The sequence below is a fragment of the Daphnia magna genome, unplaced genomic scaffold (genome assembly GCF_020631705.1).
Source record: "Daphnia magna isolate NIES unplaced genomic scaffold, ASM2063170v1.1 Dm_contigs083, whole genome shotgun sequence".
In the NCBI taxonomy this organism is placed as follows: Eukaryota; Metazoa; Arthropoda; class Branchiopoda; order Diplostraca; family Daphniidae; genus Daphnia; species Daphnia magna.
Window position 1 is genome coordinate 238367 of NW_025533121.1, and position 60948 is coordinate 299314.

General features: G+C 39.4%; 9 protein-coding genes and 3 long non-coding RNA genes across 21 annotated transcripts; 7 read left to right on the forward strand and 5 right to left on the reverse strand.

Annotated features, from left to right (window-relative positions):
* Positions 1-6698: 6698 nt before the first annotated feature.
* On the reverse strand, positions 6699-7418 carry LOC123477537. The gene is made up of 3 exons (XR_006652662.1): positions 7367-7418; positions 7060-7257; positions 6699-6934 (listed from the first exon to the last, which is right to left on the reverse strand). It is a non-coding gene; the product is annotated as an uncharacterized LOC123477537 (long non-coding RNA).
* Positions 7419-11339: 3921 nt separating this feature from the next.
* LOC123477558 lies at positions 11340-12028 on the reverse strand. The gene is made up of 2 exons (XM_045180938.1): positions 11925-12028; positions 11340-11808 (listed from the first exon to the last, which is right to left on the reverse strand). Exons 1-2 carry the CDS (start codon positions 12026-12028, stop codon positions 11340-11342), a joined length of 573 nt encoding a protein of 190 aa, XP_045036873.1.
* Positions 12029-19544: 7516 nt separating this feature from the next.
* Positions 19545-20246, forward strand: LOC123477539. Its single transcript, XR_006652663.1, has 3 exons — positions 19545-19981; positions 20047-20109; positions 20168-20246. It is a non-coding gene; the product is annotated as an uncharacterized LOC123477539 (long non-coding RNA).
* Positions 20247-20284: 38 nt separating this feature from the next.
* LOC123477538 lies at positions 20285-21058 on the forward strand. Its single transcript, XM_045180917.1, has 3 exons — positions 20285-20437; positions 20511-20673; positions 20744-21058. Exons 1-3 carry the CDS (start codon positions 20336-20338, stop codon positions 20992-20994), a joined length of 516 nt encoding a protein of 171 aa, XP_045036852.1. The 5' UTR covers positions 20285-20335; the 3' UTR covers positions 20995-21058.
* A 1485-nt stretch (positions 21059-22543) lies between these two features.
* On the forward strand, positions 22544-26308 carry LOC123477548 (E3 SUMO-protein ligase ZBED1-like). Of its 8 annotated transcripts, XM_045180922.1 has the most exons (7): positions 24070-24179; positions 24247-24285; positions 24341-24465; positions 24588-24680; positions 24748-24840; positions 24901-24993; positions 25054-26308. In XM_045180922.1, exon 7 carries the CDS (start codon positions 25082-25084, stop codon positions 26036-26038), a length of 957 nt encoding a protein of 318 aa, XP_045036857.1. In that variant the 5' UTR covers positions 24070-24179; positions 24247-24285; positions 24341-24465; positions 24588-24680; positions 24748-24840; positions 24901-24993; positions 25054-25081; the 3' UTR covers positions 26039-26308. The 8 variants fall into 8 exon arrangements, 7 of the variants coding, with proteins under 7 accessions (XP_045036858.1, XP_045036859.1, XP_045036855.1 ...); XM_045180923.1 differs by lacking the exons at positions 24070-24179; positions 24247-24285 and adding an exon at positions 22544-22871 and having other exon boundaries at positions 24335-24465; XR_006652670.1 differs by having other exon boundaries at positions 24063-24465; positions 25071-25415; positions 25569-26308.
* On the reverse strand, positions 22918-24025 carry LOC123477559. The gene is made up of 5 exons (XM_045180940.1): positions 24010-24025; positions 23603-23795; positions 23409-23537; positions 23206-23343; positions 22918-23139 (listed from the first exon to the last, which is right to left on the reverse strand). Exons 1-5 carry the CDS (start codon positions 24023-24025, stop codon positions 22956-22958), a joined length of 660 nt encoding a protein of 219 aa, XP_045036875.1. The 3' UTR covers positions 22918-22955.
* Positions 26309-30465: 4157 nt separating the features above from the next.
* On the forward strand, positions 30466-32316 carry LOC123477549 (elongation factor Ts, mitochondrial-like). Its single transcript, XM_045180929.1, has 6 exons — positions 30466-30830; positions 30903-31025; positions 31080-31205; positions 31261-31433; positions 31502-31668; positions 31744-32316. The coding sequence occupies exons 1-6, from the start codon at positions 30669-30671 to the stop codon at positions 31917-31919; spliced, it is 927 nt and encodes a 308-aa protein (XP_045036864.1). The 5' UTR covers positions 30466-30668; the 3' UTR covers positions 31920-32316.
* A 1266-nt stretch (positions 32317-33582) lies between these two features.
* On the forward strand, positions 33583-34859 carry LOC123477550. The gene is made up of 2 exons (XM_045180930.1): positions 33583-33806; positions 33889-34859. The coding sequence occupies exons 1-2, from the start codon at positions 33672-33674 to the stop codon at positions 34306-34308; spliced, it is 555 nt and encodes a 184-aa protein (XP_045036865.1). The 5' UTR covers positions 33583-33671; the 3' UTR covers positions 34309-34859.
* A 394-nt stretch (positions 34860-35253) lies between these two features.
* On the reverse strand, positions 35254-40684 carry LOC116932765 (alpha-(1,3)-fucosyltransferase C). 2 transcript variants are annotated; one of them, XM_032940594.2, is made up of 8 exons: positions 40575-40684; positions 37795-38000; positions 37471-37727; positions 37302-37396; positions 36666-36898; positions 35748-36116; positions 35516-35666; positions 35254-35438 (listed from the first exon to the last, which is right to left on the reverse strand). In XM_032940594.2, exons 2-8 carry the CDS (start codon positions 37971-37973, stop codon positions 35367-35369), a joined length of 1356 nt encoding a protein of 451 aa, XP_032796485.1. In that variant the 5' UTR covers positions 37974-38000; positions 40575-40684; the 3' UTR covers positions 35254-35366. The 2 variants fall into 2 exon arrangements, with proteins under 2 accessions (XP_032796485.1, XP_032796484.1); XM_032940593.2 differs by having other exon boundaries at positions 40629-40667.
* Positions 40685-41457: 773 nt separating this feature from the next.
* LOC116932764 (alpha-(1,3)-fucosyltransferase C) lies at positions 41458-44442 on the reverse strand. The gene is made up of 7 exons (XM_032940592.2): positions 43378-44442; positions 42836-43156; positions 42557-42659; positions 42252-42463; positions 41996-42143; positions 41803-41891; positions 41458-41719 (listed from the first exon to the last, which is right to left on the reverse strand). Exons 1-7 carry the CDS (start codon positions 43632-43634, stop codon positions 41593-41595), a joined length of 1257 nt encoding a protein of 418 aa, XP_032796483.1. The 5' UTR covers positions 43635-44442; the 3' UTR covers positions 41458-41592.
* A 7201-nt stretch (positions 44443-51643) lies between these two features.
* On the forward strand, positions 51644-57926 carry LOC116935120 (branched-chain-amino-acid aminotransferase, cytosolic). 2 transcript variants are annotated; one of them, XM_045180927.1, is made up of 10 exons: positions 51644-51801; positions 51874-52069; positions 52149-52311; positions 52380-52500; positions 55892-56098; positions 56159-56389; positions 56464-56652; positions 56775-56889; positions 56955-57109; positions 57184-57926. In XM_045180927.1, exons 2-10 carry the CDS (start codon positions 51946-51948, stop codon positions 57361-57363), a joined length of 1485 nt encoding a protein of 494 aa, XP_045036862.1. In that variant the 5' UTR covers positions 51644-51801; positions 51874-51945; the 3' UTR covers positions 57364-57926. The 2 variants fall into 2 exon arrangements, with proteins under 2 accessions (XP_045036862.1, XP_045036863.1); XM_045180928.1 differs by lacking the exons at positions 51644-51801; positions 51874-52069; positions 52149-52311; positions 52380-52500 and adding exons at positions 55070-55198; positions 55690-55749.
* Positions 57927-58561: 635 nt separating this feature from the next.
* LOC123477546 lies at positions 58562-59269 on the forward strand. The gene is made up of 2 exons (XR_006652668.1): positions 58562-58622; positions 58680-59269. It is a non-coding gene; the product is annotated as an uncharacterized LOC123477546 (long non-coding RNA).
* Positions 59270-60948: the final 1679 nt, after the last annotated feature.

Here is a 60948-nt window from a genome sequence, read left to right on the forward strand (position 1 = left end):
GAAAATGTACAGGGCAAGGGGCAGTTAGTTACAGAATATACCTCACACCGTCAAGACAACAGCCAGTGCTCCCGTGTTTTCTCTCTTTCATCTTTACATTTTCATCTTTACTAAGGTAAGTTCAGTCACGGGCTGAACTAAATCTTACAAGCTTTTTTCAACGATCAGAATGTTCGTTTACGTTTTTAAACGATGACGTCTTTAGACGAAAGAGGTGCAGAAGCTCTGCAGGCATTAGTTACGCCTGCAACATTCGAAGGGATTGCTACGCAACGAACCTAATTATGCGTAAATCAAATGTGGCGATTCGATAAAAACATCTATTAATATGAGACCTACATCTCGCCTGAAATTCAATAAATTCCCGTCAGGAAAATCAGCCGAACATGAGGCTCAAATGTGATTTTCTTGGAATTTTAGCGAATTTAAGCCGCCAAGAAGCTGGCTTTTATTTAATTGAGTGGTTACTAGCTAATAAAAAATAGTTTTAATTAGGAAAAAAGATAGACAATATAAAGGAAAATAACATACTTAAAATTGAGTAACTTTCTTTGGCTTACAAAATACGAATAGGGGTAAAAACTACGAATTTTCAAGTACCGATATGTTTAAAACCTTTGAAAATTATTTAAAATTCCAAGTTAAAACAAAAATAAACACATTTCATCCCAAAATGATAGGCAGCTCCAAAAAAAAGCTTTTCCCAAGACGTTTCAGGATCTGCAAGAAGGGCGGCAACCGCACCATAAGGAGAAAATTGCCGCACTCCGACCCGTGTGGGACGCAAGAGACAAGTTGATTAGAATAACAGGAAGAGTAGAGCTAGCGCTAAGAGACAGGGAGATTGAACCCGCCATCTTGCTTCCCGCTCAACATCCAGTCGTCAAACTAATCATCCAAGATCGACACGTCTCGCTAAAACACGCTGGAGTTAAAACCACCCTATCGGATCTAAGAGAACGTTTTTGGATCATCAAAGGACGCCAACAGACCAAATCAGTCTGGCACGCCTGCGTCAAGTGCCAACGGCTATCTTCACCGCCATTCAGAGAAATAGCTGCACCTCTACCGATTAATCGACTGAAACAAGCGAAAGCCTTCGAAATCACGGGTGTTGATTTCGTAGGCCCGCTGTATTACAAACACCCAACATTGCGTAAGAAACGCAAGCAAACGGATCCTACATCCTCCACGGATCCCTCGTCAACGGATGGTTCGGCTTTGGAGCCTACGGTAGAGCCTCCAGCGATGGAGCCCATTGAAGAACCTCCAACCACAGAACCAACGGAGGAAAACGAAGAAAACCTCCAATTGGACGAATCCTCAGCCAAAAAGAAAGGCACAATTAAACAGCCAAAGAGCTATGTCTGCCTATTTACTTGTGCTGTAATTTATCGCTGTCTATTTAATGGCCGTCCATCTGGAGCTAAGAAAAACGATGTCCGCGCGCGACTTCCTCCTCGCATTTCGAAGATTTTCCGCCAGGAGGAGTAGCGTCTCCATCATGTATTCGGACAATGCAAAAACATTTAGATGCGTCTCGAAACATTTGAAAGTCTTAAGATCCGACCCAGCGATCCACGACCTTCTGGCAATGCGGAAAACCGAATGGATTTTCTCGGCCAGCCTAGCCCCATGGTGGGGAGGGTTCTGGGAGCGCATGGTGCGGACGATGAAGGATTTTTTAAGGCGCTCCAATGGTCGTGCATGTTTGGAATACGACGAGCTAGAGGTTAGTCTCATTGAAACCGAGAGCGTGGTGAATGCACGGCCACTCACCTACGTGGCAGAAGGGAGCGACGACCCGCTCCCCATCACCCCGAACCAGTTTCTCAACAATAGGCATTCGAACTGCACTCCGCCGGAGCCAGCCGAAAACCTCATGGCTCCCGACGCAACCAATTTGAAACTGCTGGAAATGGATCGTCAACGTAGGGAGTATGTCAGCGATATCTGTGAACGATTTGTGACGGACTACTTTCTCCAAATCGACAAGTTCCACTGTAAAGGAGGACCCGGCCGCAAGATCCGGGTAGGAGAAGTTTTCATCATTCACGATGACAACACCAAGCGCCTTATGTGGACGATAGGAGTAGTGAAGGAGCTAATCACTAGCAGAGACGGGTTGATCCGTTCGGTAATGGTCAAGACGCTGAACGGGAACCTTATCAACCGCGCCATTCAATCGTTACACCCCTTAGAGCTACGTGAGGATCAGCCGGACGACGTCGAAATTCCACCTACGCCAGAACTGGAATTGGAACCAGAAGAAGTAACTCCACCCGTGGCCGCCGCAGATCCAGTCGAGCAGGAAGAGCCGTGGACCACGGGCTCTAGTGGGGAGTGTGTTGGGATTATACCTCATTCCCAACATACGACAACACGAGCTGGAAGACGGACACGACTTCCATCACGTTTTATTTTATATGATTTGGGTGGCCCTCGCTAGGCGGCCACCATGTTACAATTTATTTTGTGTAGCCCCGCCCCTCGGCCTACCGGCCGGAAAATGTACAGGGCAAGGGGCAGTTAGTTACAGAATATACCTCACACCGTCAAGACAACAGCCAGTGCTCCCGTGTTTTCTCTCTTTCATCTTTACATTTTCATCTTTACTAAGGTAAGTTCAGTCACGGGCTGAACTAAATCTTACAAGCTTTTTTCAACGATCAGAATGTTCGTTTACGTTTTTAAACGATGACGTCTTTAGACGAAAGAGGTGCAGAAGCTCTGCAGGCATTAGTTACGCCTGCAACATTCGAAGGGATTGCTACGCAACGAACCTAATTATGCGTAAATCAAATGTGGCGATTCGATAAAAACATCTATTAATATGAGACCTACATCTCGCCTGAAATTCAATAAATTCCCGTCAGGAAAATCAGCCGAACATGAGGCTCAAATGTGATTTTCTTGGAATTTTAGCGAATTTAAGCCGCCAAGAAGCTGGCTTTTATTTAATTGAGTGGTTACTAGCTAATAAAAAATAGTTTTAATTAGGAAAAAAGATAGACAATATAAAGGAAAATAACATACTTAAAATTGAGCAACTTTCTTTGGCTTACAAAATACGAATAGGGGTAAAAACTACGAATTTTCAAGTACCGATATGTTTAAAACCTTTGAAAATTATTTAAAATTCCAAGTTAAAACAAAAATAAACACATTTCATCCCAAAATGATCACCTTGTCAAGGGCTTTCAAAAAATATAAAATTCAAGATAAAATGTTATTAATTAGGACCATGGAAAAACTTTATAATTTTTTCTTTCGCCGTTGATTACACATGCGTGTGTACATATTATGATGATTCGTACTGCATATTTCGATTCAGCGTGAAAAGTAAAGTCGAGGGTGCAATTTCCATTCATTTTGGCGGTATTCTATCACTCTGACTCTGCCATGAGTAGGGCTGTGGCCCGGGTCATGAAAATGTGTGTCATGTCCCCACCAGAGCCCGTGGTCCACGGCTCTTCCTGCTCGACTGGATCTGCGGCGGCCACGGGTGGAGTTGCTTCTTCTGGTTCCAATTCCAGTTCTGGCGTAGGTGGAATTTCGACGTCGTCCGGCTGATCCTCACGTAGCTCTAAGGGGTGTAACGATTGAATGGCGCGGTTGATGAAAATGAATCCCGGGTCAAGGAAAACAAACCCCGATAAAAGGCAAACCTTTAAGGAATTTTTTTTTTCGGGACAGGTTTCGGTACGGTTCAAGGGGTTCTCGGGCTAACCCGAGATGTGGCGCCATCTAGTAATAAGACAAAGAAGCTTTTAACTCTTACGCTAAGTTACGAGTCAACAAAGCAGAATAGCTTAAAAACATAGCAATCTACAGTAACGGCCAGGAATCGGGGTATCTCTCTGCGTACTTGGGAACTTAGGTCCTCCCACCAAGTCACCAACCCACAGGCGCCTCGGGACGTTTGTCTCAATATAATGCTGCGACTGGTGACCAATTTTCAAAACAATTTTTCCACTTTCCACAATTTCTACACAAGTTTTACACAATTCTATGCCAAACAAAACCAAATATAGTTTTGAACTGCTGGAGACTATGCTAAAATGCTATGCTTTCCTACTTCAAGTTCTAGCTCATTGTAAAAAATTTAAAGATATTGTGGATAGTGGAAAAAATCGTTTTGAAAATTGGCCACCATTCGCAGAAAACGTCCAAATGTACCTAAATCCTGTCAATCAGGCGATGCTACTGGCAAAAAAAAGAAGTTTTCCAAATATAAACGTTGTAATGGTTGAGTCTGATGACGAAACTGAAAAGAAGAGAAGAAAAGTGCATTTGACCCGATAATTACGCGGGACATGACCCGACCCGGGTTGTTTTTTTCTGACCCACGGGTCAAGAGGGACAAGACATTTTTTTTGCATCGTCGACCCGGTTCAAAAACCTTTAAGGAAAAAAACCCGTTAATTTTAACCCCTTAAGAAAAAACCCGTCCCATTTGGTCCGGGCCACAGCCCTAGCAGAGTAATAGAATACTGGTGTAGCCACGGCCATGTTAACTCCCTCTCTCGGATTTTTTCCAAAAAGTTGTTGCCAATTTCGCGTATCGATTGTGAGAAAATGAGGCAGGATATCGATTTAAGTGTCCCATAACCGTAACTGCCACCTATGAATTGAGTTTTAAGGGTTGTTATTGTTATAACAACCCATATGTTTATACATACATTTTTTCACACTAATTAATTAAGCAACTTTTTGTTTACTTTCTGAAGTACAGACGACGAAAATGAGCGAAAACATAGTGAAAACGTAATACATCACAAGTTCACAACACAGCCGCTGTGGCGCTTTCGTTATGGGACAGAAAGACTTTCAGGCCAAAAAGGCAATGGGAGGGCCCGCCATAAGCGTGGCTACACCAGTATTCTATTACTCCCATTAGTCCATGACCAGAGTAATAGAATACTGGTGTAGTCAGGGCCATGTTAACTCCCCCTCTCGGATTTTTTCCCTAAAGTTGTTGCCAATTTCGCGTATCGATTGTGAGAAAATGAGGCAAGATATCGATTTAAGTGTCCCATAACCGTAACGCCACCTATGAATTGAGTTTTAAGGGTTGTTATTGTTATAACAACCCATATGTTTATACATACATTTTTTCACACTAATCAATTAAGCCACTTTTTGTTTACTTTCTGAAATACAGACGACGAAAATGAGCGAAAACATAGCGAAAACGTAATACATCACAAGTTCACAACACAGCCGCTGTGGCGCTTTCGTTATGGGATAGAAAGACTTTCAGGCCAAAAAGGCAATGGGAGGGCCCGCCATAAGCGTGGCTACACCAGTATTCTATTACTCTGCCCAAGGCCTACTTAATGGTTAAGGCCTGTAAACATGTATCTACTGCCATGAAGGCGACAGGTGTAGCCAGAATTCCTATCCCTGCCCCTGTGAGAGCCAATAAGACGAAAAAGGGAGGCGAAGACTTCGCCATCTGGCGTTCAGAATCGAACTCGTTGAAAAATAAATATTGAGGCATGAAATGAAAAAATAAACAAAAAATTAAGGGAAATTAGTTATGAAACGGATATATTTTTTACATGCATAACAATCAAATAAATATCATTCGTTCTATTTTCGAACCTGTCGAATGTACAGAAATCTTGTTTCCGCGTGTGTTCACGACTTAAACGGAAATAAAAAAGGCAGGGAACTGTTATTAGGGGTTGAGAATGGAATCAGGGAACGGTGTTAGAAGCTATTAGATGCACGGTAATTCCTCGATGCGCCTTAAATGTGATGCGGTACCCGACAAGTGGAAAAACAAACTAACGCGTAATTTTGTTATATGTTTAAAGCAGAAAATGTATTGTTCTCATTAAAAATTTTTACATTTAAAAATAAGAAATCAAATGTTAATAAACGTAACAGACATTCTGAACACTGTAAAGCTATATACGATCACCGGGACGTTCTACGATTGATGAGATGTTTTTTATCTCCTTCGGAACAGATCTCTGTACGGGAAAAGAAATCGAATAAAATCCGTGACTTCTTCATCTATCAATCACAATTGACATGGGTAAAAATTGAACGAATTCTAATGTCTGTGTCCAGCAAAGTTTCTGTAAGGCTACAATCTAGGAGAGCGAACATTGCTGAAATTAACGCATGCAACGTACAATTCGATAAAAGATTTGGATTTAATACCTGGCGACAAACGACTTTCCTAGGTCTTTTAATTCTGTACGATAATCGCATTCCCTTGGCCAGTAAATTGAAATTTTCTCTGTCTTCGTTTACTCTTCCTGATTTTTCCTTGCAATATTCCCGTTCATAACAACCATTTTGGTCCCATTTCTGAAAATAAATTATATTTATAACTCACTATGAATATTTATATTACCGCATCATCTTTTCTTTCTTGCAGATGAAGATCCCGAGCTAAATAACTCAAACAAACGCCGTCTTCTTCCACATATTCAGCAAGCAGCAACGTTCACTCCAAATATGAATGCGGCCAAAGACAGAATCCTCCTGTTACCAATCCGTCGGCTTCTACCATCGGCACCGCATGAAGCAGCTCTTTCGCCAAGAGCACGTCCAGTAGTATGCCGAAGAATAAACTTTTCGGAAGATGAATTAAAAGAATGTCGATTGCTTAGACAATTCAGGCATGGACAATCAGGATCAGCCAATTTACAATTCGATGCTTTTGTTATCAATCATTTCGCCGAGTGAAATGGAAACTACAACCATACCGCCGAGTGAAATGGAAGCTAAAACCATACCGCCAAGTGAAATGGAAGCTACAACCATTCCGCCGAGTGAAGTAACTGCAAAGCAAGGTCGTCCAAGGGAAAGGCAAATCCGTCCCTCAATCACAAGACGATATAACTCTCGCAATGACTGGGAAGATTTATCAAGTTGGCAATCAGATGAAGTAGGTGGCCGTGCGGAAGAAAAAACTCTGTCATTTATGAATTCCGAAAAACAAAAATAAATTAAGACATGCAAATTTACTTCAATTGCTGAGAAGAGAGAGGGCACTACTCAATATTATTTCAAAACTTAAAATCTCATAAACAACATTACCTCTATTGTTTTTTACAGACTGTGTTGGCCTTTTCTATCCCACAGTTGAGTTTGTGTCAAGGCTGTGGACGGTGTATCTATTTGTAAAGGAGTGCCTTTGACAGATGTCAAGCTCGACTTTCATGTTGAAGGGCCTTGTTGAATTCCTTCTGCCCCATCTGGAGACATGTAACACTTTTCTCTGTGAAATCGCTCGTCCTGGTGAAAATAACAAAGCATTAATTGAAGTTATTTTGAGAAAATTTTTGAAACCAATTTTGTCTAACAAGAGAAAGTTGCGTTTAAGTTTAAATAAGAAGACCAGTACCTTTGGTCCAGCCAATAAGGAACGTAGGGCCAGAACACTGAAACAATAAATGGAATTTTTTTCCATTTCAATATTTTTTCATGAAATTCACCAAATAGATAGCCCTTTTAAATACCTATCGATTGCTGTAAAATTTATGTAAATCCACTGAAAACTTAGAACGTAATTTATTATTTTATTTTATGACATTTTAGCGGGGGGAAGGGCCAAAAACAGAATTTTTTTGGTACGTTGTTTGGTTACTAATATATACCAAAATAAACATAAAATTTATTTTTGATATTCTTTATTATCTCTAGCACGTTTTGATATGATATTTTACTTCGATTTTTATAGTTTAAGAACCGCAAATTACAATAAAATGTACCCCCTTGGCCCCTTCCCGGCATCCACTGCGGCGGCCATTTTGATAACGCGCGTAATTCAAATTTGAATTCTAACTTTTACTTATTATTATTCCAACGTTTTAGATTACCAAGAATGTATGTAAACCCAAGTACATAAAAAAACTCAATGTATTTTAAAGAGTAAGCAGTAAGTGTTTTATTCATAAACAACATAAAGCAAATACAATGAGTGAAGAGTGACATGAACAAATTGTTTTGATTGTTTCATTATTTAATTACATTTGTATATTGAAAAATACATAATTAGCTTTAACGGTATAGTCTTAGTTATTGATGGTAGGCTAAGAAGGTTGCTTTCTAATTTACTATTCAATTGTTGGTTGTTGCCCCGGTCAACCTAGTAGGATTCCGATACCTGGAAAAAGGAAAATAAAAGAGTGATGTCAGGGCTATAACATTAAAATTTTGTGAAATAAGTTACCTGTTTGATAAGTGTGTTAATTTTTTTACAATGCCACAATAGATTACCTTCTTAATCAAAAAGTGTACTTCCCAACGTGGATGGAAAACGCAGCCAACACACTGAATGCAAATTTAAAGCTTTGGCTGAGTAACACTGTAAAAATTTTATACATTTCACTAATCCTAAATAAAATTCGTTAATTGGTAAGAAATTCATTAATATTACCTATCAAATAATAATATATTCTTACTTCTGTTCTAATGTCAAATTTGTTTCGTAGTTCTAAAAGAAATAAAATACAGCAAATTTTTTTTTCACTAAAAAGTTTATTCTTTTTAAACATATTGTAGCACGGAGGAATAACGCTGAGACTCAAGTAGCGATTAAGATTGTATTCACTGTCGATACGCTCACACACGCAGTACTAACAAACAGTTACAACTAGACTGGGGGGACAGCAAGGGACACACACAAGTATTTATGCACTAACGTAGACAGCAGCTACCGGGAGAAATATCTGCTGACAAGACTGCCGGACATCTCGGGTAGAGTTGCGGTCAATAGCCGATACAGAAGCGCCGGACGTGACAACTAGTCCATGGGGCCTCAAATAACCGCGACATCTCCCTCCCTAGATAGCGAGTCGTCCCGACCGCTATTATTTTTTTTTTAACCAGAAAAACGAATCTAAATTTTGAGACTTCTCCCTTTAGCTAAAATTTCTACAATTCGCTATACTACTGTTTCCCACTAAGGCCTACGGTTCAAAGCTTTCTTTACTGTAAGAGTGCTATAGCCTCTCTTGACTAAACTATGGAAGTCATTTGATCTGATCTACCCATTACAAGGTCAACACTATGCGAAGCATCAAGAAAAAATAAAACAGTCATTTGAACACGGAATAACATCAGTAGGGGGATTTGCCGCTTCTATTTAGTTAACTGCTCCAGACTTCGAAGCGTCTCCAAACAGTGCTGCTCATGTTCTAATATTCGAACCTCCAATTTAGCCAGTTGAGTGCTCCATTGTGCAGCCTGCTCTCCGTCACCTGCACCTTCAACGCGGCCTGTTGTCTCCAACACCTCGAGTCGCTTTCTCACCTCGATTCTTTCTCGGTCATGTTGTTGCTTTTCCCTGTAAAATAGAAACCACAAAGTGAGATTTGCCATAACCGTGAGTATCGTACCCATCAACAACTCGTATGGGTAAGACGGCGGGGTTGACTGTAGACGTATTCGGGTTTCATCCTCTTCTTTCAGCTGACGTATAGATTTCCCAACTATATCGGCCATTGTTCTGGCTGCCTTGTTTTTTCCAAGGGTCGAGGCGATCATAGCCTGTAGTGACGTCGACGTCGATTCTTGGGGCTTGTCTATCGATCCTGTTGGGAGTGTCCAGTTGATGCCCTTCAGTTGGGATGGCGGGGATTCCTCCCAGGAAGTAGATGACTCCCTCTGATAGCTGGCCTGAAGGATCCAGTCATCTGTCTGACCCGAACACCCTTTTGGAATTTCCACAATTTCGACGGTCGCCAATTCTCGTTTATACTGTTTCCGACTTCCAGCTCGCGCCGGGCACGTGATTACCAACGTTTGGGTTCTCCCTATTGACAACGCCCACTGACGCTGTCCAAGATACAAAGCTTCAGGTCCTTTCCATTTCACAAACACTTGTTGACACTCAAGTTTTTGCTTTTCTGTATCTTGTAAAAACAACGCCATGGAACACGTTTTCTTTGCATTTTTCCGCTCGATGGCCCTTGCGAGGGGGCATACCGAACCCGAGTTATCTTTGCAGGATCTTACCTCTTCCTCGGTTAATTCGATGAACGTTTGTTGATCTCCTGCTACTGCCAAAAATTGGGGTAAAGAAGAATGACGAAGTCCTACCCCACCCTCTGCGTCATACACGGGTAACACAAAAATTTCATATAACTCAAAAGTCTTTTCAAATTCTACTATAGGGAAATGAATGAATAACTTGAGACCATTCTCTGTGGATGCTGTCACAACATTCGCTTCCTGATAAGCCCGCCAAAGATCTCCTCTTTGAAGTGCGGGAGTTAGGGCCCACCCTGAGGCTAGAGAGGAACGGATTTCTGACAGAACTGTTCTTAATTGGGCGGGAGGAAACATTTCAGGAGGTAATCGGCCAGACGCCAGTAGAGCTAACCCAATGCTTATGTCGTCTACTGTCATCTTGGTCCATTCCAATAACCGGTGTGCCGCTCGGAAAGCCTCATCCACTCTTGCCGTGACTATTGACTGTCGTTCCAATACATTCATTGCGTTTACGAAATTTATTTTGGCTCTATTTAATTCCTTTTCCAGCGTCTGATGGGCTCGCTCCAATTGACTCAAGACTACAGTGTGCTCGTGTAGTTCCCACAAGCTTTCATTGACAAGGGTCGCCTGCTCAGCCAGAGTGCTCACAATACCGGATGTCTCTTTTGACAGAGAGTCGAGATGTTTACTAAGCTCCTCCAGTTCTCGATCCGTCGCTACGCCGAAAAGCCATTTCAGGGCACTCCCACCGGCATCAATTAAACCTCTCTTGGCCCTCTGCTGTTTCCCGGATATTGCTTCCTTCAGGTGATTGAATCTACTCTTGACTACCCCTAGTTCCTCTAGGCAGCCTGTCGCTCGTTCCGTTAATTGTTCTTTGATTCGATTACCAATCTTAAAATCCTCGTTCAGTGGCCCACCTTCGTGCTGTGTTAGTTTCTCCGCCAGCCATTGTCCAAGATGGCCCAGGGTAGCCTCAACTTGTCGAAAAGACACCTCAGTCACGACTACCCATTCCGAGTCGCTGAAGTTGACTTCCCCAAGATTTTGAAAAACTACCCCACTCATTACGAATCTCTCCCAAGGAGATGCCCCACATGGCATTGCCCCACATAGTAGTGTCAAGAGTAGCATCAAGGGGCTGAAGGTTATTGGGTTGCCATAGCGCTTGGGTTGTTTTCGACTTCTCTCCGATCTCCTCTCCCCTCCCCTACTTTGCTCAGGTGCTTGTGGTTCCGGGCGGGATATTTCGAGATCGACACCCTCCTCCTCCTCTGGCTCCTCCTGGATTGCTTCTAGCCGTGCAGTTCTTTCCCCTTTCTCCTCTCTCTGCTGACGCAGCTCGCCGATTGGGCCTTTTCCACGTCGGGGTTCAGTTGTTACTGGCCGTTGACTCCCTCCAGTGGCGGAGTTACTGGTAAAGTATCTCCTAGGAAGTTTTCTTCGTTAGGCCTATCTGTCACCTCTGGCGAACCTCTAGCAAATTTTTTCATGCTGACCACGTGAACAATTTCTGATTTACGCGCCCGTGGCAACTTTACCTCGTAATTTAACGACGAAGTTTCACGGACAACCACGTAGGGTCCTCGCCATCGATGTAGCAACTTTTCAGACCGCCCTATTTTGCGAAACGGTTTATACACCAGGACTTCATCCCCAACCTTGAAATCTGTTGCCACTCTTCGTCCTGCATCATAAGCGTCCTTTTGTTTTTCTTGCACTCTATGTAGCCATTGGGCCACCACTTGCTGAGCTTCCCCCAGTTTTTTCACCACCTCGTCTTGCCCGTCATGTTTCACCGGATTCGGGTTCCCATTCATCATGACATCTATGGGTAGTATTGCCTCCCTACCATACAAAAGAAAAAAGGCGTTCTGCGAGTTGATTCCTGGCGGCTTGAATTATAAGCAAAAGTGACATAGGGTAGGATGGTATCCCAGTCTGTATGTGCCTTATTCACATACATTGACATCATGTCTGCCAAAGTATGGTTTAACCTCTCCACTAAACCATTTGACTGCGGATGGTATGGAGTAGTAGCTCGGTGGTTTACCGCCAGAGCGGCCATTATGGACTTAGTAAATTCTGCAATGAAACACTTCCCACAGTCGGTCACGATGCTTTCCGGTGCCCCATGGCGGAGTACCACGTCCTTAACAAAAATTCTGCTGCATCTTTAGCCGTAGCGGTGGGTAGGGCCCGCGTCTCGGCCCATTTAGAGAGATAGTCTACCGCTACAATGATGTTCCGATTGCCCCCACCCGTCACCGGAAATGGTCCTAAAACATCAATTCCCACCTTCTCAAAGGGTCGTTCTACTCTTATTACTTCCATGTAGCCCTGTGGTTTCATGGGAGGTGATTTTCGTGCCTGACACAGCACACAGGCCTGCACGTATCCCAACACATGTTTCTCTAATTTTGGCCAGTAGTAGCGAGCTTTGATCCGATCTGCTGTCCGACGCACCCCGAGGTGCCCAGCGGTAATGTCATCGTGGCACGCTTTCAAGACAACCTGTCTGTAGTTCGGTGGGACAAATAGTCGAAGCCTGCTCCCCTGTTGCCCAATTGTACGCACATAAAGCAATTCTTGTTGCAATACAAAATTTTTAAATGGGGCGTCAGGCCGTTGTTCTAGTACCATTAATGCTTTTTTCCATTGTGGGACAGATTCTTGTCCCACGCGAATTCCCTCCAAGTCCCCGTTGAGCGTGACTAGCAGCACAGGTAGCAGGGAATCGCTCTCTTCTTCTTCTTCTGCGGGGCCTACTGGGTACCGCGACAACGCGTCTGCATCCTCGTGTAATTTCCCACTTTTGTACAACACCTGGGGTTCATAACCCTGTACCAGCAGTGCCCAACGGGCTAGTCTTCCAGCCAGATCCTTCTTCGTAGTTAACCAGCACAGAGCATGGTGGTCCGTCACAACTCTCACCGTCATCCCCCAAATGTAGCAGTGAAATTTTTTCATTGCCCAGACAAGCGCAAGGCACTCCTTCTCGGTTATTGAGTAGTTACGTTCAGTAGCTGATAGCAAACGACTTGCGAAGGCTACCGGTCTCTCTCCATCTCCCGTTTTCTGTACTAGCGCCGCGCCTATCCCGTATTCACAGGCATCGGGATGAATGTCAAACGGCTTCGATAATCGGGATATGCTAATTGTGTCGCCTCAATCAAACGCTCCTTCAGAGCATTAAAGCTTCCTTCTTGTTCTGCTCCCCAACAAAAGGATTTTCCCTGTTTCGTGAGGTCGTGTAACGGCTTTGCAATTTTTGCAAAGTTGCTGATAAATCGCCGGTAATACGAACATAGCCCGATAAAGCTCCTCACATGTTTAATTTTCTGGGCATTAGTCGCGTTAGCCGGCGGTATAGGGAATTCTCGAACCGCACAAATCTTCTCAGGATCCGGGGCGATTCCATCCTTATCCACGACGTGACCTAGAGCTTGCAGTCTGGTTTGTGCAAATAAGCATTTCTTCAGCTTCACCTTTAGATTCGCGAACTTAAGACACTCAAATACACTTCGGAGTCTCTTCACATGTTCTTCCACCGTTTGGGAATAAACAATAACGTCGTCCAAATACACTAGACACGCGGACCATCTCAACCCACTGAGAACCAGGTCCATCATTCTATGGAACGTACCAGGCGCCGCACACAACCCAAAAGCCATCACCTTAAACTGATAAAGGCCATCCGCTGTTATAAAAGCTGACTTAGGGCGATCACTCTCCTTTATGGGGACCTGCCAATAACCCGATTGCAGATCCATGATTGAAAAAAAAGCCGAACCCTCCAATCTGGCTAGCGTTTCTTCAATTCTGGGCAAGGGGTACACATCTTTCAGTGTCACCGCGTTTAACTTTCTGTAATCCACACAGAACCGCCAAGCCCCGTCCTTCTTCCGCACAAGTACCACTGGTGAACTCCAGGGTCCATTGCACTTCTCTATTACTCCAGCGTCTTCCATCTCTTGAACAAGCGTCTGCATTAGCTCCCGTTCTTTCCATGCGCTCGAGTAAGGGCTTTGTCGGATGGGACGACAATCCCCTGTCTCGATCGCATGCTCCGCTACGTTGCACACCCCGAGTCTGTCATTTTCCCCGGCGAAACAGTCCTCAAAATCTTGAAGTACCCCAACAATCTTGTCGTGACTATCCACCCCAATTTCCTTCGAGACATACTTTCCGAACACTTCTCGTGACCATTTGGGTGCTCCCAGGGCGGCCAACGCCACCACCTCCTTCTCGCTATCTGTACCCTCTTCAGCTAAGGTGATCTCTTCTAGCGTCCCCAGGACCATGTTTCTCGGTACCCACTGATTGCGATCTGAGAAATTGGTTACCAGCACTTGATTGAACGTCTCGCAATCCGCTACTAACAATCGCCCCGTTGAGACGCCCTTCCGCTCCAGTACGCTAGTCGAGGGCTCAATCATTGCCCCGTTCTTCCCCGGGATTCCTGCTGTCAACTCTATTTCGACCACCACCGATGAACGTGCGGGTATCATGCGCCCCACTCGGGACACCAACTCGGGTGTTTCAATCTCTTTTCTGCCATCATCCCCATTGGAATGTCCCCAATGATGAATTCAGGCAGAGCCCCTATTTTCATTCTCGTTCCAAATCTCTCCAGGAAGTCTTTACCAAGCAAGAGGTCAATTCCCCCCATTTCTAACACCAGAACTCTGCCGACTACTTTTGACTCGCCATCCGATATTTCCAACTCTACCGCTCCTCCGGGACGTATTTCCTGGCCGTTAATTGACACGAGCGTGTTCGCTAGCCAGGGTTTTATCTCAAGGCGTAATAACGTGGCTACCCCGGGTGAACAAACGGATACGGCTGCCCCCGTGTCAATGACAGCGGGTATCTTTCTCCCATTACACATAACATCCTGGACGACAAGTTTCGTTACGTCAATGCGAAGTAACGGAAAACTTAATCCGCTCTCTTCCCTTAGGAGGCCGAGGAACGTTGGGTTAGTCTTTTGAGTATCTCCCGTAGCACGATGGTTCCCCCCATTCCCGTTTCCTTGCCGATTTTCCATGGGAATCTGGCAATTTTGTTTTAGGTGCCCCGGCTGCCTGCACCTGAAACAAATGGGCTTACCATCGGGTGTCCAATTAGGCGTGGCCTTTGGATCTCTCCCTCTATTAATGTTTCTCCCTTGGTTCAAATTATCTCTTTTCTGCATTAAGTCTTCGAACATCTTTTCGATTTTCTCCAACCTCGTAGCTACGGACGCATCTTGCTGCCCCGCTGGGCTACGCTGGGTTCTTTCCTCCCTTCCCATCACTCCCATCGCCCAATCGTCTTGCTTCCCTCGATCGATCATCTCCTGGAAGCGTTTTACTTCTTGGAGAAACTCATTGCAATTGGTGGGCTTTAAACTCCATAGTTTTTCTAGGACACTAGGACGCAAACCCTGCCAGAGATGTGCTAGCTTCGTGGCCTCAGCCATATGCGGATCTACCCTACGGCTTAGATCGAGCACATCGTAGTAGTATTCTAGGGTCGATTCTTCAATTCCCTGCTTCCTCCCGCGCAGTTTAACCTCGTTATGTTGCGCATAGTTTACGGGCGTAAACTGAGTCAACAGCGCTGATTTTACTCCTGCCACCACCGGGGGCCCTTGTGCGTCTGACCACGCAGCGGGAAGGTTGCCTGATGCCTCCATGCATGCATACCATTTACCCGCAGCCCCTTCTAACGACAGCTCGATGTGGTCCCTGAGCTCGTTTTCACCCCACCGGTTGTATCTACCCACCTTCTCGTAGCGATGGATCCAACTTACTACGTCTTCCCCATCCCGCCCGGTGAATGTGGGGGGAGTCTGGAATTTAATCTGGGCCGCCATCCCTACGGGATTAAGGGGTGCGACTACCCCAGCTACAACAGAATTTCTGGCGGCCCTGCTGCGTAGCAATCGAGCGCTTACCACCGAGGATCTACGCCGAAAAGCCTCAAAATCCCACTCTAACCCACCTTCACTGCTTTCCGAATTGGAGCTGTCCTCGCCGTCAGCCCACGCTACAGTTTCTTCCTCGCTAATACTAGCCTGGTGTTGTCCCAAATTACTTTCCCTTGCTATAACCCCTGATCGGTCTTCTCTCTCGGATAATCCTCCCGGCTCCCCTACAACGTCGTCCAAATGACTGAGGGTTCCGCTGGCACTGCCTACGATTGCCTGATCACTCCTTGGCGTAAATCGCCCAAATTCGTCTCGAGGGCGCTGTCTTCCCCTGCCTCTTCCAGCACCCCCACTCATCTACCGCCTTCTGCACGAAACTCCTACTCCCCCGCCAACGATCGACCGTCGTTACCTGACGGATGACACACCGTCTACCCACGATCCCTAGATCGTCGCCCACGACAACCTGCCGCTTCCCGACGAACCCCTCGTCGTCCAAACTCCCGATTTTTTCCAATCGTTACCGGCGGTGATCTACCGCCTTGCAGCGCACCACTGTCCGCCTCTACGCCCCCTTAATCACCACTAGGTCACACCTACCTCCCCAGAAATTCTTATGGCCGTCCCCGCGCTATCGCACCCTAATCGCCCGTCACACGGCCGGTGCTGTGGCTTCGTACCCCAACAGTTTAAGGCACGTAGGCCGGTTGGGTCGACGACTCTCGGAAGCCCCTAACAGCTCCCGCCTCCGCACAACTAGAGCACAATAGAATGAAACAGCGCAAAGACTTACCACAAGTTCTGCATCTCCACCATGTAGCACGGAGGAATAACGCTGAGACTCAAGTAGCGATTAAGATTGTATTCACTGTCGATACGCTCACACACGCAGTACTAACAAACAGTTACAACTAGACTGGGGGGACAGCAAGGGACACACACAAGTATTTATGCACTAACGTAGACAGCAGCTACCGGGAGAAATATCTGCTGACAAGACTGCCGGACATCTCGGGTAGAGTTGCGGTCAATAGCCGATACAGAAGCGCCGGACGTGACAACTAGTCCATGGGGCCTCAAATAACCGCGACAATATACAGTCATGCTTGCAAGTTTCTTTAGCAGGCAAATGGGTCTATATCCTTTCATTTTGTTTGGACGGAAGGGATACTATGGTGCCTACCATACCCTCGTTTTCTTTCCATTCTTCTCTTCCTCTACGTTTCAGTCAATTTTTCTACTTTTAATTTTGCACTTTTTTCGCGGGTTGCAAAGAAAGAGAAATAGGAATAGCATAAAGGGGTACGGTAGGCACCAAAGTATCCCCTCCATCAAAAAGAAATAGAAGGATATAGACCCATTTACCTGCTAAAGAAACTTCCAAGCATGACTGTATATAGATTTTGAAAATACAAACACAAATACAACTCACTTTAAAAACAAATCAAAAAAACAAAAAAACAATAACCATAAATTTTTGACAGCTGTAAGCGTCCATTCTGTCAGCTGAGGCCACATCTAATAATAATAAGTGTCGTCCGGACGATAAGTGTCATCTAGACGATAGGCATCGTCTGAACGATAAGTGTCTCTCCCTATTGGCCAAAAGTGACGGCGCAGCTTTGCCATAGCAGAGTAATAGAATACTGGTGTAGCCACGCTTATGGCGGGCCCTCCCATTGCCTTTTGGGCCTGAAAGTCTTTCTATCCCATAACGAAAGCGCCACAGCGGCTGTGTTGTGAACTTGTGATGTATTACGTTTTCGCTATGTTTTCGCTCATTTTCGTCGTCTGTACTTCAGAAAGTAAACAAAAAGTGGCTTAATTGATTAGTGTGAAAAAATGTATGCATAAACATATTGGTTGTTATAACAATAACAACCCTTAAAACTCAATTTATAGGTGGCAGTTACGGATATGGGACACTTAAATTGATATCTTGCCTCATTTTCTCACAATCGATACGCGAAATTGGCAACAAGTTTTGGGAAAAAATCCGAGAGGGGGAGTTAACATGGCCGTGGCTACACCAGTATTCTATTACTGTGGTCAGAGTCATAGAACCCTGGATGGTTCAGGCGGGATAGGGACTTTTGGGCTAGTTGCCCAAAGGACTCCAGGTTTTCCGACACTTGGACTTCTGGCACTCGACACTTGGACGACCGGTTCGCGACAGGAGGACATCTGTCTAGCGACGTTAGGACTACTGGTTCCCAACGTTTGGGCGCGACAATCAATGTTGCTGAACCCAGCAAGTCCTTTACGAGATTACGACAAGTGAACTCCCGGGCCAGCGACGTTTGGACTCTTTTTCTTTCGGTAAGTATTTTAAATTCGATTGGTCTTCATATTTCATTGTAATTATTGTCTAGCTTATATTTATCTTATATTTATAGCTTGGATTTATCGGCTAGATTATAGATTCTCTTATTACTGTAATGTAAAAAAATTGAATACAATTACGTGAGTTTAGAGCCACTTGCAATAATTGTGTCATTGTTTTATTTACTTTTTGGACATGTCCTTTAACGAAAACCAAAGTGTTGTTTACGAATTAGTCGAGAATTTTGTGAAATCGCAAGAATGTCTGGCCAGCGAAAGCCTGGAGTTCGTGGACGGCAAGCAGTTGTTTAAGGGGCTTCCTTGCCTGTGTTATTTTTTAAGCCTTGTGTTATTTTTTAAGTTATTATTTTTTTTTCCCTTATGTCCTGCCGAAGTGTAACCAAGCACTGTTTAAATTTACGTTTGATCGTGATTGCCATATGTGAATCTACCCAGAAAAATTGTACAACCGTGAACGAAAAATTTTGTATTTATGTTGTTTAATACATTAACATTTGAACTACAATCTGTTTGTGTTCTGAAGTCTGACTGGAACAAACATGGTTACCCATGTTCGTTCCATTTCAGAATACAAGAAGGGTCAGAAGTCTGACTGGAACAAACATGGTTACCCATGTTCGTTCCATTTCAGAATACAAGAAGGGTCAAAAGTCTGACTGGAACAAACATGGTTACCCATGTTCGTTCCATTTCAGAATGCAAGAAGGGAAAGAAGTCTGACTGGAACAAACATGGTTACCCATGTTCGTTCCATTTCAGAGCACAATATTTACATAATTGTAATTAAACTTTTCTTCTATAATAAAAATAAACAAGTTATCCAGCCGATAAATGTAAGCACAAATATCTATACAATAATCATAGTCAATTAAAAATACCTATGTTCTTAACGATCCTTCAGCAGCAACAAATAAGCAAATCCGTGCGTCACTGGATTGGGAGTCCTTTTGTCGCTGGATGAGGAGTTCCTATGTCGTAAAGAACACTCGAAAAAAGAAAACAAAAACAAAAAGATTCCAAACGTCTATTACCCGGGAGTTCGAACGTCGATTGCCTGGGAGTCCACTCGTCGTTTAACTGGAAGTCTTTTCGTCGCTGAGTACCGGTCGAGTATTCTGCTAATTGGGTTCAGCAACATTTTGTTGTGTGTCCAAATGTCGGGAACCACTAGTCCTAAAGTCGATGGGCAGATGTCCTGGCGTCGTGTGCCAGATGTCCAAGTGTCGGAAACCTGCAACCAAAAGTCGTTTACCCTGGAGTCCTTTTGATAACTCGCCCAAAAGAGTGCATGCCGTTCAGGCTGAGAGGAATCCCTATACCGCGTTTCGTTGGTCTGAATGTCTGAAATTTCGACGATTTTGGGGCGGGGCACAGTGGTGGAAACTAGAATCAGAGTCATCTATCGAGAGAAAACTGAGTTTTCGACGGCCATTTTGGACGCTTTTCCTATTGATGTAAGAAGCTGTAAGATGTAAAGAAGCTCTAGAAATTCGGGATTGGCGCCAAAATGGTTGGCAATTGTGCTGTTCCACATTGTAATTCAACATACTATAAAAGTGCGCAAATAAAAAGTGGAATTGCTTTGTTCTCCGTCCCAAAAACAGCCGTAGGATTATGGCAACAGCAAATACCGTCAATCGTTTTGACGAACAATTCTCGTATTTGGACGCGTCATTTTGATGAGAATGACATAAAAAGTGTTTCATGCGTTTAAACGATGGGTTTTGAAGGAAGGAGCCATTCCGAGATATTTCCTGACACCCAGTAAGTATACAATTCTTTTACAGTATGGAGTGGAATTGCCCAGTTACCAAGTAATTTTTATTGAGATGAAACTTCCCGACAACCATTACAAAGCATTTGCAATGTGAATAGGAGAAACAATTCAATAGGTAAAAATCAGTTCTGTAGTTGTATTTACACATGCTAAGCAACATTTCAATTATTTAGCAAACCCTACTGTCGATGAAAAGTGCAGGAAGCATCCAAATAAAGAAAGATATGCCTTTGCGAAGAAGAGCAGCCTAAACAAAAGAGTAATTTTTGAATTTCAAAAATGATGTTATGTTATATTAAGACATTGTTATATAAATAGTTTCTTATGATTTGGCCACCCCCATGGAAGTCGTTCCAGATGAGAACCTTTCAGTTGAAAAGCAGTTACCAGCTATGGCTAAACAACCTGCATCAGTAGTCGTAGAAACAATACCGACACTACCAGTAAGCATCGTTATAAATGTTAAATTAGCTTCTTTTCATATTTATTTATCAAAACCAATACTTGTTTTCATAGACAATGGTGAAATTGACGCCGATGGATGATGTTCAGGATCCGAATACCTCAAATGAGTCAGAATTGAACATTACAACTGAAGAAACCGTTAATGAAAATGCAGAAATAAAACTTTCACAACTAGCACACACCTTAAGTACTGCTCAATCATCTTCAACTACAGGTACGTGCATCCTATAATCGTGATATGTCGTTACTGACATAAATCATCATCTCTTTTCGTTCTTTTTCAGATGAGAGTATATGGAACTTCAAACCAAACTTGATCACGTATTTCACATTGGTGTCCCAAATGGAATTACATGACGGTTGGATATGGTCATTCAACCAAGCCAAAAACGCCATACTTTGCATTTACACGGACCCATTATCTAACGGGAGGAATTTGTTTGATTCAGACAAATGTTCATCTTTCACGTCCATTTCACGATATTCCATCAATACACAAGTATACCGTACGTTGTCATACAAAAACTTACCGTGAGGTCCATCGCTTGCGTTCGTCACATCTCCCAAAAGGAAATAAATAGAAACCACTTTTTATTCCAGAGCCAACCAGCTTCTGTTCAGTGTCAAAGTTCTCCTACGCACTAAGAGAATCTCACTGAGCAACTGTTTCACCAACAAACCATAATATTAATTATTCACTATACACCAATTATCTGTGTATAAGTTTGCACTGGTTTAATTTAACTTTCCGAATTTAAAAATCGACATAATGTGTAAACAAACAATTTAAGAATTCGTACTCTTTAAGGAATTCTATATCATGCAAGTTGTTGACAAAAAAAACGATAATATATATGATAAAAAATTAGAGGAAATAAATTGTATGTTATTATTCAATACCCACCGAATTGTTTATTTTTTTTTTTATTTTTTTTTTTAATTTTTTTTTTATATATTAGGTGCACTGGTCTGGTGTTGGTTGTTTTCGAACCAGAGATGTGCACAAGCAAATTTTGTTCAAGCAATTTTCGATTAATCAAGTAAATTTTTGCTCGAGTAAATAAATAATTTTTTTTTCTTGCTTGGGTTTGTTTGAACAAAAGTCAAACAATTTCAAACAATTTTTCCATTGTTTGTTTGGTTTTGTTCAAAAAATTAAAAAAAAAACTCAAAAGTTTCCAAGTTTCCAAGGAAATGATGACTAGCGCAACATGTTTCTCAGTGACAGTAACCAGTCAATCAGATGACTGAATCCTGAAGTTCGACACCAACAGAAAACTCAATGCGGACAGCAAATACGACAGCGCCATCATTCATCTAGCAAAAAATCTAAATATCGGCTTTGTACGGCATCGTCTTGGATGCGGAACCTGCTACAAATAGAACCCGAGAAGAGCTTCTGAAGGCTGAAATGCAAAACTTCCTCGCCATTCCAAGATTATCTGCCGATGAAATGGACGAGCTAGATATCTTGTCTTGGTGGAAGAGGCGTCAATACGATTTTCCGCTTTTGCAATATACGCCAGACAAATATTAGGGATAGTTGCTACCTCGGCACCGTCTGAAAGAGTCTTTAGTACCGGAAGAAATGTTGTCACTCAACAACGCCAGCGTTTGGATCCACAAAATGTGGACAAATTAATCTTTCTCAGTGCAAATTCTGCCGCAAAAAAAAAGTAAACACCTGTGAATTCTAATCAAAAATCAATGTTAACTGTGATTACTGTTACTATTATTCTAAGTCTTTGACATCCAGTCAATAAGGAAATCAAATGTTTTCGAACCTGTAACGTTTAAAAAGAAAGTCAAACCTTTTGTTTAATTGTTTCTTGGATCTCTGTTGTTATCCAAGAAAATGTAACCGTTTTTTTTTTATTGGAGCGTTGTCTGCGTTGCCGAAATTTTTTTAAAGACTTTTTGTTCAAACAATAAATTTTGCTCAAACAAACTGTATTGTTCAAACAATTTTATTTGTTTATGAACAATTTTGGACGAGAAAATTGTTTGGCAAATTGTTCAAATAATTCTCAATTAATCGAGCAAACAAACAAAAATTGGCAATTGCTTTTGTTTGCTTGAGCATGGTATAAGAGTAGATGGTAGAACCACCCTGTTGGATTTGGCCGTAAGGCCTTGTCATAGCTTTTTGAGGGGGTGTTTCAAAGTGAGATCACCCGGTGGGTGGGAGAGGGGGAGAGGGAAAGTGCGGACGTGCCAGAAAACGGTAACAGTGCAGCAACTGCCACCACGCGTAGCGTTGCTGAACTAGGCAAGCGTTTGGGAGGTTTGCTATCACTACCTGTCAGTTGTCACTCTTTGGCAGTGTCACTCTGGACTCTGGTTTCACTTGTGTTTATTTATATTTATTGTTCTTTTGCTGTCCTTTTTACTGGAAAATTCACGATAAAATAGGTAACGTTAGCCAAATAAAAATTTTGGAAAAAAAGTTATGTGCGAGTCTCTTTTTAAACATTTGTATTGACAGTTGTATCTTGTTTATTTTGCTTGGTGCCTCATGACACTCCGCAGTTGCTTATCTTCCTCTCTTAATAACCGCTTAAATTCCTTCATCTGACATGCAGGACATTGGCCCTTAATTTCTTTTTGGCACAATCTGCAGGCACTCGGTGGGATTATCCTGTATTTCCTTTTTTGTTTTGTTGCCGCTGGTTGTTTCGGACTAATTTAAAGAAAGAAGATAAAATTAAGTAATACAAAACGAGTAAAATCAAATTCGTACAAATACCTATGTGGAGCAGCAATGCTTTCCACAGGATTCAGCTGCTCCTGCTCGCAGTAGCCATCTTCAACTTGTTGGGGATGGGAAGTCAGGTCAACCTCACTTGCTGGTTCATAGACAGTGGGAGTCAGTATTTGCTCTTGACTATATTAAAGAAAGGAAAATGATTAAACATTGCAATACCAAAAAAAAATAATTAATTCATATACCTGTGTGGAGCTAATAAGCTGTCCACTTGCTCACGTTCGCAATAGCCGTTCTCAACTGGAGATGGATCAGAAATGCGGTCATCCCCACTTGCTGGTGCATTGACAGTGGGAGTCACTAGTTGCTCTGGACTATACTCAAGAAAAAAACAATGATGAAGAATTACAATAAAAAAAATACGTAACATTTCATATACCAGTGTGGAGTAGAAATGCTTTCCTTATGATTCAGTTGCTCATGCTCGCAATAGCTATCCTGATCTTGTGATGGATTGGAAATCAGGTCATCCTGGCTTGCACATTCATTGACAGAAACAATCAATACTTTCTGTGGACTAAAGTAAAGGAAAAAAATAAGAATAAGAAAAACAAACACAACGACTAAGGAAACTCAAACTTCAAACTTTAAGACAACGAAGGGCTGGGAAAAACCTCCCAAACGTTTGCCTAGTTCAGCAACGCTACGCGTGGTGGCAGTTGCTGGACTGTTACCGTTTTCTGGCACGTCCGCACTTTCCCTCTCCCCCTCTCCCACCCACCGGGTGATCTCACTTTGAAACACCCCCTCAAAAAGCTATGACAAGGCCTTACGGCCAAATCCAACAGGGTGGTTCTACCATCTACTCTTATACCATGGCTTGAGCAAGAAAATCTTTGCTCGCGCACATCTCTGTTTCGAACCAGAGGTGTGCACGAACAACGTTATTCGCGAATATTTGCAAATAATTCAAACAATTATTTGTTTGCGGCTATTTTTTACGGAGTAATTATTCGGTAATTATTCGTGAACAATTTCGAACAATTTACAAACAAAATCAAACAATTTTTCGAATTTTGACAGTTGAATTCGGTTGAAATATCGATTGAATTACCGAAATTGGTACAACTTCTTTGTCGTCAGAAATAGTCAAACTTGTTTAATTTTATAGTTTCAGTTCAGAGTTTCAGACTTTCAGTACGTAATGCTCATTGAGACGGCGTGGTCGTGACTACCACACGAATTATTCGTGAGACAGCACGAGAAACTAAGTGCTAGAACGCTAGAAGTGTGCTGCTAAAGGTAATTTTATGGAACTTTTTGTGTGTTGATTGATCCATTATTAATTGCTCAAAAATTGCTAAGTTTGCCTTGTTTAATATTGTCAAGTAACTTTAGTTTTCTTTCATGTTCATTTGCTTTAGGTGGCACAATTCATTAGTTGCCTTGACTGAGGCCTATTGTTTGCTAGCAGGTGTTAGTCAAGTGCCATTTACCACCTAATAACCACACTGCAGGTAAAGTTTTGCTTTGTTTTACAAATGTGAAGTAACATAGTACATGACACATGTTCATTTGCTTTAGGTGGCACGATTCACTAGTTGCCTTGACTGAGACCTATTGTTTGCTAGCAGGTGTTAGGCAGGTGCCATTTACCACCTAATAACCACACTGCAGGTAAAGTTTTGCTTTGTTTTACAAATGTGAAGTAACATAGTACATGTTCATTTGCTTTAGGTGGCACGATTCACTAGTTGCCTTGACTGAGACCTATTGTTTGCTAGCAGGTGTTAGGCAAGTGCCATTTACCACCTAATAACCACACTGCAGGTAAAGTTTTGCTTTGTTTTACAAATGTGAAGTAACATAGTACATGTTCATTTGCTTTATGTGGCACGATTCATTAGTTGCCTTCGCTATGGCATCTTGTTGCTCTCCAAACGACGATTTGTGGGAAAATCACCTATCTGATGATACGGAAGAGCGGTTGGAGTGTCCTGATGACACTATATCGGAACAGTTAGTTGACTTGGCTCAATCAAAGGAAGCTTCTTCTACATCTACGGATGCTACTTCTGGAAAGGTGCAACCTAAGGCGAAGTCTTGGGTCTTTAAACACTGCCAAAAAGTGGGAGGGAAAAACGTATGCAACATTTGCAAAAAATCATTCTCTGGAGGATCCACCTCTCCTATAGCCTACCACTTGGAGCACCTTCACAAGATATTTTCGACATCGGTGTCAAACAGTTCAGGTCAGAGCAAACTTGATCAATTTGTTAAGTGCGGCAAAGCAAGAAAATCGAAGATTTCAAAAGCTATTGCCAGCTTTTTGACCGTCGATTTGTACCCTCCGCATCTCGTGTCAGGAATGGGGTTCAAAAACTTAATGGCTCTTCTTGCTCCAGGGTATCAAATCCCCAATCGTACAACTTTCGCTAGAAACTTCATTCCCACTGCCTACAGACAGCTTCGTGCTTCTCTTGAGAAGGAACTTGAACAAACCGAGTTTGTCTGTCTTACGTCAGACATGTGGACTGATGACTATCTCCATTGTTCTTATATGACTGTGACTGCCCACTTTCTAACTGACTCTTGGTCAACGCGGAGTGTTGTGCTATCCACCAAACGTTTTTTGCTTCAGCATACCGGTGCTAATATAGCCACTGCCTTAAATGCAATCGTTGTTGAATGGGGTCTTCATGGGGGTCCAAAGTTCGTAATTGTAACTGATGGAGGGGCGAATATTAAGTTGGCCGTTGAGTTACTTGGGTGGTACCATGTTGAATGTTTTGCGCATAAGCTAAATTTGTGCCTTACTACTAATGGGTACAAAACCGTCCCGGAGATTAACGCATTGATAAAAAAATGTAAATAATGCGGGGTTTTCTATACAAAAAACCCGGGTTGTGGGTCGGGGCGATAGAGGGAACCCGGGTTTTTTGTATAGTAAACCCCGCAAGAGGGTACCCCTTTTCTGATACCCATAGTGAAGGAACCAGGGGTCTATGACCAGGGTTGTGTTTTGCCATGGTTTTGTTGTTTGTGCACCAGTCATTTTTTGCATTTTAATCCAGTTCTGGTCTCAGTTATTATTAATTAACAAACGTTTCTTACAAAGAAAATATATTCAAGAATTTCGAATGAATTCAAAGTTGTTCAACAGTTATTGTCTGTTTATTGACTAATTCACAAATAGTTAATCCAATAATTAAATATCTTTAATAGGAATTTGCTTGGTTGCCAATTGGGGCTTGTGGACAAAAATGTAAAAAAAAAGTTGTTGAAAATAATTATTTCAAACAATTATTCGAACAATTTCAAGTTAGGGATTATTTGCCAATTATTCGAACAATTGTTCAAACGAATAAAATAATCATCCCCCATAGACCAAGATCGGATGCTGAGTTGCCAAGGCTGAATTCCGACCTGCGGTATTTGTCCTCTCGGGCCCTATAGGAGGGAAATGAAAAATAATATATTTAATTAAGTTGTAGTTAGTTTTATTACAAAATCTTTTGGAATCGTGTACTATACCTCTGTGCTGATATAATACAAAAAATCGTATCTCCAAAAAAGCTGTTATTTTTCCAGGAAACTTTTTCAAAGGTACTTGTTTACCTTTCCACAACACCACCCCCCTCCCCGTATTACAACTGTAGAACAAGAAGCAGACGTTTTTCTAAGTAAATTTCTTTTTCCTTATGAATAAGTCCTTTAGTATAATCAGATAACTTAAAAAGACTAATTGTGTCAAATAACTCATTACTGACATCACAAACTACACTACTCATGACATAAAAAACGAAAACAGTTTGACACTACAGTCACTAGTCACAGTCAATCACTTTACGTCTGCTACGGTACATTGTAAACAAGTACCTTTCAAAAAGTTTCCTGGAAAAATAACAGCTTTTTTGGAGATACAATTTTTTGTATTATATCAGCACAGAGGTATAGCACACGATTCCAAAAGATTTTGTAATAAAACTAACTACAACTTAATTAAATATATTATTTTTCATTTCCCTCCTATAGGGCCCGAGAGGACAAATACCCCATGTCGGAATTCAGCCTTGGCAACTCAGCATCCGATCTTGGTCTATTATTCGGTTTGTTCACAAATAAAAAAAATTGTTCGTGCACACCTCTGTTTCGACAACACAGTCTTCACCAGTGAACTGATACTGATCTAGCAAACACCAGAAGAAGTGCAGACGACGGGGCGATGATGACGCACTCACCCAACATGGCAGAAATCCTAACGAAAATAAAAAACAAACACCAAAACAGAACACTCGAAAAAATAAAACAAAACTCCACTAACCAAGCCGTAACAAATAGAAACCTAATGGGTGTATGCACTTGGCATACACACAGGAATAGAGCCATACAAACCGCACTGATGAGACTGCGAAGTGGCCACAATAAACTAAATGCCACCATCAGTAAATGGGACATGAACGTCCAGCCGGAATGTCCAAATGGGTGCACAGAAAAAGAAAACACCGAGCACGTACTCATACACTGTCCACACTACTCCAGAGAAAGAAGAGAACTAAGCGACGCGTTGGAAGAACTCAACCTACCCCTAGAGGTACCAACACTAACGGGCATAAACTTCAACATCCCTAAACACACCCAAGGAAAAATCGCGAAAGCACTCATCAAGTACATCACGGACACCAAGATCATAGAACGAATCTAACAACTCATCTAATCCAACCCCCCTCCCCCTAAACGTCTGTTAATTTGATTGTATCTATTTAAACTAAAAGTATCCAATACACAAAGACGCAACGGTGTGTAAGGGCCCCTATTATGGCGGCCCGTAAACTGTAACCAGTGGCAACTAGCCATGGCCAGTGGCACCTACACGTATAAAAAAAAAAAAAAAGAACTGATACTGATCCGATTCCGTGTCGTTAAAAAACGGATTTTTTGAGGGCCGTAGAACGGATTGGTTTCCGTTCTCTAACGCTAGAGTCGCATGAAGGCAATAACGTTATGCCTACCCTCTAGCGCCTCTAGCTGATTCATAATCGGATTCGTTTCAGTTAACCGATTTTTGACAAAGCAGCGCGTTGTTCAAATCAGTGAGCGGACCCGTTTCCGTTCACAGATCCGTTTCAGTTTATTATCAACTTGTTTTTATAATAAGAAGCGCTAAATAATAAAAACGCTAAATAATTCCCGCCATCGTGCTCGACGGCGATTGGTTGATTAATTTTTACATATTCGGGAAACAAAACCTTATTTCTAACATTTCCGTGGGCATCAGCGTAATCTTTGTGATCTGAGAATCACGAAAATGGTATACTATTTAATTGATTTTATCAAAGATAAGTAATCGAACAGTTAGCTTAAAGTTTGGGTGTGTAAGCTCAGCCCCCCTCCTCTTTAAGTCTGAAAATGGAATAATAATAATCTGAAAAAGAATAAAGCGGTAGGCTGCATAGCATTAGGCCTGTGCGCGTGAAAAAGCGTTCGCGTGAAAAAGCGTTCGCGTGAAAAAGCGTTCGCGTGAATCATACGGGCATAGACAGAAAAGTGATTGTTTTTCAATTCATATTCGGATTCAGCGTACAAAGTTGAATACAGACTATAAATTTTAATATTATCGAAGGTAGTTTGTATAGTATAATATGCGTTTGCGTGATAAAGTGTTTGGCGTGAATTACACGTACATGCCTTTATAACGGATTGTTTTTTAATTCAGATATAAATTCAGCGTAAAAAGTTAAATAAATGCTATTAATTTTAATGTTATCGAAGGTAATTTGCATTGAGTAATATGCGCCAGCGTGAAAAAGCGTTCGGCGTGAATTACACGGATATAGATAGAAAAGTGATTGTTTTTGAAATCATATTTGAATTCAGCGTAAAAAGTTGAATATTCAGCATTAATTTCATTGTTTTTGGTGTTAGCGGGGGGGAGTTATTCGTTTTTGACAAAATTTTTCATAGAAACCAAACGACCCAATTCTCTTTCCTTATCTAGGCGACTTTTTTCGAGATTTTTTTTTCGTCACAAACGGCAAACTCCCGCCAAATTTATGAAACCATTAGATGTACTCAATTTTTTACACTGAATCCGAATCTGAATTCAGAAACAATAAATTTTCAACGCATGCACGTGTAATTTTCACCGATCCATTTTTCAACCCTATAGGCTTATCTCGCTATGCTTGCTTCCGTAAGAAATAATGGAACTAATGATCCTTATTCAATTTTTCACGAGGAAACCAAAAATGAAGTAAAAAACAATCGTCGTCAACAGCGATAGCCGTAATTTTATCTCGGTTTAACAAGTTTCGTTAAGTCGCATAGATAGACGGAATTGGATTTAATTGAATTCTGTATTCATCTTTGTACGCTGAATCCGAATATGAATTGAAAAACAATCACTTTTCTGTCTATGCCCGTATGATTCACGCGAACGCTTTTTCACGCCAACGCTTTTTCACGCGAACGCTTTTTCACGCGCACAGGCCTAATGCTATGCAGCCTACCGCTTTATTCTTTTTCAGATTATTATTATTCCATTTTCAGACTTAAAGAGGAGGGGGGGCTGAGCTTACACACCCAAACTTTAAGCTAACTGTTCGATTACTTATCTTTGATAAAATCAATTAAATAGTATACCATTTTCGTGATTCTCAGATCACAAAGATTACGCTGATGCCCACGGAAATGTTAGAAATAAGGTTTTGTTTCCCGAATATGTAAAAATTAATCAACCAATCGCCGTCGAGCACGATGGCGGGAATTATTTAGCGTTTTTATTATTTAGCGCTTCTTATTATAAAAACAAGTTGATAATAAACTGAAACGGATCTGTGAACGGAAACGGGTCCGCTCACTGATTTGAACAACGCGCTGCTTTGTCAAAAATCGGTTAACTGAAACGAATCCGATTATGAATCAGCTAGAGGCGCTAGAGGGTAGGCATAACGTTATTGCCTTCATGCGACTCTAGCGTTAGAGAACGGAAACCAATCCGTTCTACGGCCCTCAAAAAATCCGTTTTTTAACGACACGGAATCGGATCAGTATCAGTTCACTGGTGAAGACTGTGTTGGTTTCGAACTGCAACAAATTCTCCAATTTTTCAAGTGTCGTCTGCTTCATTCGTTTCCTTATCACTGTTGCAATTGGCTGTTTAAGTTTTCAAAGACATTTTCTTATTGGTGCATTCGATGTAGTGCATTACACACCCGCTGGAGGCTCTGACTGCTATTTCCGAAATTAGGCACAAAGTCAGACGATTCCCTCCCTGTCGTGAACGAACCAGGGTTCTATGACTCTGCTCTGGTCTAGGCGTGCGCGACCATGTTGGTAAAAAGGGAGATCTGGCAACTCGTCCAGGGTTTTTTATTTTTCAGCCGTGGAAGCACTGTCGCTAATCGAGAACCGAAAATCCAGTGCAATTGAAGAAGTCTCGTGCCTAAACAATTATCACCGGGCTACACTTTTCTTCTAAATAGTCAAATAATAAAACAGTGAATATGTTACGGCGACTATTTCACCGTAGTTCCAATATTTCGTTTCGCACCAGTGAAATGATGCCAGCCAGTCAGTCTTTACTTTCAACACTAAGGAAAAAAACTGGGTATGCTATCACAAATTGTAAGAAAGCATTAGAAATGAACGACAATGATATTGAAAAGGTATTACAGCTCGCCAAGTAGACTAAAATTTCATTAGAAATCTCACCATGATAAATCTGTGATCTTTTTAAGGCAGAAAACTGGCTACATGCACAAGCACAATCCCAAGGGTGGGCTAAAGCAGCAAAGCTTCAGAATCGTTCAACTCCAAATGGACTTGTAGGAATTATGTTGAATAAAAAATGTGCTGCAATGGTAATAGAAAATATTACACCTCATGCCTACAGATTAGCAATTAAATTGTTTTAGGTGGAGGTGAACTGTGAAACAGATTTTGTATCAAAAAATGAAAAATTCCAGTCGGTAGTAACACAAACTACTGGAGTATGTTTTAAGAAATCACTAGAAACAGTTTTATCCTCAGATGTTCTTCAAGTAAACATTCTTCTAAGTTAACAGATTTCAAAATAACTAATTACTGGTTGTACAGGAAACACCTATAATTAGACTTGGATTTAGTTCTGAACAGTTAGGTGCATTGCAGCTGAATAACAAATCTGATTCCAAACTTTCAGATTTTCTTGCACTTAACATAGGACTAATTGGGGAAAATATGGCTGTTCGGCGAGGAGCGGCACTTTGTTCAACCAACTCAAACATTAAGTAATATATTATATTGTTCTATTGAAAGCCCCAAACAATCCAAACAATTTACTTATGCTTCACTGTAGGTTTGCTTCATCTACCCATCCAGAGCAGGTGCTTGATGGGTCCTCCTTAGGCAAATATGCAGCAGTGATTGCTTATGAAGAAGGCCAGGTTTTATCCGAACAGGCTGAGTTAATAGAAATTATTGAAATTGAAAAACTGCCTAAGCAGTTATGCCAACACATTATTGGTATGTTTTCTTTGACCTAAAGTTGTGACTAAGAATTTTGAAATTGTATTCTAATTGATCATACTAACTTCTAAGGAATGAACCCGCAAAGCCTGGAAAAAGAAGACAATTCCTCAGACGAAGAAGAAACAGCGCTTTACCACCAAGAATTTCTTGCTCATCCTGATTATACTGTGCGAGAAGTTTTGGACCACGTCGGGTGGAAAATCAAAGCTTTCCTGCGTTTTGAATGCGGTGAAACCGTTTGCTGACGTCGGGAAACCAAATCAGAGGAGACAGACCTCTAATTTAGTTTGCTAGATATTAATTCTTAGTTGATAAATTGTATGAAAGCCGCTGAATTTCATTTTGTTTCTCAAATGATACAAAAATTTAGTCAGACATAATAAAATTAATAAATTTTTGTATATATATCATCGAATTGCGGATTCCGATTTTGTTTTGTTTTTTTATTATTATATTGTTTTCTTGTGTTACACAGAAAAAACTTCTAAAGAGTAGTAGCTTATTAGTAGAATCCCGTGCTTTCTCAATCTTTACATTTTGCGTCGTTCAGAGGCCTTTTCAATAATGACTTTCGTTTATGTTCTATGTTAGTGCGTCAAATGTGGTCATCAATAATAAGTTCTAGTGCCGTTATCTAACTTATAATGTTTTTAGTTTCCTTTTTTTCATTCCTATCTTCTTTTATGGAAAGTTGTACTACAATTACTACTGAGAAATGTTCTCCTTACTAAAATTTCCATGAGAATAGGTTGATTCAAAATAATCGAAATTCAGTATTGATTTTCTAATAGGGTACTACGAATCGGGGTTAGACTCGCAGTGAGTAAATTTAAACGTAATCTTGATCATAGCTTGACAACCACCAAAATGTTCCATTCTGTACTAATCTTCGTAAAAAAACTGTAGTAAAAACAAAAATACTGGCTGAAGGAATGGGGAAAATATGTATTTCATTGCCAAATGTTTTTGTTAAGGTAAAATAAAACAACAAAAATGTAAGAATAAACGAAGTGATGTGCAGGGTCGGAAGAAAGAGATGCGTGCTATGCCGGTAACCAAACGCGTTAAGTCATGCTATATAAGTCCATCTCATAATTCAAATTCTTATCCAAGAACAAGATATGTATCAAACTGATCAAGAACACAGAATAAAATGTATTTCATATTCTCACTACATTCCGAAATCGATGAATATAAAATTGACGAATCTTTTCCTGACATCAAAATTTATTTGGCGTGACCAATAATATCGAAGCTGGCGAAGAAGCTTCTGCTCTAGATGGTTGGGGTCTTTTGCCAATTGCGACGGTGACTTACTTTTGGCCTGACTATCTTTCTAAATACAAATGTTGTTTGCCTCACCACGAACTGCAGGCGTGAGCAATTGCGTTAGAATATAACCGTTGCTTTATTAATAACTGTTGGGAAAATGTTATACCAAGACCCAACTTGTATTTTAATGTCGCCATTCTTGTGTATTTACGTAACCCACATGCACCGTCCTCACCAGTTCCGACAACTAACGAGAAGACCTAAAAAAAGAGCTACAGTGTCAGCACATTTTTGAACTATTTTTTGTGCTGCATGTTTCACTGTTGACTAACCACTCGAAAAATCGGAAAAAAAACCTTGCTAAACCATAGTTTCTAGTTTCATGGCAAATCGAAAAAAAAAAATAATTTTTAAATAACGAATTTCTAAAACACTGCAAGATCGCCGAACTATTACGTGTGTAACAAGAAGAAACTCAAGCAAAAGCATGCCAGGTGTTCATATATATAGTCGTGAGAAAATAGCTGCCATCGACGGAGGACAATCAACTGCCCGAAGGCGCATTTTCCGGTGTTCAAAGTCACTGTCCCCCTGGAAAGAGAATTCCAAAAATGCGTTTGTATCAACAAGTAAAATGCCCAGATTCCCGTCGCTAGAACGTGAACGGCAACAGTTCCAAGAAGCCATTTGAACAGAAAGGCTGCAACAAGTTTGACTTCCTTGGAATGTCTCGTCGTTTCAGTAACTTACAGTATGTATCTATAGGAATATTGTTCGGCACATGTGTCTTTTTATGGACTAGAAAATTAAATTTAACAAAGACATTCGACGGAGGATATGCAACTAGTAATCTACGCCAGGTAAGGCGATTGTTGATTCCTCTTTTTGTAAAATTTGCGGTTGGTTGATTTAATAGAAATTCTGTAAATTATTGAAATTTAGACTGCCCGAAGTGAAAATGAAGAACGTTTAATCAATTCTTGGGCTAATAAAATAGAATTCGAAGAATCGCCATCAAATTTCGAAGATAGCGAGGAAATTATTAATGGCCAAGAAGACAATGCCAACGATCATGTGCGTTCAAAAGAAGTCGATGTTTCTGTTAAAGAGGCCTTTTCGGTAAATAGTCCCAAAGCATCTGAAGAAGAAGAACAGGTTGTGGATATTGATTCCTCCAATGCAACTCCGGATGAGCCAACTGTTAAGCAAAGCACTTCACCAGAACCAGTCGACACCGCGTCGGATGCGCCAACTCCGACTATTGAAAACAGCGAGGAAAGTTCATCAATATCAGTTGGAACGTCAGAAGCTCTAAGCTTACCTGTTTCCACAACAACGATAACAACAATAGTTTCTCCATGATTTTGGGACTGTTGAAGATTAAAATGTGTGAACTTTGTTTTTTCTGTTTCTTGTAAAATGTTTGGCGAGACTTATTTATTTTCACCTACATACTCTCACCTTTACCAGAGTAACCACAATAAATCGGATGTTGCTTGCTTGTTTGTGTTCCCAGCTGATCCATCATGCTAATTTATAAGCAACAGCTGAACGTTTAAAAACATTCGAAATACCGAGTGACTCTTGTGTAATTTTCACTTTGGAAGTTGTAACAACGGCCGCTAAAACCTGTTTCAAAATGTTTTAAATTTATGCCAATAAATCATGCTGCGCTTTTTCTTCAATGAGCAACCGGAGTCTATTGTCTGCATAAGCAGGTAATACAATTTTTCCAAGACAATGGCACTAGGTTGTACGTACTTTATCTCTACTACAAACGTGTCATTTTACATAATTTTGTTTCAGAATGTTACCTATCCCTTGGTTTATGAAAAAAATTTGAAATCTACTGCAAGTTATTTCGCTTCTGCATTTCAAACTATCAGGCTTTCATAAAAACGGTATTTAAATCACCTGCAAACTCTTTTGGATATAGATCTGTTCAGAATGGGAATTTCAACGTGCAGTTTCCATTTCTATCTACGGCTGCAGGCCGCATGACTAACTGCTGTATGAGAAATCACACAAAAATAAAACGAATTCAGATCAATCCGTTTAGTATACCAGATGATCTGGATGTAATGTTTCACGAACGACAATATACTCTTTGTACCCTTGGTAAATCACTTGATGATAAGTTTAGATGTATCACTTTATATAATTGTGATAATCTAACATAGAAGGAGGTATTGACATGAAAACAGGTGAAGCTGGAATAAATTCATTTATATACTGTAGGAAATGTAGGAAACGAAGTATTTTCATCTTGTGATCTGTTTTCTTATCTTTTTTTTTACACTTTCGTCATGGCTTTTGCTTCTTTTTGTCAGTCTGAAGCGGTTCTTTTATTCAGAGTAATAATTTTGATAAATTTCATGACATAGTATACGGTACAACAATCTGCGCATGCTTTAGGGATGTTACAACGGGATTTTTACAACCGCGTTAGCGGGTATGGTGTAATTATCGAAATCAAACTGCTTGATAGGAACCTTCATAAGAGAACAAATCAAGATTAAATTCGTCAGTAAAACTATAGTTCGTAATGAAACAGTTTGAAATACTATACCTTGAAGCGATTTGGCTTGTGACAGTGGTTTCCACCGTCATACCACGCGTCTATGTCGTGATACCATTGCAAATGTGTCCGCGGCTGATTGAGCTGCTGACAGAGCTGACAAAAGGCAATGTTTGCCATTTCTTTGTAGTCGTAATGTGATCTATTTGAAGAGCAAGAAAAATGGTAGGCAAGGTTTTAGGAGGTACCGGAAACGTTTTGGCTTGTGCAAAGTTCTACTCACTTGTAAAAAGGCTTCCACCAAAAATATTCGTTGTAGAGAGTGTCGTTTTTGTCGAGAATGTCAAGGTATTTTGCTAATTGGACTGGCGTATACTTGAGAGCGTCGATGTAAGAATGTGGTGGAGCAATGGCTTCGTAGTTGCCAGCACCGTACACGATGGGCACAATATTTCGGTCAAGAAGATTGAAGAACTTTTCAGTTATGTAATCGCGACAAAGGGAATTTTCGAAGGAGAGGTAGAACTTGTAGTCCAATTCGATGCGCTGGTAACAGTCGTTTAGTTGATCGAAAGAACAAAATGGTTTTCCGCACTTGCCAAAGATGTCGATGCGGCTGTGTTGCTTCAGCACGTGCACGTAAAATTCTCTCCTTAATTCACAATTTGCATGAAAAATATTTTAGTCAATAATTATAAATAGGATTGTAGCCTATCACTTATAGAACATTCCCATAAAAGAAAATAGGTTAGTCGCCAAATCATTCTGAAACAATTGTACTACACGATCAATCTATTTTAACCCCTAGGGCTCGGCCTAGGCCTACCCATAGGTTACCCGTGACGAGCTTGATACCGGACCGGAAGATACTGGCACGAAGGTAAAAAAAAATATATATATATATACTGTATATATATTTGCGTGTGTCGTACCAGTAACCTTCCGGTATTAAACTGCTCACGGATAACCCATGGGTAAGCCGGGGCCGAGCCCTACTAACCACATATCGATTTGATCTTACGAAATTCCTACGCGCTACAAGGATCTAGGACAACAACAGCAATGCATTAGTATGCATGCCAAAATATACCGATGTGAGATGTACTTCGGTTCTGTGTAATGGATTTCCATAAACCTTTAACTGTTTTATATATGCATTAAACATTCTTCAAATATGATGAAAAACAAGAATTTCTCTTACCGTGAATCAGTTTTGCAGTGAGAAACGAACCAGACGGCTAGTTTGCTCTTTCCTGCGGCGTAGTTACGCGTGACGTTGAGACGAGCAGCACGCACCTCGTCTTCGCCAACAGGAGCGGAAGGCAAAACCTCCACCTGTCCATACGGCCATTCAATGTCAGAATCTCTTCGGTAGGTCATAGTGAGGTTGAAGAAATCTTTGTAAAAGGGCAACTTGTATCCAGAGAAACGCCACTAGTAAAGCGACACATAAAGGGTAATGTTACTATAAATGAAGAAACAAAAATGAATTTTGGTGCTGGGTTCTGGGTTCTGGGTTCTGGTAGCATTCCAAAATGATTGGGGTGTAATGCAAAAGAAATGTAACGTGAGAACGACGCTGTTTTCCGAATTTTATTTCTACTGGACCGTGACTCGATGGTAGATTTGAGGCGATTAGTGGGTCTAAAACGCAACTTTGTTTGTCAAATTAGTCCCTTGCCCGAGAAAAAAACGCTACTATAAATTTCTAGCACAAAACGCTATTTTCAGTGAACTTTCTCACGCCAACCGTTATCAATGAAATAAAGAAAAACTTCTAATAATAATCACAATAATATAAAAACGGCAGAATATACGTATGTATATCAATAGATACCTGCGGCGACTCGTCAGAGACCATAACGAAAAGCTGATGCTCGGAGCGAGAGGCGACATACGGATAATCACAGAGTGAGGGCCAGTGAAACATGACTTCAAAAACCAAAAGAAATATTAAGGACAAGACGAAAAACAAGGGCAGAGGCATATGGGCTGGCAAGACTAACCGGCATCGTACTGGTCCACCGAGTCCAGTAAATAAGGATCGTCTGTTGCGAGGCATGTTGTGACGGGGCACTTGGCATCGATGAAAGGTTGCCGCCCTCGTCCAAAGGCATAGTCCGGATAATAGAACAGGCCGTTCCAAAAGAGGATAGTCTTCAGAGCAGGCTTACCATTTTTCTCATCGCCACGAATCAAGGCAAGATCTACTTCGCGATCAGGCCGTTCCCAATATGCATATTGCGATTGGTTGCCAACTCCCCTGTTGAAGCCAATATAGTTATATAGAAATTTTGTTTATTACAACAAAAATGTAATAACTAACGAACGCGATGATGACGTGATCGTCGACGTAGATTTCGGCCACCTGTCGCGCTGAGAGATCGGTAGATTTTGGTAGATGATTGTCACCGGTCAGGACTATTAGTAAGACTAGCGGTAGGGCATAGAGTAGCACTGTGGTCGACGACTTTCTACTCCAACGACTTAGGGCAGCTGAGGTTGTCATTTGAAGATTACTCTTTGATGGTAAAATCTTTCGAATTTAAGGTTAAACAAACACAAATTAATAAAATACATTTTTGTTGGTATTGCAAAGAAATATACTTTTTTTTTACCCAGTTCATTTATGATTTAAAATTATTCTTACAAGAAAGAGAATTAAAGGAAGGGTTTGAACTGTTCACCAGGTGTGCCTACTTGTATCTGCGAAAGCTCGGTCGCCATAACCCAAAAATGGTACATGTACAACTGTACACACTATTTGTTGTATTGTGTGGATTACGATTTACGAGGAAGTTAGGATTTTTGTTAGTTTTTTTTTTTTGTTTTTTTTTTTGTTAGTTTTTTTTTTTTGTTAGTTTTTTTTTGTTTGTTTGTTTATTTGTTTGTTTGTTTAATTATTTTCGTTTGAATTTCCATTGCAAAGGAGAAAATTGAGGAAACGAATAATTTAAAAGGGCAAGAAAACGAGAAAAGGTATAATTTTCAAAAAGACAGTGGTATTTTTTTTATGTATACATAAACTGGTATATATCTTATCCAATAATAGCCTAATTTGACGAGAGGAAATTCAGAACCAAAAAGAAAATATTTTGTGCGGTTTAGCCAAACATCCGGGGGAAGAACTATACTACCCGTATAGATGTTCAGTCATGCAGTAACCAGTAACACTAAAAGTCACTGTATTAAAAGAAATCCTTATGTTAGCCAACTGATGGCAAAGTTTTTATAGCTTGAGCAAACAATGCAGTCTTTCTAGCAAAGATTCTATCATCCACCTCAATATTTAGCACTTCTAACGTGCATTATTATCTATCTAACGTGCTATTGTTATCTATGGCTAATTTTTTGTTCCACTGCAAAGAATTACTCATCTGCAAAGATGCTAATATGAGCAACAGCAAATTTGTTTCTTAAGCAAACATTGAATTCCGTATTTTCCTTAAACAAACATTAGATTTCTATTTTCGGTTGTAGGAACACTGCAGCACATTCGCGCTGGAAAGCCGGTTGAGTATATCCCAATGAGCCCGCTAGATGGTAGCCTAGGGTTTAAAAAGTAATTTACCTAGATGCCAGAACAACGATTTTCACCATTCCCCCACTAGATTGGGGTTGAGCAGAAAACAGTGTGCTGGTTTTAATTCATATCACCTTTCACGCATGCATAAGTTACCTAGACTTTGGGCTCACAAATCTCGAAGTTCATTTCTACATCGCTAAAAAGGTTTTCAACAGAAGTTTTCAACAACGGAAATTCGCTATCACCAGTTATAAAGTTGCCGTGCGCTAATCCCTTTTGTTTTGTTTTTTCTGGTGATGCGGTGATGGGAAGTTGGGAACAAACAAAGAGTAACGACAACTATTTCAATTTCAGTGAAAATCGCGCCACCTATGTTCTTCTTCATGTAAAAGGGTTTATAGCCACTTGTAACAGGAAGGCAATAGTGATTTTTAAATAGTAAACATTGGTGGCACTGGCCTCCAATAACTATCAGCTGATACAATAAGAAAACGCGGTCATCTATGAAATCTGGAGTGTAGCTCCGCCCTTTTCCCCAGAAAACACGAAATGAGAAGTTGTTCTTGTTCCCGCAAATAATAATTAAAATTTTCCATTCATAATTAGTAGTGCTATTAAAATTATAATAATACTATAATTACTAACTATACAGCATCAAAATCTATAATGCCGTTTATAAGATATAGATACAATATGGTAGCAACTCAGAAAAAGGGAGTGGAATAAAGGTCCTGTAGTCCCACCTAGTAAACCCAGAGGGAATTAAGCGGAATTCTTGACGTCACCAACTTCTTTGTAGTAGACGAATACGAGACGAATGCTTGCTACAACTAGAACTCACCGCCATTCATGGCAATCCAGGAACTCATGTGGCAGAAAACACCAGCCGAAATATTGCAGAACGTTTAAAATGCATTTAACATCTTTATTTGAAACAACAATATTGCCAAAAACCGGCACTAACGATATTTAATGTCTGCCCTACACACAAGATTAGATAATCCAACACTAATTCGCAGACCCTAATGGTATCGTTCTTACCCGATAAGTAAATTAATGCAAGGTAACGGTGGAGCTAAATTGAAAACCACGCTAAAACGCATTTTTGTCTCAACTGAAAATTAACAGGATGGCTTATCAAACAGTTTTGTTTTCCTGTCATCCAAGTTCTTAGTTCTGTTGATGGTGGGAAATGGTCGATTGCAAACGAAACGGCTTTATTAGGGAGGCAGACAACTGACTCCAATTCCCATAATACATTTTTCTGCATTTCTCACATTTACTTTTTAATGGAATAAAAATTCGATTCTCGTACATTTCATCTTGAAAGTGCCACCCACGGATTTAGTTGGTATGGACGTGATTGTCACGGCACGAATGTATGACGTTCAGGCACAGAACGCTGCGATGGTTATATCCCTGTCGTTTCCTACAACTAGCTGGCGCATGTGGGAAAACACTTTAGAAATAGCAGTATATTGACTAGTGATTTAGCGCAGATCAACCTGCACCGTCAATTTCACAGAATTTTAATGAGCTTCTGATCAATGGGTCGCTACAGTTAGTTCGAAAATTATCACTTACATTGTTATGCTTTCTCCTAGAGGCTATTCTTCACTAATTCCAGCAAGTGCTCACCTGACGAGCAGAAGTATGCATACTGCGCAGACAACGGTCGTCGTGGAAGTCAAGCTAAACAAAAAAAATAAGTAAACGAAAAAAGGAAAAAAAGTAAGATGGGGGCGTCGTCAGATGCGTGCATATTTTAAAGTCTTTTTTTGCCTTAGGGCATCCAATGTTTTCCGTAGCTAAAAAAAAAAAATAATAAAATAAAATACAAGACTAGATGTAAGGATATCCACCAAGCCCTGGAGGAATACCCAATACAGGTGGTCGAGGCCCTCTAGAAAAAAAAGGGAAGACGGATAAAAGTTGCCGAACCCGAAGTCATGTTTCAAACAAAATTTACAAGGATATATGCAAGAACAGTTGTCGCAGCGCTTCTCGCGCCACCAAAAATGTTTAACCTTGAAAGTACATTTAAGCTGGACTCGAAGAGAGAAAGCAACCCGCCACGTATACGAGAAAGTCATCGACCCACCATCCTTCGGGACTAGCCGATCGGGTTGCCAAGAAATGAAAATTCTAAAAAGGGGTTTAAAAAAATGAATACCCTACGAATGGCAAATAGCTTTCGTTGCCTCAAGCCGCGTTTTCAAGGGCGTTTTAATTTTTTTTTTGACAGCTTAACTGCCAGATCTAGTATATACCACCGACCAAAAATGAATTGATTTCCACTGTCAACAAAACATCTGAAGTTTAAATTGAGAGAAGGTTGGCTTCACGCAATAGATCTGTAGCTATATCACTTCGCGCGTAATAAGAAAAGCCAAAGAAGCTTAGGTGATACGTTTTTTACAAGCAGAGAATATAACTGGTTAATGACGGAGAAGACAGCAAGAAGATATGAAATAGTATTTTGTGTATTGCTGAACAGAAAATCACGGCGTCATTACATCTAAAACGTAGAAATACAAGCTCATTGTAGATTGAACTATGCGCTTTTGACTTGAGCTGCTACAATTTGCACACTTTGAACAGTTTAGTCATCCAAAGACCATGGGATTTGGATGCTGTGTAAGTCCTCGTTTCCCTTGTTGCGTATCACGATTCCATGGTCTTCCGGGCCGGAGCACTTTGTGCTGTTGTACCACCACGCGTCGATATCACTATTTTTTTCAGATTTTTTTATGTAAATGCATGGAAGTCAGTTATGTATACAATAGCAGTATCAATTACTAGGTATTCTTACCGATAAACTTTGCGAGGTAGATTACTATTGAGCTTTTCGCATAAGTCGCAAAATGGGCGGGTAGATAGTTCCTGGTAGCCTGAATGCACCTTTTTGTTACCGAAAGTGTGTTTGTGTTACAAAGGAGCACGATAAACAAAACACATAAAAAATTTGTACATACAGGGTTAGTTTTAACAATGAGGTAGCATACCTGATAAAAATCTTTCCACCAAAAGTGACGATAGTATTGACGATCACTCTTATCAAGTTCCAATAAGCGATCGGCTAATTGCCTAGGGTTGAATGAAAGCGCATCGATAAACGAATGCGGTGGTGCTATTCGCGCGTAATCAGCGCCTCTGCAAGTTCATCAAATTCACGAGTTAGTATTTCTTATTCTAGTTCTTAAACGGCTTTATTATACTAAAATACATATAGTCTATATATATATATATATATTACTATACCCAAAGACAATAGGCACTGTTTCACGGCTGAGAATATCAAAAAACCTTTTGGTGACAAAATCGTCACAAATAAAACGCTCGAATGCCAGAACGAATTTGTAGTTATCGGCTAACATATCGAGACAGGGTTGAAGGGCTTCACCTGGCGATCCATTGGTTTCAGGACAGCTCATATTGCCACACGGGCCGAAGCTGTCCACTTGTATATATTCCTGGAAGGCAACATGAAAACCAAAAATCAAATTTCAGCCTTTGATTAGCTTATTTTCACGTAAAAACAGAAAAGGTAAAGGATGATACCATACTTTCAACTCATTAATGTATCCTTCGCGCTTGCTCATGGATCCACATCGAGCTACGTACCAACCGACTAGTTTCTTTTTCTTATCATAAGTTCGCAACCGGATTCTGGATGAAAAATAATAATTATAACAAATATTAAAAAACATTTCCATTTTAATCCAACGTCATCGTTTCCGCTGATCTCGAAATCTCCTTAACGAAATAATTTTTTTCTATGTTTAGATAACGAGCAATACGCTATCCACGTCAATACTGAATTACTTTAGCAAACGAATTTTTACTGTGTGAGAGAATTCTTCTTTGTTGGCTTTTCCAGCTTCTCGATCCAGCCCCTCTTCCATGTTACATCGGCATTTTCGCGGTAAGAAATTGTCCAATTGAAGAAACTTCCAAACAGGTTCGTCCTTTCGAAATAATTTCGTGGGTAGCACATTGGGGGGTCATCCGTTAACAAAACGAATCGCTGAAATTCCTGGCGGCCGTGAACTTTTGGTAACTCACACAAGTTCGTGTAGAGGAAGACTATTGCATCTGCCTGTTCCGGCGTAACTATATTTTTGTTTTTTGACAAGATACAGTTGGTAAACTTGCATCCCACACGACTGTAAGCAAAAGAGAAAAAATGTGCTATTAGGCATCAAAGAAAGAAATGCATTATTCAATAATTTTATGTATATTTATGATGTAATCCTTTTACTATCTAAATACAAAGCTTCACAAATAAACAAACAGTGCAAATGTCGACTGCTTTCTGCTTTATTCTATTCCCCGTGAACCCATTTTTACTAGAATCACTCTGAATAAAATAAGTGTCATCAATTACCTGAAAGCAAAATCGTCGTCTAGCGCGAAGCCAAAGTCACCATACCATGGATTCCACATGAGAATTTTTTTCATGTCAAGTTGCCGAAGGATGGATCGGTCAATGCGCTTGACCATAACCATCTCTTTACTGTCATTGTCATCCTCACTGAGCGTCAGCTGCTTGAAGGTGAAGATGTTAAGCAAGAAGAGAAGCCATAGCACGTAAAACACACGATGGCGATCTAGTCGCGAAAACAGCGTTTGGAACACATGCATGACCGAACTGTGGTCTTGAGTGTGAACACGTAAGCTGGACGGAATATTTTGAACAAACACTTGCGCTGACTTCTGCTCACTGACTGAGGTGTTCAGAAAAGAAGAACACTACGCGATTAAAAGAACTGTGGCTTTCTTCGCTCAGTATTACAGTTCTACGCAACAATGTCTGCATGAAACTCTGATCACTAGTATACTACGGCTATCCCCTGGCGACCAAAAGCAACAAACAAGTTGAGGCAACAGAGGCAGACACAGGTAAATAACCAACGGACGCAGAGCCAACAACGAGCGCCGCAACCGATACCACCGCTTGTTGAACAAAACACTCGGAATTTCAACATAGGAAGATTTTATACTGAGTGGTGTAGGTGTAGTCACTAGTAGGGATCGGCCCGAAAAGTTGGCCATCTGGTGTTATCTGTTTTGGTTCTTTTGAAAAAGATCAGTTTGATTTTTCCAGTGCGAACTGGTGATATCTTCAACAATTTTTAAAAGTGGGGGCTTAAAAAATTACTAGTGAAATTAACTAACTATACGTATGCCTTTAGCCCTTTTATGATTAGAGTTTAGAGTAGTCATTAGTTTTAAAATGCGTGTGGTTACTCTTGGTCTCTAAAAACCAAAAAACAAACAATTTATCAGTCTTATCACAAGAAAAGCTGAAATTTTTGCTTTCTTTCTTAAATTCTGGTCTTCCAAAATGAGAAATTAAAATGGGTTAGGTATTACACGAAATTGGAACAGTAATCTACTTTACGGGTAGAAATTATGATAGAAGCAACCAATTCTCAGCTAGCGACACCAACTGGTACTGCCCCGTCAACACGTAGCCTACTAACTCGGCAGTACGTGTATCAAAGTATTTCGCTAATAGAGCAGTAAAACATCCTGCGTTGCGCGTTTTCCACAAATGCGAAAATCTCATTTGTGTCCAAGTTGGTCTGCTGCGGCTGCAGCGTCTTATGGAGAAACCATCTTCTTCACTTTAAAAATTAAGTTTTCATAACTATAATTTAGATTTCCCCCTTTTCTTCCTAGCAGTGGGTACCCTATTCATCTTTTCATTTCCCAATTTTTTTTTCTAGCCCCAGTTCTATCTACTTTATTTTTATTTTATTTTTGTTTGTAAGTTGCTCGTCTCTTTTAGCCGAAGAATTTCGTTTGCTGCCAGAAATTTGTCTGCTACGAGGGGATGAACAACAAACCATTCACAAACAATCGCTCAATAAAAATAAACCAGATAGAACTAGGGCTAGAAAAAAATTCCACCATTTTCCAAAATGGCGGTGGGTTGACCCATTTACCCGTTTGAACCATCCATTACCTACCCATTTGAGAAATAGTCGAACGGTTCGGGTTGGGTAATTTTTTGCGACGAACCGTGGCTAACCCGGTTTGAGGCAAACTGGGGCCGAGCCCTACCTACCCCTACCGTCTTTCATGGGTACACAGAAAGGCGATACCGCGATAGGGCTCGCTACAACCACACTAGTGAAATTATTTACATCGTGAAGCTGCGCATCTTCCCTCCTCTACACAAAACTCCCGAGACGTATTTTTTTTTTTTTGTGTTTGTTATTATTTATGTTTATTGTTTCCTTTCCGTAATACAATGCTTTTTAACTTTAGAATTTTGTTTTCATTTATTTGAATATTACTTAATTAAGCAATGGTATAATTTCATTAAAATTACTGTAATAATTGTAAATTTTCACTCATGGGCATTCCGGTAGTGGAACCGGTTTCAAAACCCGATATCATTACTGTGAACCCTATTTGACTTGTTTTGTGCAATACATTATAGTTTTATTTATTTTCCTTCACTTGCCCACCCTTTTTAAAGTTAAGTCTGGGTCATATTTTATAAAGTGGGTATTTTGAACGAAAGAAAACCACTTGAAAAGCCCCTACCCGAGTAATGACCGATCAGCTATTTTTCAGGTAGGTAGGTCGGTGCGGTTTAACGTGTCTCGGGTAATCCCTCTATCCCAGTACACAAAATTAAAATAACTTCATAGGTAACAATATAGGAGACGCTTTGTGGTGATTCTGAGCGATGGTGCGCGATGCACTTTTCTATATGGCGCGATGCGTTTTTCGGTCCACACTCTCCACAGTGGAGTTTTTTGCAGGGATCCCGTTTTTATAAATTTTTTTCTTTTCTGTATTTACCTTATTTAGTTTATTGTTTGCAATTTATTTATTTATGCAAATACAACGTTTCTAATTATTATTTTTTGTTCATTTTATAGAATAGATATTAATTACGCATTGGTGTGTTTTCATTAATTTTACTTTATATTGTCACCCAAGTGCCAATGGGTCACCCGCTTTCATTATATTCAGTACATGAAATTTAAAAAATATATTTATGATATAAACAAATTTTACAGAAATGGATACCTCTTGATGAGACTATCTATTTCTGCTAAATTATTGCTTAAAAAGTGCCTAATCGAGTAGCAAACCTATTGGCTATTTTTTGTCATTTTGGTTTAACGGGTCTCAGAGAATTTCTTGTCCCAACAATACGGGAAATTAATTAGAAACGGGAAAACTAAAAGTCCGAATTTTAAATAATTATAGAAATTGTTATGTTTCGTTAAAATCTTCCCATTTCTTAAAAAAATGGCTTTAAAAATACTTAATGGAGTTGTAAACCGATTCGCCATTTATCGAATAGATAGGTGCGGTTCAGCGGGACTCCCCATCTTCCAGTAAATCATGAAATGTAAATAATTTTTGTGTGGAAACTATATCTCTAAAAAAATTTTTACATATACAGTACCCACCAAACGATTAGGTACACCCCCGTTTTTTTAGTGCATTCTTATGGCGCTACGGGTCTCAGGAAAACTTAAATTTCTTTTTACCGGTAAGGACTAATTTTTTTCTTTTTTCCTCTATCAGAAGATAAATTGCTCTAAAAGTTATCTTTACATGAAAAAATTGTAGGAGTTACACCCAGGACGCTAATGTATCGTTTACATGATTAGGTACACCACTTTTCCCCCCATAAATGCCATGTTAATACCGGCGTTTCCAGAAATATAAAAAAGATACTTCAAAACATCCTTAAATAAATTTTTTATGCCGAACGACGCATTTTTCTTTACTCTATTAGAATATAGTGCATGTTTTTGAATTATTTGAACTAAAAAAATGCTTCCCTATACCCCAAAGTTGTTACACTCAAATGTTTTACAGAGAAAATTATGATTTGTGCTTGCGCCACCAGGGGTACTGGGATCAATTTCAAGTGCTCAGATTTTTTTCTTTAAACACAGCTAGATTTTTTGTTTTAAAAAATTATAAATAATTGTTTATTGTTATCATAAGAAGAAGGAATTTTTAACCAATTTTTTTCCCGATTATGACTTTTGTTAATGGTTGCACAAGGGAAGACGGTCAGTTTGGTATTCTTTGTATTAGATCAGATCTTAAGTCACCATCTCTTCTCTATAAGAGGGTTTGGCTCTTAGCCTAAATCCATCTCTTGTGTTGTTAAGAGGGTTTATACCAGTACATACAGTAGGTGCCAAAAGTATCCGAACACTTCGCTTTTTCGGACCATTTTAGCATGGGTTCAAATGACGAAGCGCGCTTAGCGCGATTGAGAAAAAAAGGGTTAAAAAATTCATTTAAGTCAATGAAAATAATTTTGTGACCTAATAATAGATAAAGGTATCTAAATAATATTTTTTTTAATTTTATGACTTGTAGCCGCTAGCCGGCATATCAGTGCACAAGTATCCGAACGCGAGTTTTTCCACCGTGCTTCCTTATGGCACTACGTGTCTTCTTTATTATTTTTTACTATTTACCAAATTTAATACTATCAAAGACTAACTAGGCTTTTTATGTGTAAAAATACGTAATCTACTTATTCCGGCCTCTTGTTATGCTTAAACTTAAATCTCTTTTTGTTAATTAATTTTTCCGTGGCAGGCTATGTGTCATTTTCTGATATTTTCCTTTCAGAAAAATAGTTATACATGCGGCAACTAGGGGCGCGGGTATGCGCCATTCTTTGTGAGATTTGGCGCATTTAGAGACAAAGGCTACCTAAATTTGCATGATTTTCAAGTAGAAAAACAACGCGCCCCTAGTTGCCGCATGTATAACTATTTTTTCGTCGAGTTTACCGATGATACAGTCTACACTTTTTTCCAGACATTTAATACCTAGGGCAAAAAAAAAAGTGTCTGGACTGACATTACCCAACCCTCCTTATGATGATTTTGCGCCAAAACCACCTTACCTCGCCTTAAAAAGGTAAACTATTAATATTTTCTACCCACAGATGGCTTTTTAAAAATAAATTGGTGTTCACCTTTTTGTGCAGGATACTGTACATAATTTATTTATTATATTTTTTTAAAATAATAACTGTTCCAATAACAGTTTAAGTGTATTATATTATTAAGTTAGTCCAAATGAAGTTTGTATGAAAGCAAAGTAAATAATACAAAAACACATTGACATAATTTGAAAGTATATTTCTTGATCAAACATAAACGACAAAACATTCGTAATAAAAAATCAATTGGTTTTATCGACTTCACGATCTATTTTATGCAATTCGTTGAATTTTTTCAGCCAAGCAACGCTGTCCTTCGATTTAATGTTGAATTTTTGGCTGATTTTCATCTCGGCCCCTGATTTCGTCTTCGAATCTAGAGCCCCATACACCTCAGTTATGGTATCTAAAAAGCACTCATAATTATTATGTTTTATTTCCAATAGAATAAATAACTTACTTCGAATGTAGGATAGCTCCTTTACCCTAATTGGGATTTTCAAATCGAACCCAATCTTCGCATTCGTATTGGTTTTTTTATGGAGCTCCAAAAACTCCCGAGAATACAATTCTCCAACCAACTTGAGAGCAAAGCCCGCTGGATCTTGAGGGTACTGCGCCTTTATCCTCTTAATCAGACTTTTTTTTATGGGAAACGCATCCTAGAAATAAAAAGTTTGTTGTACAATCTAATTTTTTCAATGAATTAATGGCAATAAAGCATAAATATTTTTACATCAATGTACATATATAAAATATATAATATATAGGTATAGAGTTGGCTAACGTCCCAAGTTGCCAGTTCGATGAAATTGTGAAAAAAAAATTGGACACGAACTAGTAACAGTTCTTGCATGGCGGCTTACGGAGTTTCGCCCATTGTAGTTTTAGTTTTAATTTTTTCCATTGAAATTATCTTCCGTTCCATTCATAATTGGATCACGAAATTCCTTCGTTATCAGGTAATCTTGTAATTTTTATTTGACCTCGATATAGACTGTACTTTATTTATTATTAATTTTTTTGTAGACGTGTTTACTTTCTGTAGCAGACAAAAACTGGCGGGCTCCCTTATCAGTCCGCCAGTTTCCTCTACAACATTCATTTTTGTCTGCTACAGAAAGTAAACACGTCTACAAAAAAAATAATAATAAATAAAGTACAGTCTATATCGAGGTCAAATAAAAATTACAAGATTACCTGATAACGAAGGAATTTCGTGATCCAATTATGAATGGAAAGAAAGATAATTTCAATGGAAAAAATTAAAACTAAAACTACAACGGGCGAAACTCCGTAAGCCGCCATGCAAAAACTGTTACTAGTTTGTGTCCAATTTTTTTTTCACGATTAATCGAACTGGCAACTTCGGACGTTAGCCAACTCTATATACATTATATATATATAATGTATATATATACAGTAGGTGCCAAAAGTATCCGAACACTTCGCGTTTTCGGACCATTTTAGCATGGGTTCAAATGACGGAGCGCGCTTAGCGCGATTGAGAAAAAGAGGGTTAAAAAATCCACCTAAGTCAATGAAAATAATTTTGTGGTCTAATAATAGATAAAGGTATCTAAACATTTTTTTTTTAAATTTTTATGACTTGTAGCCGCTGGCCGGCATATCAGTGCACAAGTATCCGAACGCGAGTTTTTCCGCCATGCTTCCTTATGACACTCCTTATGACACGACACACACCGAGTAATAGAATACTGGTGTAGCCTATTACCAGAGTAATAGAATACTGTTGTAGCCACGCTTATGGCGGGCCCTCCCATTGCCTTTTTGGCCTGAAAGTCTTTCTATCCCATAACGAAAGCGCCACAGCGGCTGTGTTGTGAACTTGTGATGTATTACGTTTTCGCTATGTTTTCGCTCATTTTCGTCGTCTGTACTTCAGAAGGTAAACAAAAAGTGGCTTAATTAATTAGTGTGAAAAAATGTATGTATAAACATATGGGTTGTTATAACAATAACAACCCTTAAAACTCAATTCATAGGTGGCAGTTACGGTTATGGGACACTTAAATCGATATCTTGCCTCATTTTCTCACAATCGATACGCGAAATTGGCAACAACTTTTGGGAAAAAATCCGAGAGGGGGAGTTAACATGGCCGTGGCTACACCAGTATTCTATTACTCTGCTATTACTCTGTACTCTGCCCGAGCCTAGGGCTGTGGCCCGGACCAAATGGGACGGGTTTTTTCTTAAAGGGTTAAAATTAACGGGTTTTTTTCGTTAAAGGGTTTTGAACCGGGTCGACGATCCAAAAAAATGTCCCGTCCCGCTTGACCCGTGGGTCAGAAAAAACAACCCGGGTCGGGTCATGTCCCGCGTAATTATCGGGTCAAATGCACTTTTCTTCTCTTCTTTTCAGTCTCGTCATCAGACTCAACCATTACAACGTTTATATTTGGAAAACTTTTTTTGCCAGCAGCATCGCCTGATTGACAGGATTTAGGTACATTTGGACGTTTTCTGCGAATGGTGGCCAATTTTCAAAACGATTTTTTCACTATCCACAATATCTTTTCATCTTTTTACAATGAGCTAGAACTTGAAGTAGGAAAGCATAGCATTTTAGCATAGTCTCCAGCAGTTCAAAACTATATGTGATTTTGTTGGCATAGAATTTTGTAAAACTTGTGAAGAAATTGTGGAAAATGGAAAAATTGTTTTGAAAATTGGTCACCGTCGCAGCACTATATTGAAACAAACATCCCGAGGCGCCTGTGGGTTGGTGACTTGGTGGGAGGACCTAAGTTCCCAAGTACGCAGAGAGATACCCCGGTTCCTGACCGTAAAGCCTCGCTTACACTAGAGGTTTTTTAAGCTTTTAAGCTTTTAATTTTAAGAAGTTAAGGTCTTAAGCTTTTAAGTTTCTGGCTTACACTAATAATTTTTGAAAGTTTAACAGCTTAATAACTCAAAAGCTTAATATCTTAAATATCAAACTGGTTTGATATTTGAGCTTTTAAGTTGCTAAACTTTTAGGAAAGTTTAAGCTCTAGCCAATAGGAATATTCGGCTAGTGCGTACTTCTTCGTAAATTTTTTTGCACTGGTGCCACCACAAAGGTTCTTATATTTGTAGTTTTATTTCGGATGTCTTATACGAATAAGATATTTCTTTTTAAGTAGAGTTACCGCAAATAAAAGAGCTGTGAATCCAACAACACATTTCGTTTCCACTGGTACACGTAAAAATCTTAGTTATCCATTTTGATGACGCTCAACATCAACACAAAAATTGCACTTCGTCTGCTTATATTTATTTGCGTTTGCATGAAAACTAACTCCGTCTTCTTTAAAAAAAAAGTCACTTGACAGTGTAAGTTGAAAAATTAAAAACGTAGCTTAACTTCTTAAGAACTTAAAAGATTAAGGAACTAAAAGCTTAAGAAGAACCTCTAGTGTAAGCGAGGCTTTACTGTAGATTACTATGTTTTTAAGCTATTCTGCTTTGTTGACTCGTAACTTAGCGTAAGAGTTAATAGCTTCTTTGTCTTACTACTAGATGGCGCCACATCTCGGGTTAGCCCGAGAACCCCTTGAACCGTCCAGAAACCCGTCCCGAAAAAAAAAATTCCTTAAAGGGTTGCCTTTTATCGGGTTTTTTTTTTCCTTGACCGGGATCTAACCCGGGTTTTCATGACCCGGGCCACAGCCCTACCCGAGCCCTAGTTGCCCTACGCGCAACAGAAATTCACTTAAACGTGGCAACGTCGCATGAAGGCAAAATAGTTTTAAAAAACAAGGCTAAAGAAGTAGAAAGTTACCAGGAATCAGAAAATTTTTAATTTATGGTTTAATGTATGCTAAAAACCTGTTGACAAACGATTTATGAAAGTAAAATGTACGTGGTGCATATTATCAGCAATTCAAGATTTGTTGGAGTATAGTCTTAAAAATCTATTCTGCCTAACAGATCTTATGCCTGTGAACACCTCCGCCGTTACAACTAGTTGAACCCGTTTTGCTTTTGGTGGAAAAACTACATATGGCGTTTTCGTCAGTTTCTGACGAACTTGTAGAAGAGTTCAATCCCAAAAAAGAAGAAAAAGAAGGAAGTATTCTTGAAGTTGGTGATCAAGCTGTTTGGTCCCTTTCATCATGCAAAGCTGGTATGTTTCAAATACAAAAATCCTTAGAGGATCATGCTGATCAATCCCTTAATATTGCTAATTAAATCTCTTTTACTAGGCTTTGGAATTGATCAACTAAGAGATGACAGCACTGACACATACTGGCAATCTGATGGTCAATTACCACATTTGGTCAACATTCAATTTAGAAAGAAAACCACCATTCAAAACATCTGGATATTTGCAGACTATAAGGCAGATGAGAGTTACACTCCAAGTCGGTATGGAAAAGTCTGAAATTTAAAATAATTATATGTACTCTTTCTACTGGGATTGGAATTTCTAACAGAATATCCATAAGGGCTGGAACAGGTTTCAGTGATTTGCAAGAAGTAGAAGTAGTAGAACTAAATGAGCCAAATGGTTGGATAGCAATCCCACTAAAGGATGCCCAAGACAAGTATGTATATGTTAGTATGAAGGATATGTTTAGTATTTATAAGAAATGTATAATGGAGTCAATGCTTTCTAGGTACATTCGTACATTCATGCTTCAATTAGCTATACTCAGCAATCACCAAAGTGGCCGTGATACTCATCTCCGAAATGTTAGAGTTCATTCCCCAGTTTCACAAACCATGGTTGCAATCAAACCGTTACAGAATTTTCAATTTTTAAGCAGAGAAATGTGCATGTTTAACACACTGAAGTAAAAATACAATACATGAGGTTACTTGCGGTACTATTGTTTTCAATTTTTTTCCGTCTTTTTCTATGCATTGCTGTCTTTTTTCGCTGAATTTGATTTGCATTTTATCTTCCATTTTACAATATTTTCAGATATGAACGTAATAGAAATTGCTAGAGCACGGCGTCTCCATTTGGTGCAACCAACCCAGTTGGTACAACCATTTGTCGAAATCGAAAATCAATTAGTTTTTTCTCAAATTTGCATATTATGATTTTTAAGATAAAATTTCTTTGTGAACTTCTGAAATCTCTTTTTGTCTAATGCTTTTTTTTTGCATTCTATTTATTAAAAGGAAAGCATCTGATGCCTTCCTGGCAAAACATCTATTCAGTTATAGATTAACCCGCCCAATTTTTTGTAAATTTCAGACGTGTTTCATTCTCACGGGAGCCTTATCTTCCTGGTTCTAGTGGCGCCACTTAATTAATTAGTTTCCTTTACTTTAAGTATGCGAAAACTTATTTGATATGGCCTTGAACTCGAAGGTCTTCTCTGAGTTAACAGGAACATATTTGAAGATAATCAAACTTTGCGGCTCTGATTACTTTCAAATATGTGGCGTGGCCGTGGTGCGTAAATTTGGTGCAAATAGCTTGGAAAAAGAGGGGGCGAACAAAAATTGAAAATCGAGTACGGGTAGGTTGTCGACTCGTTATGTGGATGTAACGATTTTTTTTTTTTTCATATTTTCTCGTATTTTTTCATATTCTTTCATATTTTTCGTATTTTCTCATATTCTTCATATTTTTTCTTATTCTTTCATATTTTCCAAATTTACTAAATTTTGTTAAACTTTTTTAGATCTTTTTTTACATGTTTTTCATGCTTTCTTACAAAAAAAAACTCTATTAACCCTTAAATAATTAAAATATACATTTTCATCAGCAAATGAAGCCCAAAATTTTAACTCACTGTAAAATAAAAGCAAATCAGCACCGGGATTTGAACTTCAGAACCCTAGTTTCTCTACCCCATGTCCTAATTAAATTTAGCTACCACTTTCGATAAAATGTAACAGTGGGATAACAGAAAGTGTTAGTCGTTTCAAAAATAACAAAATAAAACAAAAAAAAAACCAAAAAAAAGAAGAAAAAGAATAATGAATTAAAATTTCAAATATTAAAATTTTGGACTCCTAAACCGTCATTGACGGTTCGTCAATAAAAAATTATTGTGGAGCGCCCTGGTTTACCCAAAAAACCGACCCACCCGACCCGAAAAAATATTCGAAATTCGATTCTCGAATATGAATAGTCTAATCGTATTCGAACTGTAACTGTATTAGAAATAGAGTTGCAGCGTGAAACGATGGAAGCCATAAGCTTTGATCGTATTACAGTTGTAAGGCATATGTCCCTATAAAAATTTTGTCAAAAAACTAAATTTTTCTGCGTAAATCTTGTTTTACGGTAGGGTTCTTCTATTTTAACTTTTTCCGTTAGGATCATAAAATAATTAACTAACTTAGTTCCTGGAGCCCGTATGAGAATTTCAACATATTCGTATTTTTTGCTTAAAAATATTGGGGTGTACGAATATTTTTTCGAATTTACAACCCCCTGTCGAGTACACTTTTTACTTGTACGTTCATTTATTATGGATAGTTTTGCTACGCGATGGTGGAAACATTTTCTTTTCATCCCTTAGTAAATCGAGTCGTTGTTTTTTTAAGGATTTTGAAATCGCTGACAAACTAGGCTATACTAGAATTTTTCATTAGCTTTGGGCGCTCGCCTTTAAACGGTAACAAGGGTACCAGCTGTTTGCCATGCAACCGTAATGAAAGTTGATATCGATCGAATATAACATATTTTGTAAAAGCATAATATAAAAAACTTTTTCTACCAGATTTAAAGCCTATGGTACCCGCTCGCTTTTCTACGTTAAAGAAAAAAAAAGTCTCGGCCATATAAAATATTTTACCTGTTTTTTGTATGTGGATATAAAAAATAGGAAAGTTTTTGAAGAATTATTGCTTCTCTGAATGTGAAAAATAAAAACTCGTTCAAAAGTTTTTTGTTGTTGAAAGGTAAATATAATTGAGAAGGAACAATCATTTTCTCGTTATCTTTGGCCACTACATTCCGCTGGCCAGTCGGCGCCCCTAGCGCACTATCGTACAGGCCGTTGAACTCGACTTTCCGGTACCCTATGGCCTATTATATACTCAGGTTATGCGATGTGTGGAGAAAGAGTTGGCGACACATCAAATGCACCCCATAGGGTCACCCATGGGTTATTTAACACAAAGGCCTTGATGCTTAATGCATCAAGATGAGACCGGTTCTCATACTGGGCATGCGCAGGATGGTTTCCGCTTCCCTATTTCCCAATTGACGATCACGACAGTCTCTCTTGTTCTATGCGCTATGGCGGTCCGTGGATTAATCCTGTCTGTTCGTCTCCACCCTCAAAAGGTAATATAATATTTCATATCGTTTGTTATGTTTCGTTATCTCAGATATTTAGTCCATCCCTCGCTTACTTATTATATTACAAGATATTTCTACATTCATCATACACTTCTATTTGAAGAAGAAAGCATTTGTCGGAGTCGAGAGTATGGTGGCTAAGTTTTATTCCACTTCATTACAATGTGTTTCAATTAAATGGTGGTTCCGTAAAAAAAATTTAATTTTGTTTCTCATGGTTGCACGCGAATCTTATTGATTCTCGTGCAAGCAAAATGGTCTCGCAGTGTAAGCTATTCATACTACGACTTCGAGAGAACTATTTAAGGCCTAGTGAACTAGACTATTATTTCTGATTGGTGGCGTAGTCGTGAGAATCGGCAACACAGAATCAAGGAGTCGACTCCTTCACGACTCGTAGTTGTTTGTTTGAATCGTTAGCTCTCTTTTGTTATTTTCAAGAATGTTTTCCTCTTTTATTCCTCGACCAAGTATAGTTTTTTTTCGGCCAGAATCTACGCCATGTACGTGGCGCAGCAACTCACCAACCTTTCCAGGTAAGAGTGGTGTTTCTTTTCAACCATTAGTATGATTAATTAGAAGAAATGCAATAATACATTTTTATCAGTGTGATCCATTAAGTGAGGTAGTGTATGCTTCCAATAGCCTGATAAATTTAAATTAAACCACTGTTTTCAGTTTTCTGACTTGGAAGAAAAGATCTGCACACCTGACCAGCTCCGTCCTAAGCCTGACAATTCAGCTCTAGTCTTTGGAAAGTACTTCACTGACCACATGCTTGAAGTATCATGGGATTCTAAAAGAGGTTGGGCTAAACCAGTTATTTCACCTATGCATAACCTTCAACTTCATCCTGGAGCCAAAGTACTGCATTATGCAATTGAGGTGACTGATTTTTTATTTGATATTTTTGTAAGAAGTGTGTTAAAATAAATATTGCTTTAGTTGTTTGAAGGAATGAAGGCCTATCGTGGAGAAGATGGTTGCTTACGTTTATTCCGTCCAGACAAAAATATGGCTCGCATGCTGTCCACAGCAAAAAGATCATCACTTCCTACATTTGATGCTGAAGAGATGATCAAGTGTGTTAAACGATTAATTCAAATTGACAAGGAATGGGTTCCCTACTCAACTACCTCTAGCCTTTATATAAGACCTACATTTATTGCAACAGATGTAAGCAAACTTTGCCACTCAGATGAAAAGCCAATATTCAAATGCTACCTTTAGATTATGAAATTTTCTTATAGCCATCCTTGGGAGTAGCGAGTCCGAATGAAGCCTTACTTTATGTACTTCTGTGTCCTGTGGGACCCTACTTTACCTCAGGCTTCAAGCCCATTTCACTGATGGCAGACCCCCAATACGTACGATCTTGGCCGGGAGGTTGTGGTGCCATGAAAATGGGTGCCAATTATGCTCCAACTATCTACATCCAAGTAAGCTAGCCGCGTTAATACGGACAATGCCTAAGGAACACAGTTAAATTGTACCTATCAACTTATATATTAAGAGTCACGCCAGGATGGCTGCATTTTCTTAATTCGAATTTTGATTTCAGAAACAATCTGAATTGCTGGGGCATCAGCAAGTTCTCTGGCTGTATGGGGCAGACCATCAGTTGACCGAGGTGGGAACAATGAACATATTTTTATTCATGTTGAATGAAAATGGAGGTACCGTTGATTTAAATGCTACAGTTTCAAGTAATAAGTCTACTTATTCCAATCGAATTTTAAAGAACGTGAACTTGTTACACCACCTCTTGACGGACTAATCTTGCCCGGAGTTACGCGTCTTAGTTTGCTTGAACTAGCTCGTGAGTGGAAGGAATTCCGAGTAGTTGAACGAACTATTACAATGGCTGAAGTAATACAGGCGCACGAAGAAAAAAGAGTACGTTGAGTTGTATTCATTAACCAATTAAGTAGTAACAACCAATTGTTTGTTTAAACTAATTTTTTGTTTAGCTTCTGGAAATTTTTGGAGCTGGAACAGCATGTGTTGTCTGTCCGGTATCAAGTATTTCATATCAAGGTCGGGAGTATAACATACCACGATCTGAGCCTTCCCTCAGCCAGCGATTCTTGAAAACAATGAGTGATATCCACTACGGGCGAGTGCAACATCCTTGGGCCGTAGATATCTAGAAATACTTCTGCAATATCTCAATTTTGAATTCGATTGTGGGATGTTATAAAGGCTACCAATATTATCTTTTCGAGTTGGCCATTGAGTACGTTAAATTAGAGCTTTTTTTAGAAGATCTATATTTGACACTTATGTTGACGTTGCCCAAGGTTATATTCGTGTTCAAAAGTCGCCTGACCTAGTGAAATTGCAATCCAGTACAATGTTTCCTAAACATTTATTGCCTTTGATGTATATCTGCCACATGCGGTGACTCTTAATGAACGTAGACGAAGTTTTGATTTATATCGTTTTGTGTGCATCATTTTCATTCACTGACATAAACGGACGTCAGGCTGTCTCGTCTAATGTTGGATTTGTAATCGTTGGAAGTACTGTAGTGTGTATTCGTATTCTGGCCAACTCTAGTCAGACGTCATTTGACGATTTGTAAATCTTTCCCAAAGAAAAACGCAGGCGCTCGTACATCTCTAGAAGAAGATGCTGAAGTACGCGATTGTTAAACTTGAACTATGTCCTGGTGAGAATCTTTTATCCGTGAAATAAACGTGAGTTAGGTGTACATCTTGATTACTTATGAAGAAAAGCTAATAGCACTGGAGCAAATTTTGTTTGAAAAAGTACGTGAATGTTGGGCATTCCGACGATTCCCATCTGGGTAGGTACAGTATCAACACGAAACTCCATCCGAGAATGGACTATGCAACTTGGGGTGCGTTTTATCGTCAACTTGTAGTTGAGCTGCTCAACTTTTTGGTTGACCATAAATGCTTTTTCGGTTGGTCGAGTTGAACTTTTTAGTTGAACAATTGTATTAACCATAAAACGAAAATTGAGCTCAAGTTGAAGAAAGCTCCTCCTCCTGTCCCATCCCTTTCATGAACGTTAAATTAAAAATTTTATTTAAGTACTGAAAAATAGTGGTTTTCAGATATTCCGGTGTTTTATTATTACATAGACCATTTTCACGTTGCGAAAAGCAGTATTCATGTAGTCCGGCAACCCTGCAAGCCGCCATTTGTAGTCTTACTCAGCCTTGTTTAGGTGGATTTAACATAGGCTAACGACTTTGAGGACTGATTTCTCCGATTAATTTTGCTACCAGGAGCAAAATTATTGTGGCACGTTGTACGTCAGGATATTGCCAACATTTCAAGTGCCAAATTTTCAAGAATTCGCTACAACTAGTACTTGAAATCGTCGTTACAGTGAAGGGCTATCAACATTTGAAACAATAACAAACAGTCAACAGCAAATGGTAACTTTAAAAAATGTGTAATTTTCTTATAAAACTTAAATTTCTTGGTATAATTAGGAATGTAAATGTCTTCTGAGGATGCAGAAGATCTTTTACATGATTCAGTTATTGAATTATTTGACTTATCTGATTATTCTTCAACTTTGCCAAACGATGCTAAAGAAAGATATGTTGCTAAGCTTAATGAAGTACAGTGTGACTGTCCTTACGTCATAGAGAATGAATATTGGACTTCCAGTACACAAGAGCTAGAAACAATATTACCATCAGTTGAATTTGGAGATGTTTGGAACTATCTAGTCTACAGAAAACAGTTTTATACAGCTAACGATATGAATAATTATAAGAGCTGCAAGTCTTATGAGATAATTTTTGGAGATGGGCTGTTTTTTTAGTTCAAGGCATTCAAACTTACAAATAATACTCATTTTCTATGACGTAAGGACAGTCACACTGTACTTCATTAAGCTTAGCAACATATCTTTCTTTAGCATCGTTTGGCAAAGTTGAAGAATAATCAGATAAGTCAAATAATTCAATAACTGAATCATGTAAAAGATCTTCTGCATCCTCAGAAGACATTTACATTCCTAATTATACCAAGAAATTTAAGTTTTATAAGAAAATTACACATTTTTTAAAGTTACCATTTGCTGTTGACTGTTTGTTATTGTTTCAAATGTTGATAGCCCTTCACTGTAACGACGATTTCAAGTACTAGTTGTAGCGAATTCTTGAAAATTTGGCACTTGAAATGTTGGCAATACCCTGACGTACAACGTGCCACAATAATTTTGCTCCTGGTAGCAAAATTAATGGGAGAAATCAGTCCTCAAAGTTGTTAGCCTATGTTAAATCCACCTAAACAAGGCTAAGTAAGACTACAAATGGCGGCTTGCAGGGTTGCCGGACTACATGAATACTGCTTTTCGCAACGTGAAAATGGTCTATTGACAATTGGAATACACTAAAATGATTAAAAATATTTGGAATTGGGTTGCAGTAGCAGACGTAAAATAACAACGCAAAACGTAATAAAACAAATAACAAATTTATAAATATTTCTTGAATCGTCTTCGTTGTTTCGTCTCTAATCTCTCATTTCGAGAATTGTAATAAATTTATTTCATAATACTTTCACACTTATTATTTTAACTCATATATCCATGTAAAGTATTACTACGTATCAGTGTATCGTATTTGGGTATTAAAATAAAAATATTTAAAAATAAAATACTTAAAATACGTATTTTATTCGGTATTTGTATTTGGGCTGTTTCTTATTTGAAGTTTTTGTATTTGTATTGGTCGTTTACGCTGAAAGTGAATAAAATACAAATACAAATACAAAATACTTTTTTTTCAAAGATTTGAAGTTTGTAAATTGGCAACAGTGTATGAATCGAAAGTAACTTCATTTTGACAGCGTTATTGCACCTGCAAAACGTTTTGCAATAGCTTTTTCTAGTTTCAAAACTTTCAATTGCATTTTTCGTCGTCTGTTTGTCTCGTGTGTGTTTTCATTAAAGCACAAGTTTCTTTAACGTATATCTCTAGTTCTCTACAAATCGGATTGTTTCTTATTACTGTGCGTTCTGAAGAACTTGTATAATACCCACGGTAAGTGTTTAAGTTATTGAACATTCTTAAAATACGTAATGGCATAAACTAATAACTTGGCATATCATCTGATTCAGTGACAAGAATGTCGGCAAGACAGCACCTTGGACAGACAGTTAAAAATAAAGGAGTAAAAGGCAAATAAGAATGGAGCAGTTGGACATCCTACGTTGCGCATTCTCCGCAAATGCGAAAATCAAATTTGTGTCCAATCTGTGGTACGCTGTCTACAGCGTCTTATGGGAAAACCAACCAGTTCACTTTAAAAATATTGTTTTCTTCTCTATAACTATGTTTTACCTCACTGTTGTACCTAACAGTAGATTCGCTATTCATTATCGTTATATATCATTTTCGAACAATACAATCAAATTGTTGTAAAACACTTGAGCTTTTTCGATAACAAATCACATACAGGATTTTTAAGAAGTCAAGATGATGTCGAACTTAGGTTAAACCAGAAGAGTACAAATTGAAATTAAACAATTTAGGCTAAATATTTTTTGAATTTTAAACTTCAGCATGATTTATTAAGTTTAAAGTAGTTTTTTATTATTTGAAATTAAAATCCTATCACAAGTATACTTGCTTTGAATATTATTAGATGCCGAATAATATTTATTTTCTGTAAATTAATTTCCAATGGCTTGGTTCCCGAAAGCTAAATGGAAAGCTTGTGCAAACAAACTCACGACTTACATACAAT

Excerpts from the sequence above, each read along its gene's own strand:
- LOC123477550 (XM_045180930.1), top strand. The coding sequence starts at position 33,672 with ATGTCTCGTCGTTTCAGTAACTTACAGTATGTATCTATAGGAATATTG. Across the intron at positions 33,807-33,888 it reads CAACTAGTAATCTACGCCAG|ACTGCCCGAAGTGAAAATGA; the intron begins GTAAGGCGATTG and ends ATTGAAATTTAG.
- LOC123477548 (XM_045180923.1), top strand. The coding sequence starts at position 25,082 with ATGGCATCTTGTTGCTCTCCAAACGACGATTTGTGGGAAAATCACCTA.
- LOC116932765 (XM_032940593.2), bottom strand. The coding sequence starts at position 40,649 with ATGCATACTTCTGCTCGTCAG. Across the intron at positions 37,728-37,794 it reads GACGATCACGTCATCATCGC|GGGAGTTGGCAACCAATCGC; the intron begins GTTCGTTAGTTA and ends TGGCTTCAACAG. Across the intron at positions 36,117-36,665 it reads CACTGCAAAACTGATTCACG|GAGAGAATTTTACGTGCACG; the intron begins GTAAGAGAAATT and ends TTGTGAATTAAG.
- LOC123477558 (XM_045180938.1), bottom strand. The coding sequence starts at position 12,028 with ATGGCCGCTCTGGCGGTAAACCACCGAGCTACTACTCCATACCATCCG. Across the intron at positions 11,809-11,924 it reads TTGGCAGACATGATGTCAAT|GGAGGCAATACTACCCATAG; the intron begins GTATGTGAATAA and ends TTTGTATGGTAG.
- LOC116935120 (XM_045180927.1), top strand. The coding sequence starts at position 51,946 with ATGGCGTTTTCGTCAGTTTCTGACGAACTTGTAGAAGAGTTCAATCCC. Across the intron at positions 52,070-52,148 it reads CCTTTCATCATGCAAAGCTG|GCTTTGGAATTGATCAACTA; the intron begins GTATGTTTCAAA and ends CTCTTTTACTAG. Across the intron at positions 52,501-55,891 it reads CCCAAGACAAGTATGTATAT|TTTTCTGACTTGGAAGAAAA; the intron begins GTTAGTATGAAG and ends CACTGTTTTCAG.
- LOC116932764 (XM_032940592.2), bottom strand. The coding sequence starts at position 43,634 with ATGCATGTGTTCCAAACGCTGTTTTCGCGACTAGATCGCCATCGTGTG. Across the intron at positions 43,157-43,377 it reads GACGACGATTTTGCTTTCAG|TCGTGTGGGATGCAAGTTTA; the intron begins GTAATTGATGAC and ends TTTTGCTTACAG. Across the intron at positions 42,144-42,251 it reads ACAGTGCCTATTGTCTTTGG|AGGCGCTGATTACGCGCGAA; the intron begins GTATAGTAATAT and ends ATGAACTTGCAG.
- LOC123477538 (XM_045180917.1), top strand. The coding sequence starts at position 20,336 with ATGGAAGTCGTTCCAGATGAGAACCTTTCAGTTGAAAAGCAGTTACCA. Across the intron at positions 20,438-20,510 it reads AAACAATACCGACACTACCA|ACAATGGTGAAATTGACGCC; the intron begins GTAAGCATCGTT and ends TTGTTTTCATAG. Across the intron at positions 20,674-20,743 it reads TCAATCATCTTCAACTACAG|ATGAGAGTATATGGAACTTC; the intron begins GTACGTGCATCC and ends GTTCTTTTTCAG.
- LOC123477549 (XM_045180929.1), top strand. The coding sequence starts at position 30,669 with ATGTTACGGCGACTATTTCACCGTAGTTCCAATATTTCGTTTCGCACC. Across the intron at positions 31,026-31,079 it reads ATAAAAAATGTGCTGCAATG|GTGGAGGTGAACTGTGAAAC; the intron begins GTAATAGAAAAT and ends AAATTGTTTTAG. Across the intron at positions 31,434-31,501 it reads TCAACCAACTCAAACATTAA|GTTTGCTTCATCTACCCATC; the intron begins GTAATATATTAT and ends GCTTCACTGTAG.
- LOC123477559 (XM_045180940.1), bottom strand. Across the intron at positions 23,344-23,408 it reads AGCTTATTAGCTCCACACAG|TCAAGAGCAAATACTGACTC; the intron begins GTATATGAATTA and ends TCTTTAATATAG. Across the intron at positions 23,140-23,205 it reads AGCATTGCTGCTCCACATAG|TCCGAAACAACCAGCGGCAA; the intron begins GTATTTGTACGA and ends TCTTTAAATTAG.